Below are 72,089 nucleotides of genomic sequence, written 5' to 3' on the forward strand. Positions count from 1 at the left end.
CCCTCGCTTTTATCTTTTACCACTATATAATTGGCCAAAGTGTTGATGGAAATTTGTGGCTTTCATGCAGATTGAATAAATTAGATGACTAAACTTTGCACATGCTTAGTTTGCTGTTGGAAGAATACACACAGAAGGGGGATGTAGTACAGGGTAGGTGGAAACCTCTTCATGAATAAATATCATGCAACAGTATTTTAAAACATGATGTAAGCGGTTTCTCCTAAGAAAAAAACTTGTAGTGCCATTAATATGCTATAACTAACAATGGCTAGTATAAAATTAGAGTAATGTTTTTAGATGAATAATTATAAGGTTATGATGGGTTGTCAATTACAGTATATTTAGCTAGGATATTTACCTATATTGTAAGCGCCTAGGAGCACGGTCCTCCTCCCTACTGTCTCACAGCCCTCTTCTCAAGCACTTCATTGACAGCCTTCACCTTCCCAGCTGTATTGTGTATGGAGAATTGTGTTGCTATTTGTTACTTGTGCTTTGTTTTTATTTTGGTTATTGTAAAGTAATTTTCTGTCTACCCTGTACTGTTTGTACAGCACTGAGGACCACTTGTGGCGCCCTATAAATAAATTGTAATAATAATAATAATAATAATAATAATAATTTATATTACTTTTATGCTTTAATAAACAATCAGCTACAAGTTAGAGGAGAAATTAATAGAAGTTTTTAGCAATTGATATGTCACACTCTGGACACTTAAAACTACCTTTTTATATCTCCGGTGCCTGTCCAGGCTAGCGCTGAGGTCCGCTCGCACTGTGCATCACTCCCGGATAGCACAGAGGTCCGCTCACGTTTTACATCGCTCCCGGCTGCTGCTGAGGTCTACTCCTGCCCCATCTGCTCAGTGTCCTGTCACTGAGCATGGATATGGCTCTCCGCAGTCACTTGCTCACAGCGTGGCATACAAACTGCACACCTGAGTTCCCTCCAGAACAACAGTATGGGCACAGCCATGTTGGACTCTTTCACCTGACTCTCCTCCACCACTCAGAGTGCTGCTGCCAGACCAGCTGATCGCAGCATCCAATCCCTGTGGATCCTCCCCTATAAGTTCTATTTCCTGACTGGCCTCTTTGCCAGTACAACATCGCTTCTTGCTGAAGTTACAATTCAGTACTGAGCTCCGAGGTACTCTGTATCTGAATGGTCCCAGTCCGTTATATCCAGTTTATAGATCTGGTAAACAAGTCTCCTATACCATCTTGCACACTAGTCTGGTTTTACCACTGAGACTTGGGAGCTCATTCAGACACACTCGCTAGATGCGTTCTTTCGCACCTAGCGTATGCAAATCTAGCACACGCCCAGCAAGACAGGAGTTCACATGCCAAGGCATTAGCACGCCCATTATATCTTGGTGTGCAATCACTTTGTGTATGCAGACGCCCACCAGCCTGTCTTAAGACACACACTAGCACACATCATCTCCAGGAACTGTATGCAAGCATCGGTACATCAGATAGCATCGGAAGCGAACGCAACGATTGAGGTAGACTATACCCTACCACAAGCACTGCGATCACTTCAGTGTAACAAACAGCCAGGTGACGTGTACAATAACGCTACCTTTTAATTATGCACGCCTCTGAAATGGCATTGAGACACCTCCACTCCCCTGTTTCTAGTTGCCTGCCCCTGTCACCACCCACAAATGGCTTCTCCTGTTACTCATTCTGCAGAGCAGTCTATGTGCAGTGAGCGAATACTTCCCGAGCATTCGCATCTGGCTCACGCACGCGTACTGCAAAGCATATGTATGCAAACATCTGCCAGCTGCGAGCCATTTTGTAGGCAGGGAGGGGGGTGGCTGGCCAAATGGAGGCGTTCCCGAAGGAACACCTGCCATTTGGGGGCGGCCCCACTGACATCACTCGTGATGTCAGTGGTGAGCTTCCAGCTCTATTAGAGCCGAAAGCTCACTGAGGCTTGCGGCAGACCAGACCCTACCACAAGGGTCTCGTTGCAAGCCCCGATGGTTGCGATGGTCTTGACCATCGCGACCATCAACCTGGTCGCTCGCTAAAGCTGTGGGCATGTTGTGAGCGGCTCTGAGTGAGGTCCTCAGTTCCTAATGCCAGCGCTCCCATACACTACAGCGCACACTCAGTGGAACACATGCACCATTGTGGTTTTCAGAATTGTTCACGCATGTGCAGTAACAAATAAACATTCAACTGCGCTAACATTGCACCTCTAAATTAGGCCCATAGTTTTAAATATGGGGGTAAATCCATTTACACAAACTTTTGTATTTTATCTCTTTATTCATTTTTTTCTGTGCCTGTGAGCCTTCAGTTCATCATGTGTATGTAATATCAAAAAACTAGTAGTAAAATAGTAGATAATGTATCTATTCCAAGGCAAGGCGTATAGCACTATAATCAAGTATCAAATAAGTAGAGTTTAATAATTTCTCATAAAAGTACATGCATTTTATACATGTATTTTATTTGAATTTTTTTTTTTTTTACTTTTAAGCTAGATGTCTCTTTCAATGACAAACCATTTACACATACCACTTTTATACTCCAAAAAGGAAATACATACAGTACATGAAACAAATGTACGCTTTGACACTTTTTAGCAATTATTTGTGTAACACACAATATTATAATATCATTACCTGCAGTTTACAGATGTACTATATAATGCAATACACAGCATCTGTTGTTTTATAAATGTTAATACAATCATATATAGTAACAATGATATGGCTTTAAATAAGGACAGGAATCCTGTGAGCTGTGGAACCTTGCGGCACTTTCATAGTTAGTGGCAGACCTTGGGAAGAGAATGTCAACTAGTGCAGGAATGTATAGCGGCCTGCCATCAGTTTGACTCATATTATGTCCAGTGGGACTCATATTATGCCCAGAGGGACTCATAGTATGCCCAGAGGGACGCATACTATGTCCAGTGGGACTCATATTATGTCCAGTGGGACTCATATTATGCCCAGAGGGACTCATAGTATGCCCAGAGGGACGCATACTATGTCCAGTGGGACTCATATTATTTCCGGTGGGACTCATATTATTTCCAGTTTGACTCATCCACTGGACATGATATGAGTCCCACTGGACATAATATGAGTCCCACAGGGCATAATATGAGTACCTCTGGGCATAATATGAGTCCCATTGGACATAATGAGTCTCACTGGACATAATGTAAATATCCATTTGTGTTTATATATGCATCTTTTCCAACGTACACTCTAAGTGCAAATGCTCTCACCTTTAAATGAGCCCCACAATGTGTGTCCCACATATTATTAATTATATGTTTGCTAACAGGTGGCATCAGCACTTCATAAAATGGGCACTTAATGTGGGAGTAAAGTTAATTGTTTATTTTTGGGCATAGCTCTTTTTAAAACAAAGTAATACAAATTACATTGATCTTCACTTTAGACATTGTATAGAACAGTTCCTGTGTTGTTCTAGTTTCTTGTGTCACAAACAGTTTCTTGTGTCTGTCGTCATTTATATAGACTGCACACGGATGTGCCTTCATGTGACAACCTTTTCCTGCCCGTCTTCTGTTTACAAAGTCTCTGAGGTAAATGCAGGATAATCCCCATATACTTCCTCTCATATTCATCCCTCCCAACGAAGGGCATACTAATGAGAGGCACATAATAGTACATGCTGTGTGACTCTAATTTGTAATAGTAAGAAAATGAAAACAAGAACTGTGATTTTATATGTAAAAACAGCAACTACAAACATCTCTATCTGACTAATGAATATTTTTTTCAGCGTGCTAAAATTACACATACAGTACAAGAAATTCTTTGTAGAGTATATTTTGGATACACAATATTACTTTATACTAGTAAACCTAACATACCTCAAGGGCCGCATATAGGTTCCTCCAATCTATATACTTAATTTAAAGAAATAAAAAAAAATTTCAAAATCATCCATGGCACATCGCTCATTTCAAAATGCCACCACATGCCCATTACTTTCTCCAAAACTCCACTACATGCCATTCAGACCACCTGCTTGCCACAAAGGGCCTGAGTAGATGGTGGACAAAACTGAACTAAATGCCGATGCTGGCGGAATTGAGCAATTAGTTGCTAATGTACATGTGCAAAATATTCTGGAAACCCCCATGGAGCATGCATTACCCTGAGTCAGGGCCGTTTCTAGGGTCCGGGGCTACCAGTGCGAACAAGAAAATGAAAGGGGGAGTGGTCTTATTGTAAGGGGCGTGGTCTCATAGTAAAGGGGTGTGGTCTTAAATAAAAAGACCATAGAATGTCAGCTGCTGTGACTGCTGAACCAGGGGTGGCTAACCAGTCAGTGGCAAAGTGTAAAAAAAATATCTGTAGTCAAGTTAAAGCAGGGCTGGGGAACCTTTTTTCTGCCAAGGTCCATTTTGATATATATAACATTATTTGTGGGCCTGGTTTAGACCATGCCCCCTCTGTGTGACATCACATGGGGGTGGGGCCACAATCACCGGTGATTACAGCAATGCCCGGAGGATCCTGAGGATGCTCCGGGAAGCTGTAAGGGCAGCGGTGTGACCATTTGAAGCATCCTAATGGTGCTCCAGGTGGCACTGCTGCACAGATTCTGGCTGCAGGGTGCCATTCTAGGCACCCTGCTAGCCAAATGAGGCTAGCAGAAAAAAGCTCTAAGGGACAGACCAAATGATACCGAGGGCCTTATAAGGCCCCCGGGCTGGAGGTTCCCCATCCCTGAGTTAAAGAGTCAACAGCATGCTCGCGCCTAAGGCACATGGTCAAAAATGGGGCATGGCCTAGCTGACACAAGGCCATGCCCTATTTTTGTGTGCACGCCTTTGGTATGACATTTGCAGGAGTCACCTTGTGTCACACCCCCGTTTTTAGTCATGCTGGGGGGCGAGCACAGCATATTGAAAATACAAGCCGCATAAAATATACTTTGTCACAAACCAGATCGACATAAAATACACTGAACCAAGCCAGATGCACATAATAAAATACACTGAAACAAGCCAGATCCACATAAAAGACACTGAAAAAGCTACTTCAGCATAAAATACACTGCAACAAGCCACTTCCACATAAAATACACTGAAGAAAGCCAGAGGCACATAAAATATTTTTTAAAAACTACATCCACATAAAATATATTTTGAAATCCAGAACCACATAAAATACATTGAAAAAGCAAGATTCACATAATACACACTTCAGCTCCTCCATGTGTTACTCCAGTCCCCTCCCTTGCCATTTCAGCAATAGTGCTAACTATGCTGTGCCCCCTGCAGTTGTCCCCATATGCAGTGCCCCCTGTATTTTTGCCCCTTATGCAGTGTTCCCTGTATATGTGCCCCTTATGCAGTGCTCTCTGTATTTGTGCCCCTTATACAGCACCCCCTAAAGTAGTGCCCCTTATGCAGTGCCCCCTAAAGCAGTGCCCCATATGCAGGGCCCCCTAAAGTAGTGCCACTTATGCAGTGCCCCCTAAAGCAGTGCCCCATATGCAGGGTCCCCTAAAGTAGTGCCCCTTATGCAGTGTCCCCTGTAGTTTTGCCCCATATGCAGGGCCCCCTAAAGTAGTGCCCCTTATGCAGTGCCCCCCCAGTCCAGTACTTACCTCACCACGCTGACACTGACTCCCGCAGCGCCGCTGCCTCTGAGTTGCTCTGACTTGATGTGACTAGATCCAGCAGGCACGCAGGGCAGCCTCGCTCATCACATTGCAGGTGACGTCATGATGTCACCAGCACAGTGCATCACTGCGAAAGCCAGCCTCTGAAGCGATCAGAGGCTTCTTTAGCCTCCGATCGCTTAAGAGGCCAGCATTTACAATTCCAGGGAGCCGCATGAAAAAGTAGGGGTCGGAGGCGGAGCGCCCCCTGCGATTGCACGGGTTGCCCGTCCCTAGAAACGGCCCTGCCCTGAGTGTATGCAGAAATGCTCTGTTGCATACGGAATCACTGGCATTAGAAACTGTGGGGCAAAATCATGTGTCCCTAAGTATTTCGAACCACCAGTGGAGTTTCACCATCCACAGGCATTGAAAGTGGGTGTCTCAAGGCTTGTACTCTTTGGCGCTCACAAGTACACAGGGGAAAGGCTGAAACGGGCATTTGCATATTACCAACTCTGCCAAAAATCACAACCGTGGCTGCAATAGCGTCTATCTCTGAAACAGGACCAAAATATCTCCACAAGCACTCAGACCCCCCACTTGCAACAATACACCATCACATAGTGGCCTATTCATCATCACTTAATTTTCACAAAAGCAGGTGAAAAAGCACATTTTCACTTGCAATTGTGAAAATTAAGTAATCGGGCCATTCATTAAAAGGGTACAGCAGGAGATATCACAGATATCTCCTACTTACCTTCTGTTTTCGGAATGGCCCGCTGTCCCCATACATGGGGACAGAGGGCCTGATTCAGAGCCGGGTGCTCTGACCAGAGCGCTCGCTCTGAATCAGGGCCCGCCTACCTAAAATTGGTGCAGCCTCCTGGCTGTTCGCATAGCTGTGGGTGACCACCCACAGCTTATGCGAGCGTTCATGATGATGGTCGCGATGGTCAAGACCATCGTGACCATCGGGCTTGCGACGAGACCCTTGCGGTAGGGTCACGTTGCCGCAATCCCTGGAGTGATTTTGGCTCTATCAGAGCCAAAATCACTCCCACTGACATCACTAGTGATGTCAGTGGGGCCGGACCCAGATGGTAGGCGTTCCCATGGGAACGCCTCCATCTGGGCAGCCACGCCCCTGGCACGCCCACCAAAGGGGGCATGCTGTCAATCAACATCGACAGCACGCCCCCTTTGGTGCGAGACCCCGAGCGACGGCTTCCCCGTCGCTCGCCAGGTCTAGCGCATGCGCACGACGGAGCAGCCTTCGTCATGCGAATGCGCATTTGGGTACCATCGACCCGCTTTTGAGCGTCCTGCGCTCGCGAGAGGGTCTGAATGAGACCCAGAATTCACCAAGCTCCGAAAATATAATATTTTCGGAGCTTGACTGCACTAGCATTCACCATCTTCAGATGGCGAATACCCCCCCCTTGTGGATCGCTACCCACTCTTCCCTATGGGAAGAACGTCCGGATTGCAATAAGGGATCCTCCGACCCTGTCTGGCTCCTTTCGCCGGGGCTCTTGTGCGCATGCGTGACCTGTAGGTCGCACATGAGCACCGCCACCACTGCTCTGACAGGTGCAGTGAAAAGAGTCACTGCTCCGAAAAGGAGCAATGAAGCCGCTCGCGGGGGCAGCTTATTTCGCATCAGCTGCTACCGCACTGGAGCAATGATGAATTGCTCCGGTGGCTGCAGCAAGTTAGAGTGTTAATTATCAGGATCCGTTCGAACCCCGATATTTAAGATCATGAATAGGCCCCATAACCTCAGATGCCGCATGTATGCAAGAGCTCTCCGTAAACCACTTAAACCTCCACATATGCTCCTATATGGAACTCAGACCTTCCCACATGCCCCAACATGCAACTAATATTTCCCCAAATGTCCCACCATGCCATTCTGACCTGCTAACATGCCACACAGACCCATAGGCAAATGGGTTCCAGTTGCCTGCCACACCATGATGATCACAATAGGAATAGCATATAATACAAAAGTTGCATGTTTTCAAGATCCCCCTCAGTGTCACAAATGAAATAATTAGTACCACCTATTGACAAACTTACCTACTTTGCAGGGCACCTTTTCGGGAGCCACTGCGCTCATCTTCGGGGGGCAGGGCCAGACTATAGCAGTCATTGCCCGTCCTCTTTACAGGAAAACCCCGCGATTTACAGGTCTGTGGGGAGGAGACGGGGCTAAATGATGTGAATCACACAATTTAGCCCTGCCCCCTCCCTACGGACCCGCAAATTTCTCAGAAAATCTCCCCATTCTGCCCACTTCACTAGGAAGTGGGAGGTATGTGTGAGATTTGCCTACTCTTTCGGGGTCGTGGGGGGGTTACCCAAAAAATTGGGAGCCTCCCGCGACTCCCTGGAGAGTAGGCAAGTATGCCTGTTGATCTTTTAAAATGTACGAGCCTGTAGTGAATACACTTGTGCACCAACTAGTAGATCTAGAAAACATGCACTGTTAGGGATGCACGGATATAGACTATCAATAGAGTAAATTATTAATACTGTATAATAATTAGAGATGAACGGCTTCGGATCTTAGGGATCCGAGCCAAGATCCGAGTCGGCTCGGGTTTTCCCGCCTGACCCGGATCTCAAAACTTCATCATCCCGCTGTCAGATTCTCGCGGGTTTTGGATTGTATAACGGTCCAGCGATTGCCACCATTTTCATTCCGTCTGTGGAGAGTGAAGAGGAAGGAGGGAGCTGTGATTGCTGTGCTGTTTTATTGCTGTGTGTGCATAGGGGCTGGCTACTGTTGTCACTTGTCAGGGGCTAGCTGCTTAATGTCCATACTGCATATGGGCTGGCTGTTGTCACTTGTCATAGGAGCTGGCTGGCTGGTTGTTGTCCACTAGTCCACACTAGGGCTGGCTGCTGGGCTGTGCTGTGCCTGTTGCCCATAAGGGCTGTGTTACTCTATACTAGGAGCTGTGTTGCAGACAAAAGAGGGGGGCTTCAGTGGCTCCTGTGTCACTGCTGTCCATAAGGGGTGCTGCTGTGTTGTCCAGGGGGTGCTCTGTCTATTAGGGGTGCTCTTCACCCCCAGTGTGTGTGCGCACGCGTTACCCACGCTTATCAGCAATGTAGCTGTGCAGGAGTGCTGCCTGTGTCGTTTATCAAGGTGCTGGTGCCTCGTTCAGGGGTGCAAAAAAAAATAAAAAATGATGTGTGTGTGCGTTAGCTGCAACTTAGCTGCGCTATAATTGCTCGGTGACACTGCTGTAAGACCGCAGTGAGTATGGAGGTCAGTCACATGACAGGAGAGCAGGATCCACATACCACATACCAGTCTTGAAGCTGGCAGTAGTCATGATAATGATCCAAGGCCGTCAATGTCATCTATGAAGGCCGATGCCCCAGGGCTTAAGTCAGGCCATGTAAAATCAATTTTTACCCTGTTAAAGAATAAAAAATCTAAAGCTAAGTCAGATTTAGAGAAACAAAAAATTGGAAATATGCCATTCACTACACAAAGTGGCAATGAAAGGATAGGGCCTTGGCCTTTATTTATGACTGCTGGTTCTAGTTGTGATGATTTAAGCCCTTCTGCTTGGTACAAAAAATTAAAATGGTCTCCGAAAAGTCACAGATCCTTGAGGAGAGTCCAAATATGTCCGCGGTTGCCATGTGTGAGGCTGACATTTCTAATACTGTACTTAAAGAGGATCCTCCTTCCACCATTTGTGTGCCCTCTGAAAATGAGCAGCACAAGTCAACATACTGACGTATAAATTGAGGATGCTTCTGTGGAATTGCACCAGGAGGATGAGGAGTATATTTACGTAGTTGGCGATAACAACAAGAATGATGAGGATGTTGATGATGAGGAGGATGTTGATGCCAAAGGTGTTTTTATAAAAATGTTACATCAGGCAACAGTTGTTGCCCATGGTGGGAAAAAGCCCATTGTTGCCATGCCTAGGCAAAGCACCAAAATATCCACTTCTCATGTGTGGAATTATTTCCACCCAAAACCAGACAACCTTTGCCAAGCTATTTGGAATCTTTGCCATGTAACAGTGAGTAGAGGTAAGGACCTTAACCATTTATGAACCTTCTCCCTGTAACGTCACTTGCAGCGCATTCATCAAATTGGAAAGGGTATTTCAAATTCTGAGATTTGGGGACAAAAAAACGAACAATAATCAGTCCAGTGTCACCTAGCTGCTCCCTTCTATCTAGATCCTAGTGCCTGCAATCTCTACTACCAACACCTGCATCATCATCAACATCCTCATTCATGATTGGAAGTAGTCCTGCATCCAATTTCATAAGCATGACTGACTCCTCTCCTATCCGTGATTCCTTAGAAGGATCCTTGAGTGCTATGCCTGTTGCTGCTGCTGGGGGTGGATCTTCATCCCAGAAAGGGACCAAGAAGACTACTACTAGTAGTAATTAAAAAAAACAATTGACTATTTAACAGTCCTTTGATAGAGGAAGTAAGTATAACAGCTGTCACCCAGTTTCACAGCAGATCACTGATGCCTTGACGGCTGTGCTAGTATTAGATGGTGAAATAATAGAAAATGAGGATGATAGTGTGGAGGAAGTGCAAAAGGAGGATGAGGGGGAAATTTGTGTCCTATCTGACGCTATTGAGGATGTTGATGATGAGAATGTTGTTTGGGTAAATCAGCCACCAGTGGCAGTAGTTCTTGCTCATGAAAAAAAGAAAGCCAGAAAAGCCACGTCTTGGGTGTGGAATTATTTTAATCTAAATTCTGACAACAGTTGTGAAGGCATCTGTTCCATTTGTAAAGTCAAAGTTAGCAGAAGAAGGGACATTAACCATCTAGGCACCTTCTCCCTGTTACGTCATTTGCAGCGAGTTCATGCAATTTATTTAACAAAATTATCCAGTCCAGTATCAACTACCAGCAGTTTGGACTAGCACATGCAATCTCCACCACCAACACCTTCATCATCAACCTCCTCCTTAATAATTGAAGGTAGTCCTTCCAAAAAATGTTTTGTGGGGGCCCATACAAACCAAGGAGTTCAGCCACTATAGTGTCAGTCCTACTGGCTAAAGTGCTTGGTTTATTAAACTGTGCATGTCCTTTTTAATTAATTCCACATAAGAGTGGGTAGGAGGGACAATTCCATCTTGCACCTCTTTTCTTTACATTTTGCACAATTTGGCCCATTGCCAACTGACATTATTATAGTTAATTAAACTGCCATCCTGTCTGCCACTGCTGTGTGGCAATGTTTCATAGATGTCCTATATTTTTTTTAAATTCCCCTGCGTTTGTGCCGCTGCTCTGTTGCTTACTTTAGCCAGCCAGCTCGCTGCAGCCTTTGGCCTGTATTGGTGAAAAATAGTGAAATCAATATTGTGAGCTGTGAGGAGGTTGAAAATGCATGGAAATGACTGAAAATCATTGTTATTAAGGTTAATAATACTGTAGGAACAAAAACAGGCCCAAATTATGTGGTTTTAGCTGTTTATATAATTTTGGGGAAAAAATACAGATCCAAAACCTAAAAACAAAACACCAAGGAGATACAGATCCAAAACCAAAATACGGGGGTCGGCGCACATCTCTAATAATAATACACTATACAGTGCAGTGCATAAGGAGACCAATCTGTACATCTATGTCTAGGGCAGTGCTAGGTTCTTGTGCTGCTCCCCCAGACTCCCGAACTTGCTCAAATGATCTGGAATGGAGCCCACATCTGAAATAAAAACAATCAGCTCTGGCAGGATGGCCCTACTGCTGCATTTAATGGCTTACTGTGATCGCTGGTCCCTATATGCTGGAATTATGACACACAATACACTTTGTATGACACATATTATAGCTGCTAAGTGCTTAGTATACCCTCTTCATGGACTGGGCACACTTGCTTTAAAATCAAGCATTTGGAAACCCCCCTCTAGAAATCCTGCGTTTTCCCCTGAGACCACCCCGCACAACCCCACATCTCAACTAGTTCTCCACACATGCCACACAGACCTCCTGCCATAATATATATATGACTCCCGATATGCTCTTCAGACCTACCCACATGCCTCCCAGATTCTCTTACATTATTTCAGGACACTCCGTGTAGTACAGTTTAATTTTTTGGGGAGCGTATTTTGTTTTATAAACCCTAATTGGATTAACAGATGAATTCTTAAAAGGGGTCTTGGGGTATCTTTATTATTATATGTGTTTGTTAATAAACTTGTTTCTGTGTTTTATTTTCATTTTTCACTAGTGCAATACAGGTGCCAGGGTCCCAGGTACTATGCAAGGTGACACTTGTGGTTCTCCAAGAGTTAGCATGCCCTGATGGCCATTTTTGGCAATTGAGCCATGATGGGACTTATAGTTCACCAAAGAAAAAACCTTTTTTTTTCATATTAGTAACAATTCTGGTGCATGTAGCGTGCAAAGGGCCTGATTCAGCCAGGAAGGCACGCTAGCAGATGCACGCACCCGTCCGCTGCGAGAATATGCTAATCAATGCATACACACGGAGACCGCAGCACAAGATGCAGACGCCCAGCCCCATATTAAGCCGCTCATCTCCCTTTACTCACAGACTGATCAGCACGCAAGATAGCGTAAACATCGGTAACACTGAGAACCATCCAACCCATTAGCATAATAGTGGTTGACGTGCCGCAGGATTTTGGCCACTTCCTGTGTACAGCTTACGGTATGGCTGCATATGCCACCACACTACCTTAATTATGCACACCCCTATAACGGCGTCATAATGCCTGCGTTCGCCTGACCACCCCCCCGTCACCACCCACAAACAGCACTTCCTGCCAATCAATTTCTGAAGGTTCGGCAATAATAAGTAATTTCCCACTATAACAGTGCCACGATTTCTTTTCAGCACTCTCACACGGCTGCAATTTTACAGACTTGCATGTAACACATACAGTTTATACTCACACACATACACATCCAGCATATTTCCCTCCTCCCAACCCCCCACCACTCCCCCTGACATATACCCCATTTGCTGTGCTGTATCAGCCACTATAAAAATCTTTATGTATACTATTTATTGCTGTTTGACTTTATGACATGTACACATGACATCTTTCAGCCAATAGAGAATGTAATGGCGTGTTTTCACCATTACATACAATATTATTGTTATTTTATATTCTGATGGCAAAACCGCCACAAATCAGCATATTTGAAAATTATCAGCTTAGTAAATACAGCCCAAGGACTCAAACAAATCATCACAAAAAAATCTCTAGAAATGATGTGTATGCCCCTGGACGGCATTCAGCAATAGACACAATTTATGAGCCGTATTCAATTAGAGACGAAAAGCCGTAATAGGCGAAAAAGTTTCGCATATAGACGCTTTTCGCCTGGTCGGAACTTATCTCCAAATTCATATAGGGGTGTTAATTGACAGGATTTCAATTGACAGAGAAGGGGGAGGTTGTTAGGTCTGCAGGGGGTGGGGGACAGTTCTAGAATATGATTGCAATTCTAGGGGAAGGGGTTGTTAGATTTAGGGGCAGTTCTGGGACATGATTTTAATTGCTGTAAAAGGAGGGGTTATCAGGTTTAGGAGAGGCAGTTCTATGACATGGGTCGGGGCTCGACTTGGGGGGCAGTTCTGGGGTATTATTTACATTGAGGTAGTTGTCAAGTTTGAGACTGATTATAAAGTAATTGAGGAAGGAGGGGTGATTGTCAGGTACAGGGTATTTTGCAATTGAGGGAGGAGGGTTGTCAAGTTTGGGGTATGATTATAATTGGAGGAGCGGGTGAGGTTGTCAGGTATGGGGTATGATCATAATTGAAGGAGTCTGTGTGATCTGGGGTCTGATTTTAAACTAGAGAGGAAGGGGAACTGACCTGTCAGATCTGGGAACTATTTTTTAATGAGGAAGGGTGGGGTCAAATTTGGGATCTACTTGTTAATGTATAAAAAATTGGGAATGATCATTTATTTCTTTTACCAATATAAAGTAGTCACTGTTTTGCTTGTGTTGCTTGGTGTATATGTAGCAAATTGTTTGTATTGTGTTATATAAATGTATGTTTTAATATCAAGTCAGTAATATTCTTATTTATTTTTACCTTTAGGGGTCGATTCAATTAGCCATGAGGTGGCTTGCCCCGCGAGTAAGTGCAGCTATATAACGCAGTTTCGGTGGCTCTGAACACGCAGCTTTTGTTTGCAGCGCTGTGTACAAAAAAATTGAAGTCTGGGGCGGTATTGAGCCGGGACTGGGCAAGTTCAGCTGCCATTGCTGACATTTCTACACCATTTCAACTGAAGCTTTCTTCTCCTGCGACTATTTGAATTGAACCCATAGAGTGGCACTTTACTAACTCCATGTATTAGTCGTACTATTAATTATTTATGATTTGTCCTGGTTTGTGTCAGTGCCAGCGCTCACATTTGTATGTTGTACATCTTGTGGTACACCTGACCACTAAGCATATGTTTAGCTTTTGCTAATTATCATCATCGTACATCAGACTACACTTGTTGCAGAAGATGCACCAGGCGTATTTACACTAAGGAACAACTCAGTGGCTGCAGTTCCATCAATACGCCCTCACTGAACATTATCTACATGAAATTGCTCATTACAGCCCAGTTATGCCTCCTCAGCCATTAGTGGAGATTCACTTGAAATGCGTACTACCCTGTGTCTGTTACACTTGCATATGCCTGGTTTGTGCCTATATTTCTTTTGCCGTACACTGGTAAAAAGCCAGGGCCACTTGCTTGTATTTTCTCCCAGGCTAAAAGCTGCCAGACCCTGACTATTACCATTCACCAAATAATGTAACAAGCAATCCCAGACCAAACATTTTTTTGTAATTGCCATTCTGTAGGACTTCCATAATGCAGATTACTTGCATATGTACATTAATTAGTAACATAGATATGAAACATAATACACAAGAAAAATAAAAGAATTGTCTAATATTGGTGAACACTTGAATGGAAAAAAGGAGAGAAATTCCTCTTAAAATATAACCTTTATTGATACAGTATAAAACATCATACACATTAAAATATAAAAAATATATAAACACGTAAAAAAAGTGATACAAAGTTGGAAATGTGAGGTAATAAAATGTCACATTGAATGCTGCTATTTTTGTATTAAATTATACAGTACTGTACTAAATTGTAACCATGACTATAAATAGAGAATAGTGTTAGTAAGGTAAGTCCATATAACCCATAGAGAGGGAAATCCCCAATAAAGAATATAATAAAAAAAAAGAAAACATATATATAATTATAGAGAGATAGAGATCATATATGGTTTATATACTGGAAATAACACAGTTTAAACTTATAGCTAATAATAAAATGGCCCCCATTCAAGACCTATTCATCTTCCTCCTCAACATCACTAAAACCTGGCTTTCTCCCACAGCTCTCTACTATGGTGACCTCTTTTTTACTCACTCAACAGGTGATGGTGTGTTCGTCAAGGCTTTCATCTCCTCCAAATCCTCCAACTACCAGTGTCTCATCACCAACTTCTCTGCCCTCCTCCACTCCTATATCTCCTTCCCTATCTGCCTATATTCCTTCCCTATCTGCCTATATCTCCTCCCCTATCTGCCTATATCTCCTCCCCTATCTGCCTATATCACCTTCCCTATCTGCCTATATCTCCTCCCCTGTCTGCCTATATCTCCTCCCCTGTCTGCCTATATCTCCTCCCCTATCTGCCTATATCTCCTCCCCTATTTGCCTATATCTCCTTCCCTATCTGCCTATATCTCCTCCCCTATCTGCCTATATCTCCTCCCCTATCTGCCTATATCTCCTCCCCTGTCTGCCTATATCTCCTCCGCTATCTGCCTATATCTCCTCCCCTATCTGCCTATATCTCCTCCCCTATCTGCCTATATCTCCTCCCCTATCTGCCTATATCTCCTCCCCTATTTGCCTATATCTCCTCCCCTATCTGCCTATATCTCCTTATCTATCTGCCTATATCTCCTTCCCTATCTGCCTATATCTCCTCCCCTATCTGCCTATATCTCCTTATCTATCTGCCTATATCTCCTTCCCTATCTGCCTCTGACTTTGTCATCTTTTCACCTGCAAAATAGAATCTATCAGACAGGAAATCTCTACCTGCCAGACACCTTCTGCCCCTGTCTCCTATCCTAGTTCTTCTCCCTCTAGCTATTACTCCTTTTACTCCGTCATCCTCATCATAGGGAACAAATCCAAGTTCTTCTCTCTTCTCCCCTGGTCCCCCTAACTCATCTCTCCCCTATTCAATCTACCCTTAGGGCCGTATTCAATTGCCGGCGAAAAGCCGAGATCGGCGAAAAGTTCTCACTGGTGATTTCATTTCGCCAGGCGAGAACTTTTCCCTGTATTCAATTCTAAAGACTTTTTGCCGGTGCGAAAAGTCTGTGCCTTGTAACCAGCGGGAAAGATTCGCCTCTGAAAGGAGTCGGAAAAAAGTGCAGAATTGGGGGTTTGGGGTGCAAAGTTGCTGGAACACACCTTCAGCCTTGGGACAGTCCCTCAAAGGTAAACTGTGTCCAAAAAAGCTTAAAATTATTTTGTTTTGGGGGCGAAAAAAACTAAATTTGGGGGACAAACTTAAAAACTAGTGTAATAGACTCCAGGGGGTCCCCCAAGTATTCCCCATGTGTTTTTTGGATTGCAGGTGTTTGCTGAAGGTGCATTTTTTATATTTTTTGAAAAACGCACTCTAGCGATTATTAACCATGCTTGCACCCATTTTCATGTACCCCAAATTTGTAGGGACTGCTTATTTTCTCCGTAAAAACCTTATGATGCTATTCTTCACCACTTATGCAAAGACGCTAAATAGCACTAATTGAGAGCATTTAAGCACTCCAAATACCTTCAGCATGGCTATTCGGGGGGATCCATAGTGATCCCCCATGTCAGTGCATCTTTTGGGGGGTGCCAGGATGATTTCCCCATTTCTGAAAGGACTTTTCGACGATTTGAGTTTCGCCGGAATGCGTTCTCGCATATTTTGCGATTGAATAGGGCGAAAAGAGGTAACGAGCGCGATACTTTTCCGGAGGCAAAGCAAGCGATGACGGAGAAATCTCCGGCATGCCAAAAGTCTGGGACTTTTCGCCGGCAATTGAATACGGTCCTTAATGTTAAGTAATATTTCTTTCAGATAATAATAATAATAATAATAATAATAATAATAATAATAACAGTAACACTGATTTGTACTGTCAATTAAAAAAAAGTGTAATACAAACTGTTTTATAATACCATGTTTTATTTAATCCGGCCTCCACCACCCCTAAATAGCCGGCCAGTCACACTCCTTTGATACTGTTATTATTATTATAATTATTATTATTAGTTTTAATAGCAAGTTTATATACTGGAAATAACACATTTTAAACTTGTAGTTAATAATAAAATGGCCCCCATTAATGACCTATTCATCTTCCTCCTCAACATCACTAAACCTGGCTTTCTCCCAAAGCTCTCTACTACGGTGACCTCTTTTCTACTCACTCAACCAGGTGATGGTGTGTTCTTCAAGGCTTTCATCTCCTCCAAATCCTCCAACTACCAGTGTCTCATCACCACCTTCTCTGCCCTCCCCCACTCCTATATCTCCTTCCCTATCTGCCTATATCTCCTCCTCTATCTGCCTCTGACTTTGTCATCTATTCACCTCCAACATAGAATCTATCAGATAGGAAATCTCTACCTGCCACCATCTAACCCTGTCTCCTATCCTACTTCTTCTCCCTCTAGCTATTACTCCTTTTACTCCATCATAGGGAACAAATCCAAGTTCTTCTCTCTTTTCCCTTGGTCCCCCTAACTCATCTCTCTCCTATTCAATCTACCCTTAACATTAGGTCATATTTCTTTCATATGCTAACAATAATAAATGCAATAATAATAGTAATAACAATAATGACAGTAACAGAGATATGTACTGTAAATTTTTTTTGTAAATAACTAAAACACAAACTGTAGGTTTTATTTTTATATGGACACATATTTACCATGTTTTAGTTAAAACCCGGCCTCCACCACCCCTAAATAGCCGGCCAGTCACACGCCTTTGATATTTATTATTATTATTATTATTATTATTATTATTATTATAGTTATTAGTTTAAATAATCTCTCTTCTCCCCTGGACCCCCTAACTTCTCTCTGCCCTATTTATTCTCCCTTTAACCCCTCCCTTCAGCAATAATAGCATTAGTAGTAGTAATAATAATAATAATAATAATAATAAAACCCGGCCTCCACCTCCCCTAAATAGCCGGCCTGTCACACACTCCTTTGATGTTTATTATTATTATTATAATTATTATTAGCTTAAATAATCTCTCCTCCCCTGGTCTCCCCTAACTCCTCTCTCCCCTATTCACTCTCCCCTTAAACCCCTCCTTCAGCAATAATAGCAGTAGTAATAGTAATAATAATAAAACCCGGCCTCCACCACCCCTAAATAGCCGGCCAGTCACACTCCTTTGATATTTATTATTATTAGAATTATTATTAGTTTAAATAATCTCTCTTCTCCCCTGGCCCCCCTACCTCCTCTCTCCACTATTCACTCTCTCCTTAAACCCTTCCTTCAGCAATAATAGCAGTAGTAGTAATAATTAAAATAATAACAATAATAAAACTCGGTCTCCACCACCCCTACATAGCCGACCAGTCACACTCCTTTAATGTTTAATATTATTATTGTGATTAGTTTAAATAATCTCTCTTCTCCCCTGGTCCCCCATAACTCCTCTCTCCCCTATTAACTCTCCCCTTAAGCCCTCCCTTTAGCAATAATAGCCATAGTAGTAGAAGTAATGATAATAATAATAATAAAACCCGGCCTCCACCTCCCCTAAATAGTCGGCAAGTCAAACTCCTTTGATGTTTATTATTATTATAATCATTGATATTAGTTTAAATAATCTCTCTTCTCTCCTGGTCCCCCCTAACTCCTCTCTCCCCTATTCACTCTCCCCTTAACCCCTCCCTATAGCAAAATTAGCAGTAGTAATAATAATAATAATAATAATAAAACCCGGCCTCCACCGCCCCTAAATAGCCGGCCTGTCACACTCCTTTGATGTTTATTATTATTATAATTATTGTTATTAGTTTAAATAATCTCTCTTCTCCCCTGGTCTCCCCTAACTCCTCTCTCCCCTATTAACTCTCCCCTTAAGCCCTCCCTTTAGCAATAATAGCCATAGTAGTAGAAGTAATGATAATAATAATAATAATAATAATAATAATAATAATAATAATAATAAAACTCGGCCTCCACCTCCCCTATATAGCCGGCCAGTCACACACCTTTGATGTTTCTTTTTTTTTTTTTATTATTATTATTATTATTATTATTATTATTATTAATATTAGTTCCATCCTAACTCATCTATCCCCGATTAAATCTCCCCTTAACCCTTCCCCTTAGCAATAATAATAGTAGTAATAATAGTTCAAATGATAATAAAAATAATAGGAATAATAATAGTAATAACAATTAAATAATAATAATAGTAATAACATCTAATGTATCTAAATTATTTGTAGAAAATGTAAAAATACAAAAAAATATAAACATGTTTTAAAAATTCTAAAAACATAAACATGTTCTTCTTTTCTTCATCATGGTTCTGAAGTGCTGTGTAATAACAAAAAAAAAAGTAAGACTTTAATGTGTGTTTTCTATGGTAAAAAACACACACACTACAGTATCTTATTCTGTTTGTTGCTGTGTGATCCTGCACTATGGATGCAGAAGGTCTCCAACATGCATTGTCATCTCCTGCCAATATGTCTTATTTCTATACCCAGCACCCTCATCATTAGATCTCTCATATTGTGACTATTCATGATAGTAATTATCGGGATTCCGACCCCGATAATTAACATTCTAACTCGATGCAAGCGTGGAGACAGCTTATCCGAAAATCAGCTGTCTCCCCGAACTGTTTCACTGTTCCTTTCAGAGCAGTGAGACAAGTGCACATGCGTAACCTACAGGTCACGCATGCGCACAAGAGCCCCGTCGTGTAGAGGAAGGAGTCGGACAGGGGTGGAGGGATCCGAAAGAACCCTCTTCGCTATACGGGACTCCTTCCCATAGGAAGGAGTAGGTTGCGAGCCCGGAGCCAGAGCACTTGTCATCTAAAGATGGCGAATACTCCTGCACTCAAGCCTTGAAAATATTGTATTTTCGGAGCTTGATTAATTCTGACCCCATACTAGTGTATGGGGACAGTGGCCCATTCAGCGAGAGGAAGGTAAGCAGGAGATATCACGGATACCTTCTTGATGAATGGCCCGATAACTTAATTTCTACAATTGCAGGTGAAAATGTTCATTTTCCCCTGCTTTTATAGAAATTAAGTGATGATGAATAGGCCCCTATATGATGAAACAAGGGATGCACAGGATGTTATTGTTCATTTACTTATTTAATCAGTATGTGAGTTAATATATTCCCTATCCTGCATTACCTAATATCACATAGACAGCAGGCGCGTTACCAAATGGGATAGGCCATCCCCTTCCCCAAGTTCAGTCATACATTGTGTGGCTGCACAGTAACTGGGTATGAGATCTTCTTACACAGTAGCAAACTGATTGGTGGATGGTGCTGGTCATTCACAAGATGGAGTAGCTGGAGGTCTCCATACTTTAATTAGTGAATGTCTGAAACTATCCACTAATCAGAGTGCAGGCTGCTGTCACATGGCCTGTACAGTGCACAGACAGACTGCAAGACACCACAGGAGGGGTAAGTTATTTAATTGTTTCACCCTACAGATATGTGATCTAATTTCATAATAATTATACCAATAAACTTTTGGAAGTGGGCTCAGGGCCTGATTCAGAGCCGCTCGTAAGCGGGCGCTCGTTCACTCCGAGCGATGTTCGCACATCTGCGCATGCATATGGGTTGTAATGCGCATGCGCCAACCAGTCAGTGCGGTCGGAAATCGTCTGCTCGCAAAATAGCGAATGCCTGCTAATTTGAGTGACATGATAAGGCATTTGTGGGTGGTAACAGGGGAAGGTGCTTGAAAACTGGGAGTGGAGATCCGAACGCAGGTGTGCCAAATGGTCAAAACGGGCATTTTAAGGGTGTGCATAATTTACAAAGCAGCGTCATCGACCACGTCACTTGGTTGTCTTTTAGTCTGAACTGCTCGCATGATTGCGGTAGGAAAATGCTACCAGAAGAATAGCGAGCAGTTCATACGCCTTTCGATGTACTCGATTAATCTAATAAATAGCGGAGATGACGTATGATGCGAGCGGCCAAGGGGCGTCTTTACAAAATAGCGAGCGCATGTTTTGTTCGCTCGCTCAGACATAGAGGCGTCAACAGACCGCAAAGAGCGAGCGCTCAATTTAAATAGCCAGCCCCTTTTTCTGAACGACCGTCCACAAATTCCAGCTCTGAATCAGGCCCTCAGTCCAGGGTCGTATCTATAATGGGTGCAGGCTGTGCGGGGAACATGGGCCCCTGGGTCAAAGGGGGCAACGCACTGCACACCCTGCACCCATAATATTACGTACCTCTCCAGAGTCGCACATCAGTGCGGGGGTCCTGCGCTGTAAAACGACCACGGTGGCCATTTTCCTGTTGTTTGCGCATGCGCAGTACAGGGAAAATGGCCGCCTCTGCAGTGCCCAGAGTCTATACCTCCAGCGCTGGCCGCGCACAGCTCAGTGCACTGCCGGCCGCCGGGCGGAGAGGAAGGGGCCTATGTCGGAGACTGCACACGGGCCCCCTCCTCTCTAGAAACGGCGCTGGCTCAGTCTCATAATTACTTCAGAGATCTGATTTTATATTATATTATATAGAAGGTAGATTTAAATTATATTATGCTGTATTATATTATGTATATTATATTGTGCTGCTAGAGATCTACGGTCTCATTTAGCATTATTGCAGAGATTGGTAAGGAGGGGAATATTTTACATTATAATGTCATCAGAGATATGGGGCCTGATTTTGAATTACAGAGATTGAAGTATGGGGTACTCTATATTAAAATGCCAACAGAGATCTCATGAACAACCATGGCTGTGTATGAATCTAATAATTAAGACACTTTCATAGAGGAGCTGACTATAAAACCTCAAAGTTCAATATTATCACCAGCATCAATCAACTGATTTGCTGAGTGACAGACATGAGCCCTGAGATGTATAAGTCACCCTCTTAGAATTTACCTTCTTCATCCAGCGAGAAGTCTAAACTATTCCTGCTGGGAGGTGGTGGCATAATCTGTAGAGCACATCCTCAGAGGTGACCTCAGAAGAATAGAAAAGAAAATGTGTTAAAATTATACTCTTAACTTATAAAGAGAATATACACATACAATATAAACATGAATACAAAAACCATCAGCTTAAAACCATCTCTTCGTTCCATAACCATCTTCCAGGTGTTAGGCCATCTCGCTCCATGCAGTTGGAAGGCTGGTGTTCTGGGGATGGTCCTCCAGTTGGAGCCCACATATGAGAACCCTCTGAACAGCTCCTGGTCCATTGAGCTCAGTGGTGTTATCTGAGCCTCTGCTGCTTCCATCTCCTCGATGTTACATCCTCTGGAGCTGTGTTCAATGGTGGGCTACAGGAAGAAGAGACAAATAAACATCCATGTACTCAAATCTGATTTCAAATTCATAAAAGCTAAAAGTGTTAGAAAAAAGTAAGATGTGACATGTATCTATGGATCCGCTGATAGCACAGACTAATGTAGTGTGGTTCTGCCTCTCTATAAAGGGTGCGGGGTGTGCGGTGCATATATTGTAGGCTGCAAAGTCTACTGGCGCCCAAACCATACCAGGGCCAAAACTAGGATTTTTCACACCCGCGGGAAGGCAGTAATTTGGCCCCTCCCCCCCAAATAAACAACAAAGAAGACATTTTTTTACGTGCAATGCATGTGCACTCCTGAAAAAATTGTGTTGTTTCATGTATTACATTACGCCACACAGTAACGCCAACAACACATTATACCACAGTAATGTCCCTTACAACACATTATGTCACACTAATGCCCCTTACACATTATGCCACAGTAATGCCCCTTAAACATTAAGCCACCTTAATACCCCTTACACATTATGCCACAGTAATGCCCCTTACACATTATGCCATAATAATGCCCTCTTACACATTATGCCACAGTAATACCCTTTACACATTAACCCACCATAATGCACCTTACACATTTATATCCCCCTTCCTTCCCCGAAGCCTCTCACCTTGTTCCCAGGATTTGAAGCCTCTCACCCTAAAATTTGGAGCTGCACGCCGCATTGGCAAGCTTGCTTTCCAGCTAAGGATTTGGGGCCACATGCCTGCATTGGCAGGCAACCGTCCACAGCCCTTGAGAGACAAACACCACCATCATTCTAATGCGATACCGGTCACGGGCCATTCAGAACTTGCAGACTGGCAGCCGCTGCTGATTTGCAGCTGGCCCATGAGTTCTGATTGGCTCTCAATTGGCGCTACAAGAGAATGATTGCAGCTCTGTGTCTCTGCAGGGCAGCGGGCGGCTGCCTGCCAGTCCTGGCGTGTGGCTCCAAACCCACACTAACAGCCAGGTACCTAGGCCCCCGCTCAACAGCTTGTTCTCAGTGCCCCCAAGACCAGCGTCAAGGGCACGTGCCCCCCTAGTAGCTACCCTGACCATACACCCTGCACCCATGTTCAATACTTAGCTCTCCGGAGTTCCATGTTGGCAGTGGCTGGACTCAATATAATAATGTATATGAAATCACTTACTACATATGGGTGCAATGTGATTGCATTTATTTCACTAGCTAAATAAAGCAGGTAATGCCACAGTGATCACCATGTGGATAGGCTGAGCGATGTCCTCTCATCATAAAATGATAGTTGACTTTCATCTTTTTATTATATTTGTAAATGACCCTTATTATCTTTAAATGCATTAATTGTGCAAAACTGCATTTTTTCCTATACTTACTGGGTCAGGGACATGTGGTGGTGGGAGTCTAAGGGCTTCCAGCGAGACCCAATCCATACGCTGGAACAAAGGATGCTGGCGGATGTTTCCGGTGACTCCCAAACGCCTGGATGGATTTTTACACAGGAGCTGCTTAATGATGTCTTTAGCCACAGCTTCTGCCTCGTGGAACCGTCTGGGATGGAAGCGACGGGTTCCGGTAATCATTTCATTAATGATGACACCAAATGAATACCAATCCACTCCAGCGTTGTACTCCTCTCCTGCCAGCATCTACCATAAGAGAGATATTATAGCACATTGTTACTCTATCATTATCTACTATATGCATGTGTCTGTGTCTCATTGGCACTAGTTCTTTGCTATTATCATCCCACCTCTGTCAGTAGGTAACACTTTGGGCAGCATTCTATTAGCTGAGTCTTTGCCGCAAATTGCTTAAAGTGGCTAAAAACGTCACAACCGTGACTAGGAATGGTCATAATGTTTTATTTGTGTGTGGTGTAACCATTTTTTTCTCCATATGGAGAGTTTTTTCTATGTTTTAGAAAAGATTTTTACATTTTATGCCTAAAAGTGATGTATACACTGTATTTTGCAGTCAAAACAAATGGCAAAAAACATTGATTAATAATGTAATAAGTGTATGTGACATCTGCAAGGCGTAAGCCGGAGCATATGCTGCTGATAGTAATAATATATTATACCCCTCACCTCTGGTGCCATATATCCAGGGGTTCCAGCGTATGCTGTGGCTGTCTGGTCACCAAAGATGTTATCGATTGCCAGGCCGAAATCAGCAATTTTCAGATGACCAGACTCTGCCATCAGGATGTTATCTGGCTTTAGGTCTCTAAAAAGAAAGATTTATAATAAATGAGAACTGTTTTGTCTAGTGAGAAATATATACTGTACATGAATTACCAGTAGTATTACAGGAGTCACATTTTGCAGACAGCGCCACCTAGTGATTACAGTGATTTCAGTTCTTACTTTAAGCGTAATAAGAAAGTGCACATCACTGTGACCTGATTATGTATGAAATTGGAATTATTAGTATAATTACCGATGGATGACACCCTTAGAGTGCAGGTGTTGTACACCACATGTGATCTCAGCTGCGTAGAACCTTAAAGAGAGGAAATGACTGTAACTTGTTGACATTAGAGAAAGGTAGAAAACCTGATATTCCCACTTACCCCCTCATGTCATAACACTGCCCCTGTCACATGACACCCTATTATCACTGACACATTCTCACAACTATGCCCCCACATGATCAGCACATTGACATATATGCAAGACATTCCATGATCTAATAGGCCATATGTTAGCAGGGCTATCAAGACAATGGTGGGACCAGGTGATATATAGGGGGTGTGGTCAAATCCCCCTGAAAAAAATTAGTGGAAAATACTATGTGCACCTGCAAAGGGGGGTGTTTATCCCCCTCGACAGCTGGCCCAGGCACCCTGCCAAGCCCCTCAAACAAGTCCAGGTCCCGGTAATTAGTATCTGCTCCCCCTTCTCTCTGTGCCCCTGCATGTTATTCTATCCATACTCACATTCCACATAAAGACTTAATTAAGGTGATCAGACCGTACCTTAATGAAAAGATTACATTGAACATTTGCCATTCTCTGGAGAGGATGGCCCAGGTGTATGGGATGGGGGCATGTACATTAAAGTCTGCATTTTATTTAAGTCTAACTCATTTCAATGCAGATGTAATGCAGCTCAAAACTGAGTATTATTATCTTAAACAAGCTCTATTGAAAAGGACAAGGTACCCCAGTAATGTTAGCTGCTGGGCCATCTAGCATCCCAGCTTTGGGTAAAGGTGTAGGGGTAGGAAATATTAAGGGGAATTTACAAAAGGTGTACAACCCTTATACTGTCCCTATCTCTGCACACCCTGTTACAGTTCATTTCAGTACATGTCTGTTGTATTTGAGGTGCTTACGTTGCGCTGGTGATGTCCAAGCGGCCTTTCCTCTGCAGGAACTGGTATAAGTCCCCGCCACTCGCGTATTCCAGACCCAGAAATAGATGGTTCTGTTTCATTGGACACACACAATAGTCATATAATACATTTTATTAGGAGAACATGGCAACAACTCCAAGTGAGCGAACTGGCTCATAGTAACATTATTACCCAAGAAGAGATGAATCCTGTATATGTTAGATGTGTAAATATAAATAAAGAATCCCAACTAATGATCCTTGTCTAAGAAATACACTGTACCGTGGTCTGGAAGGCAAGGTGACCATGGATGAGGAAGGCACTACCAGACGCAACCTCTAGCACCCTGCGCTCCACAAACACCAGCTCCGGGTCCTTCAATAGCAGATTTCTCTTCCTGATGACCTTCACTGCCAATCGCTGACCAGTCAGAGAGTCCTCAGCCAGCAGGACCTACAGGTGATAGAGGCATACACACACAATCATATTTCTACTTACATTTTATTACCTCCATACGCATCCAGGTAGCTCCATATCTTTAGAGGTTAGCGGTATATTGTATTTCCAGTGTCATTAAAGTAAAAAAAAATGTAATTTTTACATATTATTTGATTCTATAACAGAGTAGACTGTGGATGATATTTCTGTAAATGACAATAGTAATATGCAGTCAGCCAGCACAGGAGTAAGGCCTACCCGGCTACTTTCCTGGAATGAGAATCCAGAATATTCCCAGATTAATGATGTGACTGAGGGTAATAGTGCCATTAAGTCCTGCCCCCACTGCAGGGCCGGATTAAGGGGGGGGGGGGGTGACGGGGTGGTTGTCCCTGGGCCCCACACACGGAGGGGCCCCTACACTTGATCAGTGTGACCCTGCCGAGAACAGGTGTCCAGTGACAGTGCCGCTGCATACAGCTCAAAGTGGCTCCCGAGTCTTCTTCTCACCGGCGCCACGTGACACATTACGTTCGTGACGTCGATTGGAGGACCAGGCAGCAGCTCTGCCGGGAGGAGGTCACGCCCGCACGCCGTCACTCAGATAAGTCAGCGGCAGAGTCTTTGGGGGTAGGAGGGCAGGAGGCTTAGGGGGAAGGGGGGAAGCTCCATGTGGCTTGAAGGGGCCCCCGCAATTTAAGGGGCCCCCACAAGCCTTAATCTGGCCCTGCCACACTGCTTTATGGTGATGCTTAATGACGTACATGGAGTGACAATGATAATATATTCATGATGCCTCCTTTACTACAATGTCTGAGTCACACAGTTGTTACCTGAGTTATGTAACCACAGTCACATGACTTACCTTCCCAAAGGTGCCCTGGCCCAGTAGATGGCAGAAGGACAGCCTCTTGATGTATGTAGAGACTGTTTCTCCAGGAGCAGCTTCCTGAACACCACTTCCTCCTTAAAGGGATAAAAAAGTGAACAATGTAACATTTACTATTCAGAGTTAGGGCTCTATTTATTATCATTAGTTTTACTAAAATTAAGTGAAAAAGGGTGTTTTCACACCCTTTTCACAATATTTTAGTTTCACCTAAAGTTACTACAGGGAAATTGGAGTACAATTCGTAAAATTCTACTCCAACCCCTACGTATCACTTATTTTTAGTAATCAGATCGCATTTCCCATAATTGGAATGGGAAATGCGATTTTGTGTGCAAGTTACTAAAAATAAATTGTGAAAAATATACCTGGGGAGGCCCTGTGATAATAACGCCACCTGGAGGTGGCATTATCCAGGGTCTCCTCCGGTTACCGGACTCCTGCTCCACTCTAACATGCAGAGCAGAGCCCGGAGTTGGCCCCAGTGATCAGCTGTGTGGTGGGGTAATCATTTAGCAGTGGATGGGAACTGTTCATTTAATGATGAGGGATATTAATATAATAGTGGCATCTTGGCAATGTCTATTCATTTAAGGTGGGGATGAGGGATATTTATTAAATATTGATGTTATTATGGGCTTTATAGGATGGAAGGTATATTTATTTATTGGGGATGGCTACATGGCATCAACAGTGGTTATGTTTATTATGTTGGTCTCAGAATGGGAGATGTGAAATGACTGAGCAGTGAGCGCTGTATACCGTGATCACTCGCACCGCCGGTATTCTGTGCTGACTGCCCCAAGTCCTGACAATGCGCTTGTGCTGCTGCGCAGTGTGTAACTTCCCGTGTCCCCATACAACTGCATGCCTGAAAACTCTCTGTAACCCTGGTTGTCTCTAGAATATGTGTTATTTATAGAGATGAGCGGTTCGGATTCTGTGGAATCCGAACCGCTCCGAACATTGGGGATCCGAGTCCACCCGAACCCTGTTCGGGTGTTCACCGCCTGACTCGGATCCCCGTTCGGGGCCGAACGGCGGCCGCCTGATGTCGGATTCTCACTAGAGAATCCGACATCAGGTCTCCTCGCGTGTAGGGCAGAGCGCAGTGATAGCACTCTGCCCTACACAGACACAGACACACAGCCGCCAGCGGCAGCTGTGTGTTTGTTACAGCAGCCAATGAGAGTCACACAGACTCTCATTGGCTGCTGCACGGAGGGAGCCGGCTGGAGCTCACACATGAGCTCCGTCTTCCGGCTCCCTCCTCAGCGTGTGACAGAGCGGACGGCGCGGGAGCGGGGATACAGGTAAGTTTTATTTTTTTTATTTTTTTACTTGTCAAAGGTCCGGGGGCGCTACTGGGGGGGGGGGGGTCTGCACTACTGGGGGGGTCTGCTACTGGGGGGGCCTATACTACTGGGGGGGCCATACTACAGAGGGGCCTGCTACTGGGGGGGCTATACTACTGGGGGGGGGTCTGCACTACTGGGGGGGGTCTGCTACTGGGGGAGGCAATACTACTGGGGGGGCCATACTACAGAGGGGCCTGCTACTGGGGGGGCTATACTACTGGGGGGGGGTCTGCTACTGGGGGGGCCATACTACTGGGGGGGATCTGCACTATTGGGGGGCCATACTACAGAGGGGCCTGCTACTGGGGGGGGGGCTATACTACTGGGGGGGTCTGCACTACTGGGGGGGGTCTGCTACTGGGCAGGGCTATACTACTGGGGGGCCATACTACAGAGGGGCCTGCTACTGGGGGGGGCTATACTACTGGGGGGGGTCTGCTACTGGGGGGGCCATACTACTGAGGGGCCTGCTACTGGGGGGGGCCATACTACTGGGGGGGCCTACTACAGGGGGGGCCATACTACAGGGGGGGCCCATACTACAGGGGGGGCTACTACTGGAGCAGCCTACTACTGGGGGGGCCTGCTACTGGGGGAGCCATACTACTGGGGGAGCCATACTACAGGGGGGGCCCATACTACAGGGGGGGCTACTACTGGAGCAGCCTACTACTGGGGGGGCCTGCTACTGGGGGAGCCATACTACTGGGGGAGCCATACTACTGGGGGGGCATACTACTGGGTGGCATGCTAATGGGGGGCATACTACTGGGGGGGCCTGCTAATGGGGGACATACTACTGGGGGGGCCTGCTAATGGGGGGCATACTACTGGGGAGCATTCAACTGGGGGCACTGCATAGTGGACCGTACTACTAAGGGGACTGCATAGGGGGCACCACTGCTGGGGGACATTGTGTAAGGGACACCGCTACTGTGGGCATTGTGTAAAAGGGTCACTACTGTGGGCATTGTGTAAAAGGGGCACTACTGTGTGTCGTAACATAAATAAGAGACACTACTTTATGGTGTAATGTGAATCAGGCCCTATGTGCGGTGTAATGCTAATAAGATTGTGCACTGTGACTCCTAGGGCCGTAGCCCACTTTGTAAACAAGTACTGTGACTCTGCTGGCCGTACCCCACTGGGTGGGTGCACTACTTTTCATTTCTGCCACTGCTGTGTGGCAATGTGTCATAGATGTGCTTTATACTGTGGTGTCTGTGTCGTTGTGCCGCTGCTTTGTCGCTTAGTAACCAGTCAGCTCACTGCAACCTTTGGCCAATAATGTTGAAAACAATATTATAAGCTGTGATATGGTCTAAATTGACTGGAAATTAATGTTATTGAGGTTAATAATACTCTAGGAAGAAAAAAAAGACCAATTTATGTGATTTTAGCTTTTTTTGTCAATTTTTGTAAAAAAATCCAAATCCAAATCCAAATCCAAAGCCAGTCACCGCAGTTTGGCAAATCCAAATCCAAATCCAAAGCCGGACGACGAATTAGAACCAAATCCAAATCCAAATCCGGCAAAAATGGTCCGGCGCACATCCCTAGTTATTTATTAATGGCAATGTGAAGGCACAATTGTCCCCTGTGGGCTATATTGCACTTTATACATTATATTGTGTAGGAATAATGTACTATAACTGTGAGGGAGGAGTGCTAGTCCCTTATTTTGCCAGGGGCCTTCGTCATATAAACTCTAGGTGGGGTCAGGTAGGTATTTGAAGACCCCATAGCAAAAGTTTGAGAAGGCCCCTATGTAGCACCCAATGGCAGTGTATTACTGGCCTCCAGGGGTACAGGGGAAACCCCTGGTGGGCCCCACTGCCCAAGGGCCTACCTTCTTCTCTAGTGCTCAGGTTCCAGACTGTACACTTGAATTATTAATTATACATATGTTAAATTATACTGCACAGAACTATGATGTATTTTCTACAATGCATTGCTGTTATTAATCTTGTACATTATCTTGCATGCATTAGCAGTATTTACTATATAGATTATTCAAGGGACCCAGACCATGCACTCTTGATGGTTAGCCAAGTCTCTGTGGAGGCTGGCCACAACCCCAAATATGGGCCCCTATCACTGCATTCCCCCGGTGGGCCCTTCATGCTCCAGTCCGAGACTGCCCAATGGTAAAAAATATAACACATATAACTTTGACAAGGTAGATCAGCCCTCCTCAGCACTGGGTCCTAAAGCAGGTGTACCCCTTGCACCTATTGTAGTTAGTAGGGATTAGCACAAGATGAGAAGTCAAGGCTAAAGCAACATGCAGGGCTGGCACGAGGCATGTTCAACCATTGCAGTCAAACAGGGGCGCCACCCCATTGATGGCGTACCCCTGCCAATCTTCCCGATTTTCAGCGGGACAGTCCCGTTTTTTGGGCACTGCCCTGCTGTTCAACCCGCGGGCTGAAGGGTCCCGCTGGTGGTCGGGAGGTTGGACACTCCCACCGCCGCAGCTGTGCCGGCCCCATAGAAAAGTAATGGACAATTCAGTGCAGGAAGAGGGCTGGGGGCAGCCCAGCTACTGAACGAGTGCTGGGCTTGCCCCCGGCCTGACGTTAAATGGGAGAAGTGCCATACAGGCACGTCCCCAATTAGTGTCACTTAGGGGGCATGGTCTATGATAATTAAGCCACGCCTCCTTTTTGGGCGCTCACGACTTCACCGAGCGCAGGGTGAGGGGCATCGTATTCCCTCTCCACACAGGGCGTGACACCTCCTCGAGCCGGCCCTGGTAACATGCAATAGTATGTGGAGTTGCAGCAACTCAAGTTGGAGCATATTACAGTAAACAGACCTAAATACATAAAAAACGCTATAAAGTATTCAGTTATACCCCATGTATTTCATTAATGTAGAGGTCAGATTGTATGCTGTGCTCCATTTTGTTGTGGCTAAAGGGTATTGACATTTAAAATACTCCCTGGAACTACAATGAAACATCTTACAATGGAATTGTTTCCTCTATGAGTAACAAGTAGATATAGCTTATTATGAGCATCTCCACATAATTGTGGGCTATGCAGGGATTGTGCATATGTGTAAATACACCTGTATATTCAGGAGGATCTCTTGCACCAGGGAAAGGGCTGACACAAGTGAGAACTGAAAATAATGACATCTATGACGCCAAGCATACAGATTGTAGCAGTCCAGTCACAAGGATGCATACAACTCAGCGTGTGGGTGATATCTGTATTTAGGGCCTGATTCATTATAGATCGCTATTGTGATCGTAGCTGTGATAATGCATGCAGTTCTGCTGCGAAATATGCTAATGTTTGCAACCACTCAGCCAGCATAGAGACGCCCACTACCGCTTTCTCACATCCGTAATACCTCTCAGTCCTGCGTATAAATCGGTAACAATGAGTAACATCAGCCCCTCACACAGAATTACAGCAGGTCTGACCTATCAAATTTTGCAATCGATAGAGGTTTTTAGCATAATCACGGCCAAGGTTATGGGCCTACCCTCCACATCCAGGTAACCTCTTTAGGGTAGGTCCCTAACATACTAGGGGTCAAATCCAGAGTGCAGGACACCCCCAAACTAGCCCAGCTAAGCCACCCTAGGGCACTGCCATAATAGGAAAAGTGAAGTGTAAAAGAAATAGTTAAGAGCAGCCACAGCTGCATATTATATATATATTCAGGGTGTGCAGTCCAGGAATCTTTCCTATATACTGAATCTTTCCTGTCTCAGGAATTGCAGGTTCCGTTGCATGCAGTGAGTACTCAGGCTGCATATGTCGTCACAGTAGCTAATGTATGCACACCCATGTAATAGCGTTCAAACGGACAGGCACACCTGGGTTTCTCTTACCACTCCCTCGTCACCCCCCCCCAAACACTGACATCCCATCACTCACTCTGCGATGGCTTTCTATCTGCGTGTGTAAATGCAATGCTAACCTTCACATGCGCACTGCGGTGCATACACATGCGCAGTATGCACCATTGACCGATATGCGTATGCAGTTGCAATTGCGATCCATGCTGTTTCAGGCCCTTAGTTCCATATATGCAATGCTGGAGCTATTATGGCCAACTCGCATTGCACTCTGCATTTAAAACCAGACACATGATCATTACCCAGCTGCATGCAGTCAGCTGTTATCATGCTTGTAATTAACCAGTTTATTTAAGGTGGTAAAATATTATGGTTTTACAGATGCAGCAAACAGAATGTATTATGCTATTTATTCATATAACCCGGGTTACTGACAGCTTAACTCAGACCCTCCAACGCATACTTGTCTACTCTCCCGGAACTCTCCCGATAATCGGGTGCTGCTCCTGGCACCCCGCAAGACTAGGCAAGTCCCCCGGAATGGCCTCCGGCACCTCGCAAACCCGCGAAAGTGGGCAGTCCGGGGGTGCGATGACACGATTCGCGCTGAATCTCGTCATCGTAGCCCCGCCCCCTGCCTTATAATGCCAGTAATATTAGCATTCTAAAGCGTGGGGGTTGGGGCCACTATGATGCAATCGCGTTGCCACACCCCCGCTCCGCCTACCTAAACCGCCCCCACCCTCCCTGCTGGACGGACCTGGAAGCCCCCTCCCGAAGCCCCCTGCAGAAAAGTCGGTAAGTATGCTCCAAAGTGACCATTCCATTAGGAATAAAATGCTCTGCTCCTGGACTTCCCTCTTAATTTATGATTGCAGACACCAGTGCTGAAACACCTGTCTCATCAATTACCTAGTTCAGCACAGGTGACTGCAATCATACATTAGGTGGGACCCCAGGAGCAGAGCATTTTGTATCTAATGGAATAGGTCATGTTAACTATGATTCAAGATATCAGAGATTTAGTTGTGACAAACCATTTACTGCACTAAATCCTGCCCCATATGTAAATAACTGGATAAAACCACATACTCTTCAGTAGTAAACATATACCTATTGTAGTCAGCTGTAAGGTGCCCATGCAGGAGAGCACAATCTCTTTCTCATAGTAATTATGCCTGCTGCCCCTTTACATTAAGCATCCTATTTCCATAGCCATGTAACAGCACTGGGTGTGGTTATCATTATCTAGTCCCCTATGCCCGATATCCCCTAACAATGCATGATAAAAGGGAAATGCTGCATTTTCCATCTAGAAGGATTAATCACCCCCTCCCTCGGACACATACAGGGGTATTCAATATGGGAGCGATAAGTCCGTTTTTGCGTTAATATTGGAGGTATGACATCATTATCGCAGGTTTTACTTTTACACCGTATTCAATTTCAGAGACATCGCATTTTTGAAAAGTCGAAGTTAAAAAACGGGGATAAGTTTTCACCATTGAATAGGTGTCGAAAAAAAGTGCAGAATTGGGGTTTAGGGGTGCAGGCTTAAAAAAAATAGCCTGCACCCTTCAGAATGACCCCTTGAAACGATCTGTGTAAAAAAAAAAAAAAAAAAATCGGGACAGCCCAAAAAAAGCACTTGGAATTTGGGGGCCAAAAAAAAAATGTTGGGGAACAAAGTTAAAAATAAGGTGAACTTGACTCTGGGGGGTCCCCAAGTATGCCCCAGGTGTTTTTTTCATTGCAGCTGCTTGTGCAAGTGGGTTTTTCACGATTTTTTCAAGTATGTTTAGCAACTTTAAAATATGCTGACCCCCATTTTCAAGTACCCCAAATTTGCTGGGCATAGTTATTTTTCCCAAAAAAAATTTCTAAATGCTCTTCTGCACCACCTTCTTCAAAGTCGCATTTATGCACTTGCCGCGGCTATTAGAAACCCCGACTTCCTTTAGGAGTTAAAAATGAGGGTACCCATAGTGATCCCCCATGTCTACACATCATTAGGGGGGTCCCTAGAATAATGTAGGGTTCCACCGTATTTAGAAACCAACACCAGACTGCAGGGACAAGTGCTGGTTTTAAATATAGGGGGCAAAAACGACGTGGGGTACCCCCTATATTTAAGACCAGCACCAGACCCAACCGACCGGGGTGCAATGCCACAGCCCGGAGACCCAATCACCGGGGCTCCAGGTCCAAAGCATTACACCCCAAGTCGGTCAGCGTAAGCCGGTGATCGCGGGGGAGTCTGGGACCCCCCAAAAAAGTGTCCCCCCTCTCCCGAGCACCACAGGCTTACGCTGAAGCCTGGGGCTCATCCCCATACCCCTGGAGCGGTGGGTATGGGGGTAATAGGGGGGCCAAATAATGTAAAACTATTGTACTTTACAGTGGAACTACAAGTGCCAGCATGCCTGCCATTTTGCACTTGTGGAACTACAAGTGCCAGCAGACATGCGGCACCTGTAATTTCACTGTAAAATAAATAGTTAAAAAAAGACAAAACACACACACCGTGATTAGTATAAGTTTATTACATACACCTACCCATTCACACATACTTACCTATACCAGAAGTTTCTGTCCCCTTGTCCAGTAGATCCTTACAACTTGGCCCTGCAAGGAAGATTTCATACTCACCTACATCCAGCGCTGGTCTCCGTAGTAGTCCATGGGATTTAAAAAAAAATAAATGAGTTACCCGATCCACGCTACTAGCTATGTGTATGTGTGTTGTCACACATACACATGGCTCCCGAATGGCCACTGCCGGCACCTCACGGGGCATTGCAGTCCCGTCAGCCAATCAGCGGCAGCGCTGACTGTAGAGCGCCCGCTGATTGGCTCCGGCAACTGACAGTTCCCACGTGGTGTGACTCGACCACGTGGGAACTGTCAGTAGCTGGAGCCTATCAGCGGCAGCGCTACAGTCAGCGCTGCCGCTGATTGGCTGATGGGACTGCAATGCCCCGTGAAGTCCCGGCAGTGGCCATTCGGGAGCTATGTGTATGTGTGACAACACACATACACATAGCTAGTAGCGTGGATCGGGTAACTCGTTTATTTTTTTTTAAATCCCATGGACTACTACGGAGACCAGCGCTGGATGTAGGTGAGTATGAAATCTTCCTTGCAGGGCCAAGTTGTAAGGATCTACTGGACAAGGGGACAGAAACTTCTGGTATAGGTAAGTATGTGTGAATGGGTAGGTGTATGTAATAAAGTTATACTAATCACGGTGTGTGTGTTTTGTCTTTTTTTAACTATTTATTTTACAGTGAAATTACAGGTGCCGCATGTCTGCTGGCACTTGTAGTTCCACAAGTGCAAAATGGCAGGCATGCTGGCACTTGTAGTTCCACTGTAAAGTACAATAGTCTTACATTATTTGGCCCCCCTATTACCCCCAAACCCACCGCTCCAGGGGTATGGGGATGAGCCCCAGGCTTCAGCGTAAGCCTGTGGTGCTCGGGAGAGGGGGGACCCTTTTTTGGGGGTCCCCGACTCCCCCGAGATCACCGGCTTGCGCTGACCGACTTGGGGTGTAATGCTTTGGACCTGGAGCCCCGGTGTTTGGGTCTCCGGGCTGTGGCATTGCACCCGGGTCGGTTGGGTCTGGTGCTGGTCTTAAATATAGGGGGTACCCCACGTCGTTTTTGCCCCCTATATTTAAAACCAGCACTTGTCCCTGCAGTCTGGTGTTGGTTTCTAAATACGGTGGAACCCTACACATTTTGATCCCCGTATTTTTAGAAACCACCACTGGCTGGCTAGCCTGGGGCTGGTTTAGCTATTGGAGGGGGACATTATGTCATTTTTTTTCTAAATTTTTACAGATTTTTTTTACAGGTTAACAAAAATGGGAATTTTCGGGAAATATTCTAGGGACCCCCCTAATGATGTCTAGATATGGGGGATCACTTAGGGTACCCCCATTTTTAACTACTGAAGGAAGTTGGGGTTTCTAATAGCCGCGACAGGAAAAAACACCTGGCAAAGCTATTTAAAAACACGACTTTCTTTTGCAGGCAAAAACGGGGTTACCCATAGTGATCCCCCATGTCTGGACATCATTAGGGGTCCCAGGCATATTTCCCGAAAATTCCCGTTTTTTTCCTTAAATGGGGTCAAGTGGCATTTTTAAAAAAACAGGAATAATTTTTCAAATCACTATAGCAAGTGAAAAAAATGCAGAATAGGGGTTTGGGGGTGTAGGCTTATAAAAAATAGCCTGTAGTTTTGGGAATGTCCCCTTAAAAGGAAATGTTAAAAAAAAATGTCCCCATAAAATCGGGACACCATTACAAAAAAAAAAAAATTTGGGGGGGGGTAAAAAAAAAAAAATTATGTAAAAAAATTACCAAACTAACGAAATTATTTCTGGTGGGGTCCCCAAGTATGGGGCAGGTGTTTTATTCATTGCGCAAAGTAGCGGCAGGTGCACAAATGCAGAATTTTTAATAAACTTACTTTAGGGACATCAAAATATGCTAGTACCCATTTTCATGTACCCCAAATTTGATGGGACCACTTAAAAAAATGAAAAAAATAACGTAAGTGCTCTTCTGCAACACTTCTTCAATGTTGGGAAAAAAACACCTGCTGCGGCTATTTAAATCCCCGACTTTCATTTAAAGGCTAAAACGGGGGTACCCATAGTGATCCCCCATGTTTTTACAACTTTAGGGGGGTCTTACAAATTTTTTATGGAAAAAATCGTAACTTTATGCAAATCCAACTTCGGAGGTTCCCGTTTTCGATAATTTTATATTGAATACGGGGATAAGCGGGAGTGCGCCCGATACTTTAACGCAGAAAAAAACTCCGATATGAAACGTTAACTTCGGCAGTGAAGTTAACGTTTCATATTGAATACCCCTCTTAGAGGGGTATTCAATATGAAAGGTTAACTTCCCTGGCAAAGTTAACATTTCATATCGGAGTTTTTTTCTGCGTGAAGGTATGGTGCGCGCTCCCGCTTATCCCCGTATTCAAAATAAAATTAACGAAAACGGGAAACTCCGAAGTTGGATTTGCGTAAAGTTACGAATTTTTCCTTAAAATAATTGTAAGACCCCCCTAAAGTTGTAAAAACATGGGGGAACACTATGGGTACCCCCGTTTTAGCCATTAGTTGAAAGTCGGGGATTTAAATAGCCGGAGCAGGAGTTTTTTTCCAGACATTGAAGAAGTGATGCAGAAGAGCACTTACGTTATTTTTTTTCATTTTTTTAAGTGGTCCCATCAAATTTGGGGTACATGAAAATGGGTACTAGCAAATTTTGGTGTCCCTAAAGTAATTTTTTTTAAATTCTGCATTTGTGCACCTGCCGCTATAAATCTATTCTAGAAAACACCTGCCGCATACTTGCAGAATAGCCCTGAACCTATTTCCCTATTGTTTAACAATTGTTTCCCTTTTTTTTTTTTTGCAACCCAATTTTTAAATTCATTTTTTGGGGTGTCCCTGTTTTTTTTTTTTTTTTTTACTTTTTTTGACACAGTTCTTTTTTAAATGTCAATCTCAGGGGTGCAGGCTATTTTTTTTAAGCCTGCACCCCTAAACCCCAATTCTGCACTTTTTTTCGACACCTATTCAATGGTGAAAAGTTATCACCGTTTTTTATCAAAGACTTGTCAAAACTGCGATAAGTCTTTGAAATTGAATAGGGTGTAAAAGTAAAACCTGCGATAATGACTTCATCATTGCAATATTAACGCAAAAACGATGTTATCGCACCCATATTGAATACCCCTCATAGTGATTGCATTATGGCTGGTGGGGCAATTTAAGGCTAGGTGGTGCTAGGCAGCTGCAGAGGTGAAAGGACTGCAGATGAATAACATAGGGATAAATCACATACCTACAGTATAACCTAAGGCCATCAGGTTGAGGGGGAGGATATACAGATTGAGGGGACATGACAGCAGAAAAGAAGCTACAGAAGGTCACTAAGGGTATATCTTCAGTTGAGCCATGGGCAGGGCCGCCAACAGAAATCTTGCGGCCTGGTACACTGATATCTCTGGGGGCCCCCCTCGACCCCCCTCACCCACACATATCTCCCCTGCATTTGCCAAAACACGTGTTACAGCTATACATTGAACAGAGATACCCCCATATATATATTAGCTATACACTGAACAGAGATACCCCCATACATATTACAGAGACAATCAGCCTTTGTCACCCCTGTATTGCCACATACTACTGCAAGTCATATGTTGTAGAAGTAACCACATTATCATCTATAACTTGCCCAGGACCCCACGATAGACAGATAGATAGATAGATAGATAGATAGATAGATAGATAGATAGATAGATAGATAGATAGATAGATATAGGAGACAGATAGATACAGTCAGGTGCATAAATATTGGGACATTGACAGAATTTTCATATTTTGGCCTCTATTCACCACCACAATGGCTTTGAAATGAAACAAACAAGATGTGCTTTAACTGCAGACTTTCAGATTTAATTTGAGGGTAATTACATCCAAATCAGGTGAACAGTGTAGGAATTACAACAGCTTCTATATGTGCCTCCCACTTTTTAAGGGGCCAAAAGTAATGGGGACTATCAACTCAAAAGCTATTTTATCGACAGGTGTGGGCTATTCCCTCGTTATTTCATTAACAATTAAGCAGGTAAAAGGTCTGGAGTTGATTCTAGGTGTGACATTTGCATTTGGAATCAGTTGCTGTCGACTCTCAATATGAGATCCAAAGAGCTGTCACTATCAGTGAAGCAAGCCATCATTAGGCTGAAAAATCAAAACAAACCCATCAGAGAGATAGCAAAAACATTAGGTGTGGCCAAATCAACTGTTTGGAACATTCTTAAAAAGAAAGAACACACCGGAGAGCTCAGCAACACCAAAAGACCCGGAAGACCACGGAAAACAACTGTAGTGGATCACAGAAGAATTATTTCCCTGGTGAAGAAAAACCCCTTCACAACAGTTGGCCAAATCAAGAACACTCTCCAGGAGGTAGGTGTACATGTGTCAAAGTCAACAATCAAGAGAAGACTTCACAAGAGTGTATATAGAGGGTTTACCACAAGATGTAAACCATTGGTGAGCCTCAAAAACAGGAAGACCAGATTAGAGTTTGCCAAACAACATCTAAAAAAGCCATTACAGTTCTGGAACAACATCCTATGGACAGATGAGACAAAGATCAACTTGTACCAGAGTGATGGGAAGAGAAGAGTATGGAGAAGGAAAGGAACTTCTCATGATCCAAAACATACCACCTCATCAGTGAAGCATGGTGGTGTTAGTATCATGGCGTGGGCATGTATGACTGCCAATGGAACTGGTTCCCTTGTATTTATTGATGATGTGACTGCTGACAAAAGCAGCAGAATGAATTCTGAGTGTTTCGGGCAATATTATATGCTCATATTCAGTCAAATGCTTCAGAACTCATTGGACGGCGCTTCACAGTGCAGATGGACAATGACCCAAAGCATACTGCAAAAGCAACCAAAGAGTTTTTTAAGGCTAAAAAGTGGAATGTTATGCAATGGCCAAATCAGTCCCCTGACCTGAATCCGATTGAGCATACAATTCACTTGATAAAGACAAAACTGAAACGAAAATGCCCCAAGAACAAGCAGGAACTGAAGACATTTGCAGTAGAGGTGGCAGAGCATCACCAGGGATGAAACCCAGCATCTGGTGATGTCTATGCGTTCCAGACTTCAGGCTGTAATTGCCTGCAAAGGATTTGCAACAAAGTATAAAAAAGTAAAAGTTAGATTTAGGATTGTTTAGTTTGTCCCATTACTTTTGGCCCCTTAAAAAGTGGGAGGCACATATAGAAACCGTTGTAATTCCTACACCGTTCACCTGATTTGGATGTAATTACCCTCAAATTAAATCTGAAAGTCTGCAGTTAAAGCACATCTTGTTTGTTTCATTTCAAAGCCATTGTGGTGAATAGAGGCCAAAATATGAAAAATCTGTCAATGTCCCAATATTTATGCACCTGACTGTATGAGATAGATAGATAGATAGATAGATAGATAGATAGATAGATAGATAGATAGATAGATAGATAGATAGATAGATAGATAGATATGAGATAGATAGATAGATAGATATGAGATAGATAGACCATTTTAAAGCCACCCTCTGCTTATACCCATTTTTTTATATTATATATATTTGGCAGTAGCAGCACAGTGTTTTTGTTTTAAATATTATCCCATAATATTCTACATGTAAATCCAATGCAAAACTAATTAAATTAATTGATTTTGCTTACCGCATCTCACAGTTAGTGCGTGTTTCAGTCAGCTGCTGCGCTGCCATTCAGTGACTGTCAGATGCTATGGACTGGTTGGGACTGCCAGCCAGGGAAGGTCAGGTGTCATAGATAAGTGTCATAGATAGGATTCTGTAGTGTGGAGGGACTGGAGTGGAGGTGCTGCAGGGCTGCATATGGACAGTGCATATGGATTAGTTTTGCATTGGACACCATTACTGGGGGGATAGCTACTAGTGGGGGCACCATTACTGGGGGGGGGCTACTACTACTGGGGACATCATTACTGGGGGGTAGCCACTACTACTGGGGACACCATTACTGGGGGGGAGCTAATACTACTGAGGACACCATTACTGTGGGGGACTACTACTACTGGGGACACCATTACTGGGGGGGCAGCTGCTACTGGGGGCACCATTACTGGGGGGGAGCTACTACTACTGGGGACACCATTACTGGGGGGGAGCCACTACTACTGGGGACACCATTACTGGGGGGGAGCTACTACTACTGAGGACACCATTACTGGGGGGGAGCTACTACTACTACTGGGGACACCATTACTGGGGGGGACTACTACTACTGGGGACACCATTACTGGGGGGGAGCTACTAGTACTGGGGACACCATTACTGGGGGGGACCTACTACTACTGGGAGCACCATTACTGGGGGGGAGCTACTACTACTGGGGGCACCATTGCTCGGGAGGAGCTGCTACTACTGGGGACACCATTACTGGGGGGCTACTACTGGGGGCACTGCATCGGGAGGGTGAACCTCTACTGGGGACTACTACTGGGGGCACTATATAAGGGGCTTACTACTAGGGGACCACTACTGGGGGCACTAATTAGGGAGAACCACTACAGGGTGCCCTGTATAGGGGGATCGCTGCTGGGGGCCTGCATAAGGGGGACCACTACTGGGGGCACTGAATAAGAGGAACTAATAAGGGGCTGCATAAGGGGGTCCACTACTGGGGCATTGCATACTGGGGGTACTGTATAAGCGGAACTAATGGGGGGCTGCTTAAGGGGGACCACTACTGGGGGTACTGTAAAAGGGGCACTACTATGGGCCTGCATAAGATTGACCACAACTGGGGACATTGTATACTGGGGGTACTGTATAAGGGGCACTACTGGGGTTAAGGTGCATTTGCAAAGGAATGGTCAGAGTTACGATAAAGGGGTGTGTCATGTTGACATGCCCCGTTTTTAAGTGACCACGCCCATTTTTCTGCCAGTTGTAGCCTTCCCAGTGCTTCTCTGGCTTGAATACATACTGCTTACCTTCCCAACATGCTCCTCCATCTCCAAATTGGAGTTTCTATAGAGGAGTGTATAAAGAGGCGCAATATGAAAAAGCTCAGGGATGAGCTATATATATATATATATATATATATATATATATATATATATAAATGCATTTTTTACAAATCTGTGTCATTATACTGCTGGGAACAGCTACAGGGACTGATTGTACAAGATCCCTCTATCCTGGTTGTTTTCAGGCTGAAAGAAGGATTTTTCTTCATATGACACTATTCTGAGATGACATTGTATAAAATAAGCGTCTACACCTTTATTTAATGTTTTGATGCTTGATGAGTTGCAAAAATGTTAAAGAGCTGTAGGGAGCAATGGCTTCCGCTCTACAGTGTGATACTGTGCGAGCTGGTATTAATGGAGAAGATAATTGCGTTATCTTCTCTGGTAACACTTTGCTGTATATTGGGAATAGTACTGAAAAATGTGGTAACATTCATATCCGCATTGCTTAGTAGAAATTTGTTTGCTGAATAAAGCCCCAACTGTGATATTTTTAGGAAAAGCAACAGAGATCATTATCTACGTAAAAAAAAGACTAATAACAGACAGTCCTAGGTAGTCCCTTGAACAGCAAAGTAAATTTTTTGTATTTATTAATGCATATGTTAATCCATATAAATTAAGGTTGTTTATTGATTAGGCACATTTCATTACTGTGGTTCTTTTTCATAGAATATATGAAACTCTTTTTCTTTATATACTACACTTAAGCAAATTCTCGTTGGAATTACCACAACCCCACTAATGGCAGTATATCACCTCACTAGTGGTTGGCCTTACCCCTAAGTGGGACCCATGATTACATTCCCTTTAGGGGCAGTAGATGTAGTCTTGGACCATGCTAACTTGAGCAAGCAGTTAGAGACCCAAGAGATGGAAAATAACAGATAAAGAAGACTTTTAGCCAAATTAAACACATATTTCTAATTATATTCATAATTTCAGCTGCAAATCCTAATATTGTTATACTGCATGTGATGGCCATAAATGATTACCTCAGATAATATTGAATAATTACTTCATAAAGGTTATCATATTTACCACCAGGCAAAAGGTACATAATTTGTTGGATGTGTGATTCTCATAGGAAATGGGTGTGGTAATTGTGGATAATGGGAGTGGTCTAAACTGTCCAGATTGTTTTTGTTGTTTTCTTGTAAGGTTTGTATTATTCCAAGTCTACTGGTTGTCATGTCTAATATATTGATACGGCCATACCTGCTCGTTCCTGTCTCCTTCTAGAGTTACCAAAGCGAATGACCTCCCCAGATGTTTTCCTTCTCTTCCTGTCTGCAATCATTCCACTGTCTATGCCAATTTCTTCTATCTGATCCTCTCTCTTCCTCCTCTTATCACTGTTTTGGCTGGTATAATCCATAGAAAAAAATTCCTGGCTCCCATCATCAGAGCTGTTTTCCACATGCAGGCACTTCTTCCTTCCTTTCGTGCGAGACTCGGTGGAAATCCTCTTTCTGGCCTTCTTGATCGCCCAAGACTCCTCCAAACTGTCAGATATCTTTCTTTTCTTCAAAGCCATCATCTTCTTTCTTCTCTTGTAGATAGAAAACTCCTCATCCTCTGAGCTCCTGGCTTCCTCCAGATGTGACGCCATCCTGCCGACAGTCCAACTGTCTCTGACTCCCAACTGCCACTCAGAGTTTTGAAAGTAAACAGCAGCAGGTGATCATGTGACAGCAGCATGGCAGCTGATGATGGCACCAGCTATGCTTTACCAGACAGCCCATCACCATAGATGATGCCCATCTCATGTAGCTACATTGTAGCTGATACTGTTACTTCTCCTATTACAATCAATTGATGTTGACAAATGCTTGAAGTTACAAATCAGGGTAATTAAAAAAAACATTAATTCATATACATTTTTGAGCTTGGAAGAGGGCCTCTGTGGCATCACTGACAAATCTCCTTGCTGGACTGACGCAGATGGTGTATCGCTTGTATCTTTTATCATGGATGCTGTTTCATGCTGACTAACTATAGAAGGCTAGCTTGTATAGTAAGGAATTTAACCTTTCAGACCTAGAAATTGAATAAATTATAGAGGCTTAAGTAGAAATACGTATCAGCAACAGCATGACGCACAGTCACAGTGTCCTCTTTAGGGCCATATTCAATTTGAAGAGAAAAGTCAGAGGTTGGACTTTTCGCCATCATCGCCGTTTTTTGCAGGGATAACGTATTGGGCATGTGCCCGCTTATCCCCGTATTCAATTTGGATCCGCAGAAAACTGGACCCGGTGGAAAGGTAAGTATCGAAAAGTGCTGTTTGTTTTTGGGGAAATCACGCTGTCACCCCCCAAAAGATGTTCTGACATGGGGAATCGCTTTGGGTACCCCCGATTTGGCCTGCTGAAGATAGTCTGGGTTTTTACATAGCCGTGGCAGGTGCATAAATGCGCCTGTGAAGAACTAGTGAAGAATAGCACTTAGCTTTTTTTGGGGAGTAAAAATAACAATGCCTATCAAATTTGGGGTACATGAAAATGGGTACAAGCTTATTTTTAAGTCCCTAAAGTTATTTTTTTTAATTCTTAAAAAATGCACCTGCCGCTACCAGCTGCATTCTAGAAAATGCACCTGCCGCTACCAGCCGCATACATGGGAAACCCCCCTGACTCATTTTTGGTAGTTTAAAACTTTTTCCCCAATATTTTTTTTTTCACCCCCAAAATGAAAGTAAATTTTTTGGGGTGTCCTGAGGATTTTTTAAAAATGTTTTTTGACACAGATGACTTTTAGGGGACACTAAAAAGGCTGCAGGCTATTTTCTTTTATTCTGCACCCCAAAACCCCAATTCTGCACTTTTTTCACCATGTATTACATGGAGAAAACATATACCCATTTTTTTTACAAAGAAAAGTCTTTAAAATTTAATATTGGGATAATTGAAACAGGCGGAAATTACGTCATCAGCGATAAATTATCGCCGATGACAGACTTTTCGCCCCATATTGAATATGGCCCATAGTTGTTGTTGGTGGTAGAGTTTTAGAACTATTCTGCTGGCTGCACCTGAAAAACTCTTGAAAACAAAGGGTTACCCGGCAGTCATTTCTCATCCCAAGGGTCTTTTTCCTCTAATATTGATGACAACAGTTTATTTTGTAAATAGCCTATACAGTAGTTATTATATTACTAATAAACATTTGACCTTCAGTTACCAGTGGTACACGCAGGGTGGTGCTTATGAGCACCCAAAACTGTAAGACGCGAGAGCGGGTATCATATTATTAAGCCCTGGACCAATATGATGTGATTCCTTTCCTGCTAGGGAGAGGAGCCTAATGACATGGTGCCTGGACCTGTCTTCATCTACAACCCACAGCTGCTGCAAGGTATGTGTGTGTGTGTGTAATGCATATGCATGTTTGTGTTTAGATATATATGTGTGTATGTGTAATACACTGTACACGTGTGTGTATACACATATGTATGTTTGTATATATATATATATATATATGTCTGTTTGAATATATATATATATATATGTGTGTATATATATATAACTATATGTGTGTGTGTGTGTAATATATACTGTACATGTATGTGTGTATATATGTATATATGTCTGTGTATGAATATTTATATGTATGTGTGTGTGTATATATATACAGTATATATATATGTTATATGTGTATATATATATATATAATATATATATATGCGTGTGTGTAAACTGTGTATGGAACGGCCCAATTCAGGAGCAGACCTACTTATTAGAAAAGACCACTCTTCTCTGTATTCTGAAAACGTCATCTGTACCAATATAAATAATAGCATCGGGGTCTATGCCACAGAAATGAGTTTGATAAGTGAAACTGATTCAAGCGACTAGAGTGTCTTATGTATAATGGCGTTTTATAACCCACTGGGTCAAGAATGAAGTGCAGTAGTGTTCATCTATATATGTGCATAAATCTTGTAGCAAAGTGTAGTAAAGTGCTTTGTGAAAAAAGTGCAGTGTGTGCAAAGTGTGCTACTAAAGTGCTGAAATAGACCAATAATTTAACCATTTAAAATTACCCCATCAAACTGGGGATGGTAAAGTGCTTCATAAATACCAAAAGATATACCAGTGATATGAACAGAGTGCAATAAAGATATATATAGCAATTTATTTATACATGAGCAAAAATCCAAAACACAGCCTAGCAATGATCACAACCTCTAATCAACCTTTAATGGGTTACCAGGTGGATACATTGCACTTTATTATCCACCTGGTTACCCCATTTTGATGGGATATTTTAATCGGTTAAATTATTGGCAATTTCAGCACTTTAGTAGCACACTTTGCACACGCTGCACACGCTGCACACGCTGCACTTTGGGGGTCACTCAGACCCGCTCGTGAGCAAAGTTCGCTCGCAAACGGGTCGATGTTGTGAGAATGCGCATGCGCACGACGGAGGGAGCTCCGTCGTGCGCATGCGCGAGACCCGGTGAGCGACGAGAAATGCGTCGCTCCGGGTCTCGCACCAAAGGGGGCGTGCTGTCGATGGTGACTGATAGCACGCCCCCATGGGAACGCCTACCGTCTTAGTCCGGCCCCACTGACATCAGTAATGATGTCAGTGAGAGTGACTTTGGCTCTGATAGAGCCAAAATCACTCCTGGGCTTGCGGCAGCGAGACCGTACCGCAAGGTTCTCGTCGCAAGCCCGATGGTCGCGATGGTCTTGACCATCGTGACCATCATCATGGACGCTCGCATAAGCTGTGGGTGGTAACCCACAGCTATGCGAGCGTCCATAAGGCCGCTCCACATTTAAATAGGACGGCCCTGATTCAGAGCAAGCGTTCTGCTCAGAGCATTCAGCTCTGAATCAGGGCCTTTATTCACAAAGCACTTTACTACACTTTGCTACAAGACTTATGCATATATATATATATATATATATATATATATATAAAACCATGTTCTCCCAAGGCTCTATATAAAGGGCGGTCTGCCCGGCAAAATTATCTTGCCACCCGGGACCTGCAGGACGCGCTGTTTACGCAGTGCCGCAGAAACCAATAACAGCCGGTGTCGTCTTCTCAACCAATCGCCGCCGGCAGATTCTCTTCACTACAGCTCCCAGAATCGCCCTGGCGCTTGTGGCTCCTCCTCCCTCTGTGTGCGCCTTCTGCAGCTGCCGCCCGCTCATCGCTCTGTGTTCCTGGCTTACTCAGCCTCACTCCAGTCCCTCTCCATCACACGCTGCTCCCGCCACAGCCACTCTCCATTCACTGTGCCTCAGAGGGGATGTCGGACCCGGGCTGGGGAGGTGTGCAGACCAGTTGCCCAGGTGTAAACGGTGCTGGTAGAGGAGCACCCTGAAAGGTAAGGACCCCTGTCATTGGTGTTACTGGCTGGCTTTGTGGGGGTGCGGACACATCGCCGGGGACCGGGAGGATTGCCTGATTTTCGGGAGGCTCCCGACCAAAATCGGGAGGGTAGGCAAGTATTTTATACATACATACATAAATACATACATACACACATACATACATACATACATACATACATAAATACACACATACATACATACACACATACATAAATACATACATACACACATACATACATACATAAATAGATGCACGGCAGAGACTTGCTGGCAGCCTGGAGTGAAAAGGTCATACAGGAGTTGGGGCAGATAGCGGCGGCTAATTAGACCAGCAGCCGTCACCAGAAGGTTGTATATTTCAGAGACATCCATTTTTTGTTTGGTGGACTCAGCAGCGCCCTCCAGGGGCTGGCACTTTTAGGCAGCTGCCTAAAGGCCCCCATACATCAGAGATTGATTGCAGCAATCGTGCAATTTGCAATCGATTGTGTATAAAAAATCTTTCCCTTTTTCAATCGATTGCAGATTGCAGAATTGCCACAATCGATTGAAAAAGGGAAATATTTTTATACACAATCGATTGCAAATTGCACGATTGCTGCAATCAATCTCTGATGTATGGGGGCCTTAAGGCAGGGTACACATCAGAACGACCTGGGCATTATAGTGAGAGTCTGTATGTAATAGTGCAGCAAGCTGGGGATATGGGGCTTATATACTGTATGTATAGGACTGTACCTGACTTGCGCTGCTGAGATATCTCTGGAACTTGTAGTTTAGCAGAAATTATCTATCTACTTGTTCTAGATGGGATAGGCCTAGCATTATTTTTGCCTTTGTGGAACTACAGGTTCCAGCATTACCTTTAGAAACTAGAACAGAACCACACAATCACTAATACATTATTCTTGTGTATAATTTCCTATTGACTGTACCTACTATACATCTTGTATGCAGGTTCGGCAACAGAAATCTTGGGGCCAAGTACACTGATGTCTCTGGGGAGCCCCCCTCAAACACACGCACACACCACCACCCCTGAACCCACCCAGCACCAACACATCCCTCCCCTGCGTGTGAGGGAGGCAGGGACAGAATTGCCGGGGGAGGGGCAGCATTGCCTGTAATGTCACTGCTGCATCATTCATTAATAGTCACAGCATGAACCAGGTGATGAGGATACTCGGAGGGGGGCTGAGAGATGGTGCCATGGCTCATACCTCCAACTTTTGTGTTCCACAGAGAGGGACACTTAGCGCGCCCTAGGCGCGTGCGTGAAAAGTGGGCGGAGCTACGACAAAAAGGGGTGGAGTTTATTGGAAATGGGCGGAGCCTCACAGCAAACCCCGTTTATGTCATTATAGGGGGCGTGCCCAGCAGTCTTCGAGATGCTGGGGAGCCCCCTACACAGGTGAACAGATGCGGCATCTGTTCACCTTCTGCACACCCGCTGCTATTCAGAGCATCGGTATGTGCTCTCCCCAACTTCCCCCCCACTGCAGGACACTGCGGCCCGCGGGTGAGACAGCGGGACAGTCCCAGAAAAACAGGACTGTCCCGCTGAATGCGGGACAGTTGGGAGGTATGCATGGCTGGCTTTATTTTGCTTAGTTGTGCGGCCGGCCAGTGTGGTCAGTCTGTATATCAAATTTAGTTGCTGCAGTGGCCCCATCATTTTCTGCACCTCTGAACCTCAGGGCACGGTACGGGTGTACCCTTAGTACCCCCTGTTGCCGGGCCTGCTTCTATGTATGTATATTGAGTCTGAATATGGTGTCATGTGTTCACATGATTATAGAATGGTCAAATAGAAATGTATTATTGGGGGACAATGTGGTAGTTTTTATAACTGTATAGGATCTAACATTTCGTGAAGGTTCATATTCTTGAAGTTCTGTAACAGGAGATTGAGTTTAGTATGAGCTATGACATTTGGGTATATGCTAATGACCTAGTATGGTAATTTAGGTGTTGTATGTAGTGTTCAGCCTATCTGAGAAGCACATATTGATGCTTAAACTATTATTTAGAAGCATTGCCACTGCCAGTGCGCAGATCAGTCACATCTTCTGTTTGGAAGTTCGATGGTTTCGCAGACTTGCCAAGCATTACGGATGTGTGTAAGGTAAAGTGGGCATCCTAATGTTTGGCTGTGACGGCATTACGATTGCAATCATTAGCATATTTTCGCAGTGAGACTGCGATCCGTAATGAATCAGGCCCATAGTGCATACACACTGTGCAATCTACCAAACGACTGAATGATATTTTTAATTGTCTGATGGTTAGATCGTTAATTATATGATGTTAACATATCGCCTGGTCGTCCGGTAGTGCATACACACTGCATAATTTGCGGGGAATCGAGATTGTCAGATTGAGCTGCACGTAGGGGTGACCTGAAGATGTGATGGCCGCCGCCACAGGAGCGAGCATAGTGCATATACAGGTGACGATTTGAACAATTTGTCGTTCTGATCCGTCGGAATCAGCCAAATCGTTTAAAAAAATCATCTAATGTGTACCCAGCTTTACTTTGTCATGCAGAAACGCTGGTCTTCACAAAGATAATTGCTTCAAGTCCCTGCAGGAAGACCAACGTTATAAATGAATAGAGCATCTAGTGTTAGTTCTCTGGTGGCACTAGGACTCATGTGATGCAATACAGTGCATGGATGCAGGGGCGGATTGGGATGGAAAACCAGCTCAGGAAATTTATGGAAGCAGCCCTAATAGGGACGGGGTCTGTTGAAGAGGAGGGGTCTGTCAAGGGGTGCGGGATCCATTCTCATGGGGCTTGATTCTGCCCATAGCAACCAATCAGATTCTACTTAACATTTAACTAGCACCTTCTAGAACATAATAGCTAGAATCTGATTGGTTGCTATGGGCAACATCACTTCTAAAACTCACTTCTAAAAACTCTCACTTTAGTAAATTTACCCCTGAGTTGCAGCTGTCCTTGTGTCTTTTGCTGCCGTTGCATCTGTGACTTTAGGCTAATGACATTACAATGCCCTTCCCTGGTGTACAGATATGCCTCTGAATATGCAAGTACTGAGACGCCCACTGTCAGTGTAAGAGGGGCATTCAATATGAAATGTTAACTTCACTGTCGAAGTTAACGTTTCATATCGGAGTTTTTTCCTGCGTTAAAGTCTGGTGCGCGCTCCCGCTTATCCCCGTAATCAATATAAAATGAACGAAAACTGGAAACTCCGAAGTTGGATTTGCGTAAAGTTACGAATTTTTCCTTAAAATAATTGTAAGACCCCCCTAAAGTTGTAAAAACAAGGAGGAACACTATGGGTATCCCCGTTTTAGCCTTTAATTGAAAGTCGGGGATTTAAATAGCCGCAGCAGGTGTTTTTTTCCCGACATTGAAGAAGTGATGCAGAAGAGCACTTAGGTTATTTTTTTCGTTTTTTTAAGCGGTCCCATCAAATTTGGGGTACATGAAAATGGGTACTAGCATATTTTGATGTCCCTAAAGTAAGTTTTTAAAAATTCTGCATTTGTGCACCTGCCGCTATAATTCTATTCTTCAAAACACCTGCCGCATACTTGCAGAATAGCCCTGAACCTATTTCCCTATTGTTTAACATTTTTTCCCATTTTTTTTTTTGCACCCCAATTTTTAAATACATTTTTTGGGGTGTCCCTATTTTTTTAAAAAACTTTTTTTGACACAGTTCTTTTTTAAATGTCAATCTCAGGGGTTCAGGCTATTTTTTTTAAGCCTGCACCCCTAAACCCCAATTCTGCACTTTTTTTCGACACCTATGCAATGGTGAAAAGTTATCACCGTTTTTTATCAAAGACTAGTCAAAACTGCGATAAGTCTTTGAAATTGAATAGGGTGTAAAACTAAAACCTGCGATAATGACGTCATAATTGCGATATTAACGCAAAAACGATGTTATCGCTCCCATATTGAATACCCCTGTAAGTCTTTAGACACCTCCATTGGTTGCATTATTGGAGCTTTCACCATCCTATGCTAGGTGCAGATCATCCGTATTGCCTCCAATGTGAGCAATTCAGCTTCTCTATATCCAACCCCATGTGACATACTTACCTACCCTCCAGACTTGGCCGGGAGCCTTCCGAAAATCCGGTGCCACTCCTGGCCCTCCTGGAAAGGCAGGCAAGTCTCCCGGCCCCAGCGATCCGCCTGCATAAATCCCGGGGCCAGTGACGCAATCCGCGTCATCGTAGCCCCGCCCCCTGCATCACAATGCCATCGTCCCCAATGACGTGTCATTATCCAAGCCACGCCCCTTTTCTCCCATGACACGCCCCTTTTTACCGCGAGACTCCCCTCGTGTGGTTGCCCGACAGCTCCCTCCCGGAAGTGCAGTATTTTCTTTAAAATTAAAATATCTGCCGCGATACAAAACCCGCATCGGCAAACGGCAGCATCCTGACCAGGTGCTGTTCACTTCGGAGGTCAGGAAGCTGCGTCAGCCGATGCAGCCCCTGGCCTCGTCCCTCTCGGAAAATGTTGCATGTTGGGATCCCATCCTAACCAGCTATTGCTGGGGATAGTGAAAATATGTCAGTCATGCTACGGCTTGGGGGGTGGGTCTGCGAGCGTAATCGCAGGACCCATTCTGTACATGTGCAGAGAACAAGCCTCATGCAGGAGCAGAACCCTAACCATCAGAGATGTACGTTTATCATTGGATGAATGTACATCCCTGAATCAGGTCCTATAATTGGTTATACCCATCAGAAGAGAGTGTCAGTTTACTTATTATGTGTCAAACTGTGGCCCTGATTCAGAGACGGACCACCCACAGCTATTGCCAGCGGCCAGGATGATGGTCGCGATGGTCAAGACCATCGCGACCATCGGGCTTGCGACAAGACCCTTGTGGTAGGGTCTCATGTCCACAAGCCCCAGAGAGCTTCTGGCTCTAATAGAGCCTGAAGCTCTTTCATTTACATCACTGGTGATGTCAGTGGGGCCGCCCACAAACGGCAGGCGTTCGCTTGGGAACGCCTCCATTTGTGAAGCCACCCCCCCACCACGCCTACAAAATGGGGCGAGCTATCAATCAACATCAACAGCCGCCCCTTTTGTAGTGAGTCATGGAGCGATAGATTTTCTCTCTCGCGACGGGCTTGCGCACACCATCGACCCGCTCGCGAGCGCTCAAGCGCTTGCGAGCGGGTCTGAATCAGGCCCAGTATTGCTATATGCATCTGATGTGTAGCTACATTCATTATAAGTGGACACATGCGCTGTCGGTTGCCACTACTCTGTTTATTTGTTGGGATTCGATTTCACCTTAGACAAAGCATCACATCACAAGAATTCAATGGAAAAAAATATTAATATCACTGTTTGCGCATGTTAAACAGCTGAGTTCAGCTTTATTTTGACATTGGATGGTCATCTCTTCCACACCATTGGTGAAAACACTACCTTCGAAAGGAAAACATCCCTAATGAAAAGTCACTCCCTCGGTGGTGACTGCACAGATGCATACTAGCGTAGCGTGTGGACTCTCACCTCTGCTCTCCCTTGAGTCCCTTACAGCAGTGGTAGCCAACCCTGGTCCTCAAGAGCTACCACTGGTGCATGTTTTGTAAGTCTTCTCACAGAATCACAAGTGATATAATTAGCTCCACCTGTGGATCTTTTCAAATGTGTTAGTTTGTAATGAATACACCTGTGCACCTACTAGGTGGTCTGGAAAACGTGAACTGTTGGTAGCTCAAGAGGAACGAGGTTGGCTATCCCTGCCTTACAGCACTGCAGTTCTTTTTTTTTGTAAAAGCTTTATTATCAAGCGGCCAAACTAACAAGAGCTCTCTTCTTGCTTATCAGGTGTGGAGAAGCAGATACTGGCAACTAGCTGTGACAAAGGTGCCGCTTGAGAAGACAGCTGACAGTAATAGTGACTTGGAATACATACAGGAGACCAGCAGCCGGCAGTCAGAAGACCAACAGTGACATCACAATGCTCAGAATCCAGACGGGCTCACTAAGTATCCTAACCCTCCCCCCTAACCATCCCTTCCTGCATCCTAACCCTTTCCTCCCGCAGTCTAACCCTAAAGCTGGCCACACACTAAACCAACTTACATCCAACCAGCCAACTTGTTGATTGGTTGGAATGAAAATCTGGTAACGTATGGGAGTAACTGATGATCAGAAATTTTCTCCTAAATGCCAGAAAACAGATGAAAATGGTCGTTCAGACAAGTTTGTTAAATGTTTGATCTAAACAATTTGTTCAAACAACAGTTTTGGTCCATTTTCCAGCGTTTGGGAGCAAATTGCTGATTGTCATTTGCTTTCATTCCTTACCAGATTTTCATTCCAACCAATCAACTAGTTGGCTGGTTGGACAGATAATCTTTAGATGTGTGGCCAGCTTAACCCTCCTCCCACTGCAGGCTAAAGCTGGCCACACACTAGACCAACTTACATCCAACCAGCCAACTTGTTAATTGGTTGGAATAAAAATCTGGTAAGGAATAGGAGTAAATGATGATCAGCAATTTTCTCCTAAATGCCAGAAAACAGATTAAAATGGTCGGTCAGACAAGTTTGTTAAATGTTTGATCTAAACAATTTGTACAAACAACAGTTTTGGTCCATTTTCCAGCGTTTGGGAGCAAATTGCTGATTGTCATTTGCTTTAATACCTTACCAGATTTTCATTCCAACCAATCAACAAGTTGGCTGGTTGGACAGATAATCTTTAGATGTGTGGCCAGCTTATGTCTAACCCTCCCCGTTAGTGCCTAAACCTATCCTTTCCCCTTGGTGCCTAAACCTAACCCTCCCCCTAGTGCCTAACCCTAACCCGCCTCCCCGATGTTGCCTAAACTTAACCCTCTCCCACCCGCAGTCTATCTCTATCCCTCCCCACCACAGTCTAACCCTACACCCCCCCTCCCGGTGGTGCATAAACCTGACCCTCCCCCCCGCGACCTAAACCTAACCCACCTCGCTATACTTACGTTCGATATGCCAGCTGTCGGGATTCTGGTGTGGGCATATCAAGTGATGTCGGGTTTCCGGCGCCGGGGTTCTGGTCACGGTTCGGGATTCCGGCACTGGGATTTCACCCGCCGGCATCCCGTGACCTCTCCTTAGTAACATCTGGTTTACTTAGCCCTTCCTATGAGGTGCCTATGGCAGGGCTAAGTGACCCATTTGCAGCACGAAATTGTAGCCTGCTATTAACTCTAGCAGGCAGAAGGCAGAGAAAACCCTTTAGTACATACCAAGAAGTGATATGTATAGTGCATGTACTCCTTTGTGTGTCCAGCCCACCAATCTATAACTTCCCAAGCCTGTATTAGGTAGGTGCGCTCAATATAATGGTCTGTAAGTGTAAGTAACCAGACCATTTAATTTCGGCCTCTGATGTCCCATATGGCATCATTCATGGGACTTCACGGGCCCCCTATTCCACCATGCCTTGTCCTTGCTTTGTTAGAATTGATGTGGACTCATTGAAGCCAACCACATACCAGCTAATCCCCAGGTTATCCACAATCGCAATCTTAATATCTTCATACCCATCCAGATTGGAAATGTCCCTAATATGTTGTTATCTTGACTGTATTCCTGTGGGTGTAACACTGCTCTCTAAATCTACACATTAAGTCACGCCACTGCAAGCCGTATTGAAGAATCTCTACAGTACGGAAACTGGAGAGTCAGCGGCTGTAGGATTAGCAGGAGTGCTGGCAGTCAGTTATCTGTATGCCCCATCAGCCATATGGCATTTACTTATTGCTGACTGACTGCTGCATTGCAGATCCTCCTCCCTGGTTATTGGTGGGAGTAGCAGCAAGGTAAATAATAGTCAAGGCTGTGATCTAAACAGGTCAAATGTATTAGGTGGGTGGGGTCAAACTGGGGGAAGGCATAATAATAATAATAATGTGAAAAGGGACTGGACAGTTTGGTGGCGTGCTTTCAATGCTGCATTATACATGCCTACTCTCCCGAAAGTCACTGGAGGCTCCCGATTTTTGGAGTAACCCCCCGCACCCCTGGTAGAGGAGGCATTTCTTTCACATTCTGCCCACTTCCTAGTGAAGTGGGCAGAATGGGGAGAATTTCTGTGGCAATCGAGGGTCCCCATGTAGGGGGCGGGGCTTAATGACGTGATTCTTCAGGAATATTTAAATTTGCACCAATCGCGGCAATTTACCGTGAAGAGGGACGTCTTGCCCCGTTGCAACCGACCTGCTTCTCCTCCCCGAGCTTCTCCTCCCCGGGAGGAGAAAACAAAAGTAGACAAGTATGTGCTGCATTCTCTTTTTCATTATTTGCGCTTTACAGTTCGTCTTTAGTTTGTTTTTTCCCCCAAGCAGTCACCATGGACCATGGGGAAATATTCGTTGTATAACAACCTTTGATAATAATCTACTTCATTTAAAATATAATTTTTTTAAATTAAGCTATTTGTAATTCCAACATAAGTACATGAAACAGAATCTTTGGCATCCATTTCATGGTCCACCACATTTATCAAACTTCATCTGAAGTTCTGAACCTTCTGAGAACCCGGATCACACGTTATCCAGCAAATTCTTTCATTCAATTGTTTTTCCTCCTTTTTTGTTGGTGAAATCATTTTCAGTTTAGCATTGTTCCTGTAATACTAAATGGGATTTGCTCTCTTAACCCATTTTCCAACATTATAAGCTCACCTAAATAGGAGTGGTATTGTATAGTCTAAAGCTGGGTACACTCCATGTGATAGATACATACATCATATGATATATCGTCCCAGCGCGGATCAGAATGATATATCGCACAAATCATATACAGGTTGAGTCTCCCATATCCAAATATTCCGAATTACGGAATATTCCGAAATACGGAATATTTTTAGCATATCTGACATATTGAAACCTTTGTTTTTTGATGGTTCAATGTACACAAACTTTGTTTAAGGCTCAACATTATTAAAACTATTGTATAAAATTAACTTCAGGCTCTGTGTAAAAGGTGTATATGAAACATAAATTAATTTCATGTATGTACACAAACTTTCTTTGAGCCACAAAATTATTGAAAATATTGTATAAAATTACCTGCAGGCTGTGTGTATGAAGTGTATATAATACATAAATGCATTCTGTGTGTATATTGGGGTCCCATTCCCAAGATATTTCATTATGATATGCAAATATTCCAAAATACGGAATATTCCGTTATCCAAAATACCCCTGGTCCCAAGCATTTTGGATATGGGAGACTCAACCTGTAGTATGTACGACCGATCTGTTGTTCCCGGCTGTCATTCATTGAATCATCCCATCTGCTACGCTGCACATAAGAAGGGATGATTCAATGAATGACGTTGTGTAGTTACATGTAAGAATACATTGTGCTGTCATACTGTGGATCATGCAGAGTGCATGGCGCCTGCATTCTAGCTTTACATCACTCGCCGCATCGCTGGGTTGCACCGTCATAAGGTGTGTACCCAGCTTAAGGACTCATACTCACTGATGTTAATTTTGTGTGTTGCACTAGTTTTATAATGCTAGTGCAATGCTCAAAAAGGTGCCTAAATATGGAAACAATTGCTTCCAATGATAATATACATCAGGGGCGATTCAATTAAGCGCGAGGTGAATAGCACCAGGAAGTTAGTCCCAGAGCTATTCAATTCAGCGCGTTGTTTAGTCTGACTATTACAACATAAGTTGGAGAATTCTGGTTCTTGTGACTTAACCTGTGTGTTTAGTTGCGAGAACCTGCATTCTACATTTAAGGTGCCGTCAACGAGACTGTTAGTGCTGCGCTAAGCCCGGCAAACAGCCTAGCGCTCGGCACTTTAGTTGGATTTCTTCTCACTCCCTCAGGAGGGTGCAAGAAGAAATCCTTTAGTCGGCCTAACAGCGCACTGAATTGAATAGCTCTGGGAACTCCTTCCCGGCGCTAACAACAGCACGCTTAATTGATTCACCCCCCTGAGACTTGAGAAGTTTGAGAATGTTGCAGTACTATGAGCGCTGGCTATTTCATTTTGGGGATGTGAGTTGTCCGGAGGTACCGTTAGTGCGGCATATCGCTGCACTTACTTGTGGTGCGATATATTAACTTGATGCCCCTAAGGTCAGTAGTTCATCCTACTGAAACATCTTTGGGTATAAGAACTGTTATATTCACAAGAATAGGTTAGGGGTGCTAATCAACAGCACACCAGCCCACACCTAGTTTTATTTAGCAGCATAAAAAAACAAAACATTAAAATAAATTGTGGCCTATCTAGCTCTAAACTAAACAGAGCACTCCCTCTCTAAGGTAGAAGGACCTAATGTTCCACTTACACAAAAAAAAGCAGAATGTACATGCAAATAGCAGTGTCTCTCTGCAGTCCTGCCAGCCTGCTTCCCCTAGGTAGTGGGAGTCTAGCACACTGACACACCATTTTATCAGCCTCTCACAGGTGTCCGACAATCAAAGCTGCTCATTACCTTTATGATCACCAGGCAGACTGTAATGGGAAATAAAACCCTAAATATTATCCACCTAGTGCATTTTCCTATAAATACTTAGAGGGGAATTTAATTAGAAGCGAAAAGTCACGTTTTGGTGAAAAGCGATCGCATTTGCAAAATTTTCGCATATAAGTGCGTATCGCGCTATCCAATCCCGAAGTGTACGCATGTGCGAAAACTCCATAGACCGAAACAGGTGAAAAGTTTTCACCCTCTCAGAGCAGCAGAAAAAAAGTGCAAAATCCCTATTTTAGGCTAAAAAATGTGGGGACTTGATTCAGAACTCTTTGGGAGTGAAAATGTAAAAAATTTTAGAAAATAGGTTTAAAGTACTGGGTCAGGTATTTTGGGGGGCTGTATGGATGGGACAGGTGTTTTTAGGATTGCAGGTTGCTGCAGAAGGTGTATTTTGAACTTTTTTTTTAAACTGCACTTTATAGACACATAAATATACTAACACCCATTTTATTGTACTTCCAATTTAACTGCAGTAATTATTTTCTCCCATAAATATTGCTTTTTATCAATTTTCCACATTTATGCAAATATGCATATAACAACCTTTTCACACTATTTAAGTACCCAAAATACTTTTATTAGGGCTAGTAATACACTTCTATATTGATTTTCTATGTCAGTTAGGCTTTTTATGGGGTACAGACTGATTTCCCCAAAATGTGCTGTACTTTTCACTAGTTTCGCTATGCACAATTATCGAAAATATGCGTTTTTGTGTGTTTTGTATTTGGATAGGGTGAAAAATGGGACCGCGCATAGCGAAAATACGTGTAAATATCGCACCAAAACTGGTGAATAGTGCGAAAACGGCTAATTGTATCCGGCCCTCAACCTTAATATTAATTATTCTCTTTCAACCACTTGCCTTGCATAGTTGCATCCTTTGCGACCACACCAGGCTGTCCGTTATCTGATCTGGTCACAAACGACACAACCAGTCAGATACACAGTGTGGGCGGCTGCAGGAGAAGACATTTTCTGCAGCTGCTGCTCTCAGAAGGACCTTCTGGTCCCTCTGCTTCCCTGCACCCTACCTCCCAGTGTCTGACCTGCTGCCGATCACTGCTGATCAGTCAGCACAGCAGGACCCTCCCAGTGGCTGCAGAGTTTAGCAGTCACTGGGGAAAAGTAAATTAACCACCGCTCAGCCCTCTAGTGTGTTCCTGGTGGCTGAAGCCACTGGGAAAAGGAAAGTCATGATGGTCGTGATGTTCCCAATGTTCTCGATGTTCCGATAGTGGCGATTCGAAAAGAAAACAAAGAAGAAAAAACATATTTTTTTAATAATGAAATTGTTTTGGATAAGCTGAGATACATGTTCTTCACCTAATTCACTCATAAAAAAAGGCAATTTCTGAGCGTTTTTTTTAGAAAAAAGAGTTGTCAGTTAAGTGGTTAATATACAGAAACATATTTCAGCGTTCAAAAGTTACGTTCAGCAGCTTACAAAAGCAAAATGCGGTGTGTTCTCGTTATAATTCAGGTAAGTACAGCAAAAAAGCTCTAAAATATTTTTACATTGGATGTTTTAAAACAGAGGTGGGGAACCTTTTTTCTGCAGAGGGCCATTTTAATATATAGAACATTATTCGCGCACCTGGTGCAGGCCATGCCCCTTCCGCGTAATGTCACATGGGGCGGGGCCACAATCACAGGTGATTACAGCAATGCCCGGAGCATCCTGAGGATGCTCTGGGGAGCTGTAAGGGCAGCGGTGTGAATGTCTAAAGCATCCTAAGCAGTGATCGCGGTGAGCGAAAACAAATGTGGGTCCCAGGGACCCCTCACTTTAGAAATTTGGGGTCCTACTCCACAATTTCTGGGTCCCATTACAATATATGCTTCTGAGCTCTCATAAGCCATGAGACCACCCACATGCCCTATATACTTGTTGTAATCTGGCACAAAGGTATGTCAGGTAGTAGAACAACTGAGCAACTTGGCATGTGAGCGCTACTAAGGATGCAATATTTAAGAATAAATCCACAGTGCCATGTGCTACGCATTGTGAAAAGCCTCTAGGATGGAAACAAGATGGGCAGACTATGACGACAATTGTAATCACTCAAGCTCTGTCCCTCCAGTGCATATAATAATAATAATACATGATTATTATTATTATTCTCTTCACAAAGTGGCCAAAAAATCCTTAAATGTACTACCATCTCAGACCTCTGGTGCATGTACAAAAAAATAAATAAAATTAAGCATAAATATAATAATTGATATGATTACAAAAAAGAAGACATAAGGATATAAATTTGTATATATTTAATTAAAAATTATATATAATAATTGTAATGGTGCTGCTATTTATATAAGGAGCCTCAGTGAAATACTTCTCCTAATGCTGGGGATATAACTCGCAGGGACAGTGGTTACCGAACCCGCTGTCCCTGGAAGTTCCCCTTGGTACATAGCCAGGATATTTTCAGTCCCTTCCCACACAGCCAGTTCCCCACAATCTTCTTAGTACTTCAGCTCCCAGCCCCATCCCCCAGCACATTACAGGAAACACATAGTACACGACACAGATCCCTGCTGGGTCCATTTTGTCCGGTACAGCCCACAAAGATCATGTTCAATCACAGACCAGATCCTGTGTGTGTGTTATACACTGTTTAGCTTAAAAAAAATACAAATTCTCTACAGCTTAAAAACTCCCACAGTGCGACAGTTGACATTCTCTTCTACATTTAATATTTATCACACCGCCGCCCCCCCCCCCTCGACGCCCCCCACCCTGATGCACACTTACGGCTAATAGCAAAAATGGAAGGAGGTAGATGCAGCCACCCTCTCAGTCAGGATATGTTGGATATGAGGAAGCAGGTAGCTGCAGCCGCGTTACTGGTTCAGCTGCATGAGCTCCTCAGACAATATATATGAGCTGCTGCAGAACCACTTGGACCGAGCTACCTGTCAGCCTGGGCAGCAGCTAGACATGAGCTTTAGGTTTATCCAGCTGTGGTGCAGTTACAAGTCCTAGGCTGCCCGATGCTGGTCCCCCACCATGCTTACCTCTCCACCCGCCCCTCCAGGTCCTGGATCTGCAGCAGGTAATGCTCCTTGCTCTCCTGGGACACCGGCTCCGCTGTCTCCTGTCCCCCCCTGGCTTCTCCTCCTTTCTGACGGTGGTGCTGCCCTTCTTTTTCTTGGGGGGGATATTACTTAACTCTCAGATGCCCCCCTTCCCCCCCGTACGCGCCAGCTGCCCGCAACAGCTCACCCATGAAGTACTGGCCCCACCTGCCACAGCTCAGCACGTCACCTGCTCACCCCAGAAGAATCCCTACCTACCACAGCACTGAAATGCCATTAGCTAAACCACTCATCCCCACCCGCCACAGCACCAGTCACCCACTCCCCTGCAGTACCAAACCCCCACCCGCTTGCACTTACCGGACGTTGTCTTCCAAGCCGGGTGCAGGGGACTTCTTCACTCCTCTCCAGTGCAGGGGATATTTTTACTCATGGCCGCATGTTCCTATAGTGGCTCCACCTACGCTTTATAAAGCCTACAGCCGGGTCATCAGCAATCACTTGACTTAATCAGGAGCCAAGGGATTGGCTGCTGGGGAGCGCGTCCTCGGGGACCCACCCATTCTGGAAAAGGGAGTCCCCAGTCCCAGAATTATATGTACAGCTGCTTACTAACTGTATCGTGTCTTACACACTGCATATGGTATAGGTGGGCCTGATACAGAATTATATGTACACCTGCTTACAGACTGTATCGTGTCTTACACACTGCACATGGTATATGTGGGCCTGATGCAGAATTATATGTACACCTACTTACAGACTGTATCATGTTTTACACACTGCACATGGTATATGTGGGCCTGATGCAGAATTATATGTACACCTGCTTACAGACTGTATCGTGTCTTACACACTGCACATGGTTATGTGGGCCTGATGCAGAATTATATGTACACTTGCTTACAGACTGTATTGTGTCTTAAACACTGCACATGGTATATGTGGGCCTGATGCAGAATTATATGTACCGTGCTTACAGACTGTATCGTGTCTTACACACTGCACATGGTATATGTGGGCCTGATGCAGAATTATATGTACACCTGCTTACAGACTGTATTGTGTCTTACACACTGCACATGGTATATGTGGGCCTGATGCAGAATTATATGTACACCTGCTTACAGACTGTATCACGTTTTATACACTGCACATGGCATATGTAGGCCTGTTGCAGAATTATATGTACCGTGCTTACAGACTATATCGTGTTTTACACACTGCACATGGTATATGTGGGCGTGATGCAGAATAATATGTACACCTACTTACAGACTGTATCGTGTCTTACACACTGCACATGGTATATGTGGGCCTGATGCAGAATTATATGTACACCTGCTTACAGACTGTATCATGTTTTAGACACTGCACATGGTATATGTGGGCCTGATGCAGAATTATATGTACACCTGCTTACAGACTGTATTGTGTCTTACACACTGCACATGGTTATGTGGGCCTGATGCAGAATTATATGTACACCTGCTTACAGACTGTATTGTGTCTTAAACACTGCACATGGTATATGTGGGCCTGATGCAGAATTATATGTACCGTGCTTACAGACTGTATCGTGTCTTACACACTGCACATGGTATATGTGGGCCTGATGCAGAATTATATGTACACCTGCTTACAGACTGCATCGTGTCTTACACACTGCACATGGTATATGTGGGACTGATGCAGAATTATATGTACACCTGCTTACAGACTGTATCATGTTTTACACACTGCACATGGCATATGTAGGCCTGATGCAGAATTATATGTACACCTACTTACAGACTGTATCGTGTCTTACACACTGCACATGGTATATGTGGGCCTGATGCAGAATTACAGTATATGTACTGTGCTTACAGACAGTATTGTGTCTTACACACTGCAGATGGTATATGTGGGCCTGATGCAGAATTATATGTACACCTGCTTACAGACTGTATCGTGTCTTACACACTGCACATGGTATATGTGGGCCTGATGCAGAATTATATGTACACCTACTTACAGACTGTATCGTGTCTTACACGCTGCACACGGTATATGTGGGCCTGATGCAGAATTATATGTACACCTGCTTACAGACTGTATCGTATCTTACACACTGCACATGGTAAATGTCGGCCTGATGCAGAATTATATGTACATCTGCTAACAGACTGTATCGTGTCTTACACACTGCACATGGTATATGTGGGCCTGATGCAGAATTATATGTACACCTGCTTACAGACTGTATCGTGTCTTACACACTGCACAGGGTTATGTGGGCCTGATGCAGAATTATATGTACACCTGCTTACAGACTGTATTGTGTCTTAAACACTGCACATGGTATATGTGGGCCTGATGCAGAATTATATGTACCGGGCTTACAGACTGTATCGTGTCTTCACACTGCACATGGTATATGTGGGCCTGATGCAGAATTATATGTACCGGGCTAACAGACTGTATCGTGTCTTACACACTGCACATGGTATATGTGGGCCTGATGCAGAATTATATGTACACCTGCTTACAGACTGTATCGTGTCTTACACACTGCACATGGTATATGTGGGCCTGATGCAGAATTATATGTACACCTGCTTACAGACTGTATTGTGTCTTACCCACTGCACATGGTATATGTGGGCCTAATGCAGAATTATATGTATACCTTCTTTCAGACTGTATCATGTTTTACACACTGCACATGGTATATGTGGGCCTGATGCAGAATTATATGTACCGTGCTTACAGACTGTATCGTGTTTTACACAGTGCACATGGTATATGTGGGCCTGATGCAGAATTATATATACACCTGCTTACAGACTGTATCGTGTCTTACACACTGCACATGGTATATGTGGGCCTGATACAGAATTATATGTACACCTACTTACAGACTGTATGGTGTCTTACACACAGCACATGGTATATGTGGGCCTGATGCAGAATTATATGTACCGGGCTTACAGACTGTATCGTGTCTTCACACTGCACATGGTATATGTGGGCCTGATGCAGAATTATATGTACCGGGCTAACAGACTGTATCGTGTCTTACACACTGCACATGGTATATGTGGGCCTGATGCAGAATTATATGTACACCTGCTTACAGACTGTATCGTGTCTTACACACTGCACATGGTATATGTGGGCCTGATGCAGAATTATATGTACACCTGCTTACAGACTGTATTGTGTCTTACCCACTGCACATGGTATATGTGGGCCTAATGCAGAATTATATGTATACCTTCTTTCAGACTGTATCATGTTTTACACACTGCATATGGTATATGTGGGCCTGATGCAGAATTATATGTACCGTGCTTACAGACTGTATCGTGTTTTACACAGTGCACATGGTATATGTGGGCCTGATGCAGAATTATATATACACCTGCTTACAGACTGTATCGTGTCTTACACACTGCACATGGTATATGTGGGCCTGATGCAGAATTATATGTACACCTACTTACAGACTGTATGGTGTCTTACACACAGCACATGGTATATGTGGGCCTGATGCAGAATTATATGTACAACTGCTTACAGACTGTATCTTGTCTTATACACTACACATGGTATATGTGGGCCTGATGCAGATTTATATGTATGCCTGCTTACAGATTGTATCATGTTTTACACACTGCACATGGTATATGTGGGCCTGATGCAGAATTATATGTACACCTGCTTACAGAATATATCATGTTTTACACACTGCACTGGTATATGTAGGCCTGATGCAGAATTATATGTACCGTGCTTACAAACTGTATCGTGTTTTACACACTGCACGTGGTATATGTGGGCCTGATGCAGAATTATATGTACACCTACTTACAGACTGTATCGTGTTTTACACACTGCACATGATATATGTGGGGCTGATGCAGAATTATATGTACACCTACTTACAGACTGTATCGTGTCTTACACACTGCACATGGTATATGTGGGCCTGATGCAGAATTATATGTATACCTACTTACAGATGGTATCATGTTTTACACACTGCACATAGTATATGTGGGCCTGATGCAGAATTATATGTACACCTGCTTACAGACTGTATGGTGTCTTACACTCTGCACATGGTATATGTGGGCCTAATGCAGAATTATATGTACACCTGCTTATAGACTGTATCGTGTTTTACACACTGCACATGGTATATGTGGACCTGATGCAGAATTATATGTACACCTGCTTACAGACTGTATCGTGTCTTACACACTACACATGGTATATGTGGGCCTGAGGCAGAATTATATGTACTCCTTCTTACAGACTGTATCATGTTATACACACTGCACATGGTATATGTGGGCCTGATGCAGAATTATATGTACCGTGCTTACAGAGTGTATCGTGTTTTACACACTGCACATGGTATATGTGGGCCTGATTCAGAATTATATATACACATGCTTACAGACTGTATCGTGTCTTACACACTGCACATGGTATATGTGGGCCTGATGCAGAATTATATGTACACCTGCTTACAGACTGTATCGTGTCTTACACACAGCACATGGTATATGTGGGCCTGATGCAGAATTATATGTACACCTGCTTACAGATTGTATCGTGTTTTACACACTGCACATGGTATATGTGGGCCTGATGCAGAATTATATGTACACCTGCTTACAGACTGTATCGTGTCTTACACACTGCACATGGTTATGTGGGCCTGATGCAGAATTATATGTACACTTGCTTACAGACTGTATTGTGTCTTAAACACTGCACATGGTATATGTGGGCCTGATGCAGAATTATATGTACCGTGCTTACAGACTGTATCGTGTCTTACACACTGCACATGGTATATGTGGGCCTGATGCAGAATTATATGTACACCTGCTTACAGACTGTATTGTGTCTTACACACTGCACATGGTATATGTGGGCCTGATGCAGAATTATATGTACACCTGCTTACAGACTGTATCACGTTTTATACACTGCACATGGCATATGTAGGCCTGTTGCAGAATTATATGTACCGTGCTTACAGACTATATCGTGTTTTACACACTGCACATGGTATATGTGGGCGTGATGCAGAATAATATGTACACCTACTTACAGACTGTATCGTGTCTTACACACTGCACATGGTATATGTGGGCCTGATGCAGAATTATATGTACACCTGCTTACAGACTGTATCATGTTTTAGACACTGCACATGGTATATGTGGGCCTGATGCAGAATTATATGTACACCTGCTTACAGACTGTATTGTGTCTTACACACTGCACATGGTTATGTGGGCCTGATGCAGAATTATATGTACACCTGCTTACAGACTGTATTGTGTCTTAAACACTGCACATGGTATATGTGGGCCTGATGCAGAATTATATGTACCGTGCTTACAGACTGTATCGTGTCTTACACACTGCACATGGTATATGTGGGCCTGATGCAGAATTATATGTACACCTGCTTACAGACTGCATCGTGTCTTACACACTGCACATGGTATATGTGGGACTGATGCAGAATTATATGTACACCTGCTTACAGACTGTATCATGTTTTACACACTGCACATGGCATATGTAGGCCTGATGCAGAATTATATGTACACCTACTTACAGACTGTATCGTGTCTTACACACTGCACATGGTATATGTGGGCCTGATGCAGAATTACAGTATATGTACTGTGCTTACAGACAGTATTGTGTCTTACACACTGCAGATGGTATATGTGGGCCTGATGCAGAATTATATGTACACCTGCTTACAGACTGTATCGTGTCTTACACACTGCACATGGTATATGTGGGCCTGATGCAGAATTATATGTACACCTACTTACAGACTGTATCGTGTCTTACACGCTGCACACGGTATATGTGGGCCTGATGCAGAATTATATGTACACCTGCTTACAGACTGTATCGTATCTTACACACTGCACATGGTAAATGTCGGCCTGATGCAGAATTATATGTACATCTGCTAACAGACTGTATCGTGTCTTACACACTGCACATGGTATATGTGGGCCTGATGCAGAATTATATGTACACCTGCTTACAGACTGTATCGTGTCTTACACACTGCACAGGGTTATGTGGGCCTGATGCAGAATTATATGTACACCTGCTTACAGACTGTATTGTGTCTTAAACACTGCACATGGTATATGTGGGCCTGATGCAGAATTATATGTACCGGGCTTACAGACTGTATCGTGTCTTCACACTGCACATGGTATATGTGGGCCTGATGCAGAATTATATGTACCGGGCTAACAGACTGTATCGTGTCTTACACACTGCACATGGTATATGTGGGCCTGATGCAGAATTATATGTACACCTGCTTACAGACTGTATCGTGTCTTACACACTGCACATGGTATATGTGGGCCTGATGCAGAATTATATGTACACCTGCTTACAGACTGTATTGTGTCTTACCCACTGCACATGGTATATGTGGGCCTAATGCAGAATTATATGTATACCTTCTTTCAGACTGTATCATGTTTTACACACTGCACATGGTATATGTGGGCCTGATGCAGAATTATATGTACCGTGCTTACAGACTGTATCGTGTTTTACACAGTGCACATGGTATATGTGGGCCTGATGCAGAATTATATATACACCTGCTTACAGACTGTATCGTGTCTTACACACTGCACATGGTATATGTGGGCCTGATACAGAATTATATGTACACCTACTTACAGACTGTATGGTGTCTTACACACAGCACATGGTATATGTGGGCCTGATGCAGAATTATATGTACCGGGCTTACAGACTGTATCGTGTCTTCACACTGCACATGGTATATGTGGGCCTGATGCAGAATTATATGTACCGGGCTAACAGACTGTATCGTGTCTTACACACTGCACATGGTATATGTGGGCCTGATGCAGAATTATATGTACACCTGCTTACAGACTGTATCGTGTCTTACACACTGCACATGGTATATGTGGGCCTGATGCAGAATTATATGTACACCTGCTTACAGACTGTATTGTGTCTTACCCACTGCACATGGTATATGTGGGCCTAATGCAGAATTATATGTATACCTTCTTTCAGACTGTATCATGTTTTACACACTGCATATGGTATATGTGGGCCTGATGCAGAATTATATGTACCGTGCTTACAGACTGTATCGTGTTTTACACAGTGCACATGGTATATGTGGGCCTGATGCAGAATTATATATACACCTGCTTACAGACTGTATCGTGTCTTACACACTGCACATGGTATATGTGGGCCTGATGCAGAATTATATGTACACCTACTTACAGACTGTATGGTGTCTTACACACAGCACATGGTATATGTGGGCCTGATGCAGAATTATATGTACAACTGCTTACAGACTGTATCTTGTCTTATACACTACACATGGTATATGTGGGCCTGATGCAGATTTATATGTATGCCTGCTTACAGATTGTATCATGTTTTACACACTGCACATGGTATATGTGGGCCTGATGCAGAATTATATGTACACCTGCTTACAGAATATATCATGTTTTACACACTGCACTGGTATATGTAGGCCTGATGCAGAATTATATGTACCGTGCTTACAAACTGTATCGTGTTTTACACACTGCACGTGGTATATGTGGGCCTGATGCAGAATTATATGTACACCTACTTACAGACTGTATCGTGTTTTACACACTGCACATGATATATGTGGGGCTGATGCAGAATTATATGTACACCTACTTACAGACTGTATCGTGTCTTACACACTGCACATGGTATATGTGGGCCTGATGCAGAATTATATGTATACCTACTTACAGATGGTATCATGTTTTACACACTGCACATAGTATATGTGGGCCTGATGCAGAATTATATGTACACCTGCTTACAGACTGTATGGTGTCTTACACTCTGCACATGGTATATGTGGGCCTAATGCAGAATTATATGTACACCTGCTTATAGACTGTATCGTGTTTTACACACTGCACATGGTATATGTGGACCTGATGCAGAATTATATGTACACCTGCTTACAGACTGTATCGTGTCTTACACACTACACATGGTATATGTGGGCCTGAGGCAGAATTATATGTACTCCTTCTTACAGACTGTATCATGTTATACACACTGCACATGGTATATGTGGGCCTGATGCAGAATTATATGTACCGTGCTTACAGAGTGTATCGTGTTTTACACACTGCACATGGTATATGTGGGCCTGATTCAGAATTATATATACACATGCTTACAGACTGTATCGTGTCTTACACACTGCACATGGTATATGTGGGCCTGATGCAGAATTATATGTACACCTGCTTACAGACTGTATCGTGTCTTACACACAGCACATGGTATATGTGGGCCTGATGCAGAATTATATGTACACCTGCTTACAGATTGTATCGTGTTTTACACACTGCACTGGTATATGTGGGCCTGATGCAGAATTATATGTACACCTACTTACAGATGGTATCATGTTTTTCATACTACACATGGTATATGTGGGCCTGATGCAGAATTATATGTACACCTGCTTACAGACTGCATCGTGTCTTACACACTGCACATGGTATATGTGGGACTGATGCAGAATAATATGTACACCTGCTTACAGACTGTATCAAGTTTTACACACTGCACATGGCATATGTAGGAGTGATGCAGAATTATATGTACACCTACTTACAGACTGTATCGTGTCTTACACACTGCACATGGTATATGTGGGCCTGATGCAGAATTACAGTATATGTACCGTGCTTACAGACTGTATTGTGTCTTACACACTGCAGATGGTATATGTGGGCCTGATGCAGAATTATATGTACACCTGCTTACAGACTGTATCGTGTCTTACACACTGCACATGGTATATGTGGGCCTGATGCAGAATTATATGTACACCTACTTACAGACTGTATCGTGTCTTACACACTGCACATGGTATATGTGGGCCTGATGCAGAATTATATGTACACCTACTTACAGATGGTATCATGTTTTTCATACTACACATGGTATATGTGGGCCTGATGCAGAATTATATGTACACCTGCTTACAGACTGCATCGTGTCTTACACACTGCACATGGTATATGTGGGACTGATGCAGAATAATATGTACACCTGCTTACAGACTGTATCAAGTTTTACACACTGCACATGGCATATGTAGGAGTGATGCAGAATTATATGTACACCTACTTACAGACTGTATCGTGTCTTACACACTGCACATGGTATATGTGGGCCTGATGCAGAATTACAGTATATGTACCGTGCTTACAGACTGTATTGTGTCTTACACACTGCAGATGGTATATGTGGGCCTGATGCAGAATTATATGTACACCTGCTTACAGACTGTATCGTGTCTTACACACTGCACATGGTATATGTGGGCCTGATGCAGAATTATATGTACACCTACTTACAGACTGTATCGTGTCTTACACACTGCACACGGTATATGTGGGCCTGATGCAGAATTATATGTACACCTGCTTACAGACTGTATCGTATCTTACACACTGCACATGGTAAATGTGGGCCTGATGCAGAATTATATGTACACCTGCTTACAGACTGTATCGTGTCTTACACACTGCACATGGTATATGTGGGCCTGATGCAGAATTATATGTACACCTGCTTACAGACTGTATCGTGTCTTACACACTGCACATGGTATATGTGGGCCTGATGCAGAATTATATGTACACCTGCTTACAGACTGTATCGTATCTTACACACTGCACATGGTAAATGTGGGCCTGATGCAGAATTATATGTACACCTACTTACAGATGGTATCATGTTTTTCATACTACACATGGTATATGTGGGCCTGATGCAGAATTATATGTACACCTGCTTACAGACTGCATCGTGTCTTACACACTGCACATGGTATATGTGGGACTGATGCAGAATAATATGTACACCTGCTTACAGACTGTATCAAGTTTTACACACTGCACATGGCATATGTAGGAGTGATGCAGAATTATATGTACACCTACTTACAGACTGTATCGTGTCTTACACACTGCACATGGTATATGTGGGCCTGATGCAGAATTACAGTATATGTACCGTGCTTACAGACTGTATTGTGTCTTACACACTGCAGATGGTATATGTGGGCCTGATGCAGAATTATATGTACACCTGCTTACAGACTGTATCGTGTCTTACACACTGCACATGGTATATGTGGGCCTGATGCAGAATTATATGTACACCTACTTACAGACTGTATCGTGTCTTACACACTGCACACGGTATATGTGGGCCTGATGCAGAATTATATGTACACCTGCTTACAGACTGTATCGTATCTTACACACTGCACATGGTAAATGTGGGCCTGATGCAGAATTATATGTACACCTGCTTACAGACTGTATCGTGTCTTACACACTGCACATGGTATATGTGGGCCTGATGCAGAATTATATGTACACCTGCTTACAGACTGTATCGTGTCTTACACACTGCACATGGTATATGTGGGCCTGATGCAGAATTATATGTACACCTGCTTACAGACTGTATCGTGTCTTACACACTGCACAGGGTTATGTGGGCCTAATGCTGAATTATATGTACACCTGCTTACAGACTGTATTGTGTCTTAAACACTGCACATGGTATATGTGGGCCTGATGCAGAATTATATGTACCGGGCTTACAGACTGTATCGTGTCTTACACACTGCACATGGTATATGTGGGCCTGATGCAGAATTATATGTACCGGGCTAACGGACTGTATCGTGTCTTACACACTGCACATGGTATATGTGGGCCTGATGCAGAATTATATGTACACCTGCTTACAGACTGTATCGTGTCTTACACACTGCACATGGTATATGTGGGCCTGATGCAGAATTATATGTACACCTGCTTACAGACTGTATTGTGTCTTACCCACTGCACATGGTATATGTGGGCCTAATGCAGAATTATATGTATACCTTCTTTCAGACTGTATCATGTTTTACACACTGCACATGGTATATGTGGGCCTGATGCAGAATTATATGTACCGTGCTTTCAGACTGTATCGTGTTTTACACAGTGCACATGGTATATGTGGGCCTGATGCAGAATTATATATACACCTGCTTACAGACTGTATCATGTCTTACACACTGCACATGGTATATGTGGGCCTGATGCAGAATTATATGTACACCTACTTACAGACTGTATGGTGTCTTACACACAGCACATGGTATATGTGGGCCTGATGCAGAATTATATGTACACCTGCTTACAGACTGTATCTTGTCTTACACACTACACATGGTATATGTGGGCCTGATGCAGATTTATATGTATGCCTGCTTACAGATTGTATCATGTTTTACACACTGCACATGGTATATGTGGGCCTGATGCAGAATTATATGTACACCTGCTTACAGAATATA

The 72,089-nt window shown here is 43.8% G+C and overlaps 1 protein-coding gene across 1 annotated transcript; it reads right to left on the bottom strand.

The window, feature by feature from the left end:
* Positions 1 to 19,213: 19,213 nt before the first annotated feature.
* Positions 19,214 to 43,320, bottom strand: LOC148521956 (protein kinase C delta type-like). Its single transcript, XM_088474322.1, has 9 exons — positions 42,927 to 43,320; positions 26,889 to 26,989; positions 25,868 to 26,038; positions 25,586 to 25,677; positions 24,689 to 24,751; positions 24,337 to 24,475; positions 23,623 to 23,895; positions 21,852 to 22,251; positions 19,214 to 19,287 (listed from the first exon to the last, which is right to left on the bottom strand). Exons 1-8 carry the CDS (start codon positions 43,318 to 43,320, stop codon positions 21,973 to 21,975), a joined length of 1,512 nt encoding a protein of 503 aa, XP_088330448.1. The 3' UTR covers positions 19,214 to 19,287; positions 21,852 to 21,972.
* Positions 43,321 to 72,089: the final 28,769 nt, after the last annotated feature.

The sequence above is a fragment of the Taudactylus pleione genome, unplaced genomic scaffold (assembly GCF_031769625.1).
Source record: "Taudactylus pleione unplaced genomic scaffold, aTauple2 ptg000154l, whole genome shotgun sequence".
In the NCBI taxonomy this organism is placed as follows: domain Eukaryota; kingdom Metazoa; phylum Chordata; class Amphibia; order Anura; family Myobatrachidae; genus Taudactylus; species Taudactylus pleione.

Bases quoted from the DNA above. Each gene is read 5' to 3' on its own strand.
- LOC148521956 (XM_088474322.1), bottom strand. From the start codon at position 43,320: ATGGCGTCACATCTGGAGGAAGCCAGGAGCTCAGAGGATGAGGAGTTT. The intron at 26,990-42,926 runs GTATGGCCGTAT...TATCCCTTTAAG, and splicing joins AAGGAGACAGGAACGAGCAG to GAGGAAGTGGTGTTCAGGAA. The intron at 23,896-24,336 runs GTGAGGGGTATA...CTCTTATGGTAG, and splicing joins CTGGATATATGGCACCAGAG to ATGCTGGCAGGAGAGGAGTA.